This window comes from Nicotiana tabacum, chromosome 2, assembly GCF_000715075.1.
Source record: "Nicotiana tabacum cultivar K326 chromosome 2, ASM71507v2, whole genome shotgun sequence".
NCBI lineage: Eukaryota > Viridiplantae > Streptophyta > Magnoliopsida > Solanales > Solanaceae > Nicotiana > Nicotiana tabacum.
Window position 1 is genome coordinate 81280358 of NC_134081.1, and position 72089 is coordinate 81352446.

At 38.5% G+C, this 72089-nt stretch overlaps 2 protein-coding genes and 1 long non-coding RNA gene across 8 annotated transcripts; 2 read left to right on the forward strand and 1 right to left on the reverse strand.

Moving 5' to 3' along the window:
* Positions 1–6925: 6925 nt before the first annotated feature.
* On the forward strand, positions 6926–13113 carry LOC107804519 (F-box/LRR-repeat protein At3g03360). Of its 5 annotated transcripts, XM_016628429.2 has the most exons (7): positions 6926–7052; positions 7543–7696; positions 7796–8851; positions 12241–12270; positions 12447–12587; positions 12688–12768; positions 12872–13113. In XM_016628429.2, exons 2-7 carry the CDS (start codon positions 7583–7585, stop codon positions 12896–12898), a joined length of 1449 nt encoding a protein of 482 aa, XP_016483915.2. In that variant the 5' UTR covers positions 6926–7052; positions 7543–7582; the 3' UTR covers positions 12899–13113. The 5 variants fall into 5 exon arrangements, with proteins under 5 accessions (XP_016483915.2, XP_016483911.2, XP_016483914.2 ...); XM_016628425.2 differs by having other exon boundaries at positions 12688–13113; XM_016628428.2 differs by having other exon boundaries at positions 7874–8851; positions 12688–13113.
* Positions 13114–20090: 6977 nt separating this feature from the next.
* On the reverse strand, positions 20091–21128 carry LOC107777820 (2S sulfur-rich seed storage protein 2-like). The gene is made up of 2 exons (XM_016597967.2): positions 20786–21128; positions 20091–20464 (listed from the first exon to the last, which is right to left on the reverse strand). The coding sequence occupies exons 1-2, from the start codon at positions 20947–20949 to the stop codon at positions 20200–20202; spliced, it is 429 nt and encodes a 142-aa protein (XP_016453453.1). The 5' UTR covers positions 20950–21128; the 3' UTR covers positions 20091–20199.
* A 13714-nt stretch (positions 21129–34842) lies between these two features.
* On the forward strand, positions 34843–36924 carry LOC107777815 (uncharacterized). 2 transcript variants are annotated; one of them, XR_001646269.2, is made up of 4 exons: positions 34843–35157; positions 36334–36453; positions 36568–36615; positions 36697–36924. It is a non-coding gene; the product is annotated as an uncharacterized LOC107777815 (long non-coding RNA). The 2 variants fall into 2 exon arrangements; XR_001646268.2 differs by lacking the exon at positions 36568–36615 and having other exon boundaries at positions 34844–35157.
* Positions 36925–72089: the final 35165 nt, after the last annotated feature.

A 72089-nucleotide genomic window follows, 5' to 3' on the forward strand; every position in this document is an offset into this window, starting at 1 on the left:
CATTTCCAAACAAATCGGTATTTCCATTTCAAAGATAATTTCAATACTATTTAACATAAAACCTTCATTTAAGGAGTTCAAATCAAAGAAAACAGAAGTGCAGAAAAGAAAAGCCCGACATCGGGGTGTCACTAGTCATGAGCATCTACTACAATCTGTCTAACAATATCAAGGATAACTCAGCCTGGAAAATAGCTAAATACAACTAGAGGAAGATAAGAGGGAGAAGAGCAGGGGCTGCGATCGCCAAACAGCTACCTTGCTATCTCCAAGAAAAATCTGCAACCAGAACACTCAATAACCGCTACCGTGTCCAGCTACACCTGAATCTGCACATAAGGTGCAGGGAGTAATGTAAGTACGCCAACTAAGTAAGTAATAACAATAAATTAAGACTGAGCTGTAGTGACGAGCAATAAAGCATATAACGTTCATATCATGAAATCTCAGTAAAGTACAACATGCTTTAAAATTCAGTGTTTGAATCAAATCATCTCGTTTAAATCCGGTTCCAGTAAAAATCATTTAAAGATATTTTTCCAACAGTTTTTCAAACAAAGGCTCAATGCAAAGGTGAGCAAAAATGATGAAATCATAAACAGCCCCTCGGGCAAAACATCACTCATATAAGGCCCATCGGGCAAACCTCACAGTCACTCGTGCCACTCGGGCATACCTCACAATCACTCTTGCCACTCGGGCATACCTCACAATCACTCATGCCTTCCAGTCACTCGGCACTTGCACTCAGTAGGTACCTGCGCTCACTGGGGGTGTGTACAGGCTCCGGAGGGGCTCCTTCAGCCCAAGCGCTATAATCTGCACAGACAACTCACGTGCTGTACAAACAACTCACGTGCTATAATAATAAAGTATGTTGCAGGCGGGCAGCCCCAATCCACACTCATCCTCACAAATCAGGCCCTCGACCTCACTCAGTCATAAACCTCTCAAGCCACTCGGGCATTTCAGTTTAATAGGGCATTCGACCCAAAACATTTATATGCATCAAAATAGAGTCATAATACTGAGTTATGCGGTAAACAAGTATAAACATGACTGAGTATAGATTTTCAATCGAAAACAATGAGGATGGTAAGAAACAGCCCCTAAGGGTCCAAACAACATTGGCGCAAGGCCCAAACATGGCATTCAGCCCAATTTATAGAAATTCTTTCTAAAACATATAAGTATTATATGGTTTCAATAAGGTATGCAACTTTACAGTTGCTACGGGGTGGACCAAGTCACAAATCCCCAATAGTGCACGCCCACACGCCCGTCACCTAGCATGTGCGTCACTAAAAATAGTAGAATGATACAAAAATTCGGGATTTCATACCCTCAGGACTAGATTTACAATCGTTACTTACCTCAAACCGGTCAAATCTCTAACCCGCAGCCTCTGGACTCGGCCTCCAAATGCTCTGAATCTATTCACAATTAGTACAATACCATCAATACGCGCTAATGGAATGAATTCCACAAGAAAAACTACAAAATTAAACCAAAACCCGAAATTGGCTCAAACCCGGCCCTCGGGCCCACGTCTCGAAATCCAACAAAATTCACAAAACTAGAAAGCTCATTCACCCACAAGTCTAACCATACCAAATTCATCAAAATCCGACATCGTTTGGCCCTTCAAATCCTTAAATTACTCTCCAACAATTCCAAGCCCTAACCCCTCATTTTCACTAATTACATGATTAAACAACGGGAAAATCACCATATATACAAGTATTAGGATCAATCAACTTACCTCACTGATAGCCCTTGAATCACCCTTCAAAAATCACTCTAAAAGCTCCAAATATCGGATAGAAATGGTGAAGAATGCACCAAAATTGCGAAGGGTTCTATTTATGGTTTCTGCCCAGGTTTTTCGCACATGCGGCCATTTTCTCGCACCCGCGCAACCGCACATGCGGTCCAAGGAGACATACCTACGCAACTCACTTAATCACCCAGATTCCGCACCTGCGGACACCTTCCTCGCACCTGCGGACTCGCATCTGCGGTCCCAAGTGCGCATCTGTGAAACCAGCCCAAACTCCTCATCTCCGCATCTGCGCTCAAGGCCTCGCACCTGCGGGCTCGCAGATACGGCCAATTCTTCGCACCTGCATTCCCAACCTTGGCCCAACATCGCCCACACCTGCTCTCTCCCCACGCGCACCAGCGGCCTCACACCTGCAACCCTTTCTTCCGCAGATGCGAAAATAGCAGAAGCAACAGCTCCAGCTGCAAAGTCCAACTTCGACAAATTCGTTAACCACCTGGAATCACCCCGAGGCCCTCGGGACCTCAACCAAAAATACCAATACAACATATATCAACAGACAAACTTAGTCAAACCTTCGAATCACTCAAAACAATATCCAAACACCAAATTACCCTCGGATTCAAGCCTAAGAACTTCTAAATTTCTAAATTTGGCAACCGATGCCGAAATCAATCAAACCACGTCCGAATAACCTCAAATTTTGCACACACGTCACAAATGACACTACGAACCTACTCCAACTTCCGAAATTCCATTCTGACCCCGATATCAAATTTTTCACTGCCGACCGAAATCGCCAAATTTCCAATTTCGCCAATTCAAGCCTAATTCTACCACGGACCTCCAAATCACATTCCGGACGCACTCCTAAGTCCAAAATCGCCTAACGGAGCTAACGGAATCATCAGAATTCAAATCTGAGATCCTTTAAACATAGGTCAACATCCGATTGACTTTTCCAACTTAAGTTTCTATTTAAGAGACTAGGTGTCTCAATTCACTCTGAAACCACTCCGGTCCCGAACCAACTAATCCGATATAATATAATATAGCTGAATAACATAAAAAGAAGTAGAAATAGGGGAAAACGGATTTATAACTCTCAAAACGACCGACCGGGTCGTTACAAACACACCCCAATCTCTTCATACACAAAACGACCACCGTAGTAGTGTCAACAACCCGAAAATGTTACGACGAACAACCAACCCAACATCCTGCATTTATGTGGTGTTTCTCCACACCCTTAATCCTCCAAAACTCCATAAAACAATAGTAAATCACGCAGCCCAACAATAATACCAAACAGTCCATAAAACAATCCACAAAACAGTCCGTTACAAGTGAATAACTCGAACTCACGGCTTCCGGTCACCGTCATGTGAGTTCTTACAAATATAGAACAACTTACCATGCATGTAAAACTGTAAAGAATGGATGAAAGAGAGCAGTAAACTTATCTTATTTGTGGGATAACTCAGCTCCTATCTTGGTTCTTCAAACTCTAGGCTTTACCTTCAATTAGAACTTGAAAGGAAGAGAAAATCAATTGGGGTTTGTGAGAAATGTTTTGGGAGGATTTTTGCAGAGATTAAGTATGGTTATTTTGACCTATTATAATCCTAATATATGAAGGGTATAGGCCTTTAAAAAGGCCTCTTTGAACGACCCAAACTGGCCTAGTTTTGGATTCTCGTTTAAGCAAGTAGGGGATAGTCTGTGCAGTCTCGCAAAAATACCCATATCTCTCTACTCCGATATCGTATTGACAAGCAGTTTAATGCGTTGGAAAATAGACTCATAGATATTTAATTTTATGGGTGTAACACGTTATAACTCTATGTATATTGGGAAAAAATCGCAGTTACATTTGACCCAAAGTTTCAGTAAAACTTATGAACGTAACTTTTGATGACTTTCATCGACTTTTGTTCCACCACTCGCTTGACTTTAAAATATAACACACGACTATCATACGAATAACATAACTCATAAAATAACCTCCTTATCATGTTAAACACCCTGGTCTCACCCCAAAAGCACATGCTATAACATTCTCAACTTGTCGGCTTTCGACGAAATATTATTTTCTTCAATTCCTTTAGCTTCTGAACCTTCCAACCCTCTTTGTACTTGTTGTTCATGATCTTCAATATTTGTAACTTTCAAGGAAACATGATTAATTTGCTTTATATATTTTCAAAGATGATCTCATTTTTTGGGTCCTACATTAGTTTTGCTCATGACGCAGATTTACGTTCGAAAATATAGGGTGCAACACTAGTCTTCAATTTCGAGTTTGGGTAAAGATGGGTAATTAAGAGCATGATTCTTGGGTGTTACAGTATTATTTATACATACACATACCAATAAGGTTTATGGAAAGATTATTGAGTTCAAATGGGTAAAGATTGAGTTGAAAATGGTAGGAATCTTCAAAGACTTTAATTGAAGATTTGAGGGTCGAGTTGATGTCGGAATTTGGTAAAATTTGTATGGTTAGACTCGTGGTTGGATGGGCGTTCATATTTCATAACTTTTGTCGGGTTCCGAGACGTAGACCCCACGGGCAAATTTTGAGTGAATTTTGGATTTTTATTGGAAAATTAGTATTTCCTTGTGGAATTAATTACAATAATTGGTATTGACTGAATCGAATTAATTGTGGCTAGATACGAGGCTTTCGGTGACCAATTCTCATGGCAAGAGCATAGCGGAATAAATAATTTCATGATTTGAGATAAGTAACCATTCTAAATTTGGTCCTGAGGGTATGAAATACCGGATTATGTGTTATGTGATTGGTTTTGAGGTGACGCACATGCTAGGTGACGGGCGTGTGGGTGTGCACCGTAGGAATTGTGACTTGGTCAAATTCCATGGAACTGTGTAGTTGAATAATCTGTTAATATCAGTACATTCTCTATGTGTTAGAGAAAATTGAGCTGATACTCGTATTAAAAAGCATGCTTAGACACATGTTGTTATTATTGGTACCTACTAGGGTCATTTCTGTGGATGAATTATATGTTTAAATTATAATTTCACACTCTGTCATGTTCATTCATTTCATATCATATCTCAGTATCTGTTGCTATTTATTGATGCATCATATTATCATTTTTGGGCTGATTTTCATGACATCTTGAGCTCAAGAGACTGGAGAGGTTGATGACTGAGTGAGGCCGAGGGCCTAATTATGAGGATATTTATGGGATCGGGTTGCACGCCGCAGCATGTTTCATTGTTATATGCCATGATTGGCTTGATATAATGCTTGGGCTGAAGGAGCCCCTCCGGAGTCTGTACACACCCCCAGTGAGCGCAAGTACCTATTGAGTGCGGAGTGCGAGTGCCGAGTGCTGAGTGATTGTGAGGAATGAGTGACTGTGAGGATTGAGTGACTGTGAGGAAAGAGTGATTGTGAGGTTGGAGTGAATGGGAGGACTGAGTGATTGTTACTCTGAGAGGATGCATTGATTGCATTATTTGCTGCATTTCAGCTGTCACATATCATTATTTTGGAAATTTTGAAAAAATATTATTTTATGTTTCAGTCAAATTTGATATGAAATTTGTGTGAAATTTTAAATGTTGAACTTGCAAGCATACCTACACTTTTGTGTTGGAAAGTACAGTATTTGGACTTAGCTGAGAAGCTCGTCACTACTTTCAGTTCTTTATTTATTATTGTTACTTACTGGGTTGGTTGTACTCATACTACACCCTGCACTTCGTGTGCAGATCCAGGTGATCCCGGACACAGTGGGTGTTGATTCTTTCACACAGTTGATTTTTTTGGAGTTTCAGATGTAGCTGCTATGTTTTGCACACCTTGTCTCTCCTTCCATATCCTTTTGTTTATTGTATTTGGTCTCGGATTATTATAGACCGAGTTTCCCTGACTTGTAATGTATATATGCTCATGTACTCATTGACACCAGGTTTTGCGAATGGTTGTAACGGAATTTGCTAGATTTTTGATATTGTATTAAACATTATATTTTCAAACTTAAAGGAAATCGTGGGTTATTGATGTTGACGGCTTGCCTAGTACTGAGATATGCGCCATCACGACAGGTTAGGATTTTGGGTCGTGACTGTTGGACAACACATTCATGGTCAGGTAGTGGTCTGTAAATAATTGTTGATCATCAATCAGGGGCGGCTCAATCAAACTGGTGGCCTAAAATCAAAATATATTAAAAAAACCTGAGACTTCTTTCATAAAATCCATTTAATATTGAGAAAAAAAATTCTACATGGCTTTGACATAGTAGTGAGAGCAAAACATGATGTGTGGGTTAGGTGCACGTCATAGGGTTTGAACTCTCCCCTTAAGTGAAAATGGTAAATGGGTGAGCCAATTATCCATCGTATTCTGAACCTTACGACACTTGTGTGAGGGATTTCTTAGTTAAAAAAGATAAGACACAGATGAACTTGCTTTCTGACGTGTGGATCAATCAAATGTGACAAAAAAGAAAAGTTAATTTAGAGAATTTGAGTTAAAATTAGAAAATAAAATCACGAAAAATATGAAAAAAGACTATACATAAAGGAAGAAAAATAGAATTGAGAAAAGGTAAATATACCATTTAATTTAGAGTGAGAAAAGTTTTATTCTATTAATTCACTCAATCTTACTTTTACCATTATGAAAAAATATTAAAATTTAAAATCTTTTATTAATAATTATATAAATACAAATTATATAAAATTACATAATAATATAATATTGACTCTCCCCTTAAGTGAAAATGGTAAATGGGTGAGCCCATTATACATCCTATTCTGAACCTTACGACACTTGTCTCAGGGATTTCTTAGTTAAAAAAGATGAGACACAGAAGAACTTACTTTCTCACGTGTGAATCAACCAAATGTGACAAAAAGAATAGTTAATTTAGAGAATTTGAGTTAAAATTAGAAAATAAATCGTGAAAAATATGAAAAAAGACTATAAGAAAAATAAAATTGAGAAAAGATAAATATATTATTTAATTTAGAGTGAGAAAAAATTTATCCTATTAATTCACTCAATCTTACTTTTACCGTTATGAAAAAATATTAAAATTTGAAATCTTTTATTAATAATTATATAAATTACATAATAATATAATATTGCTTTATATTTTTTGGAACCTTAAATGTTTGGGGGCAAGGGCTTCACTTGCTTTACCCTGCAGCCGCCCTTGCCAGATTGGTTTTGGTATTGCTGCGTCTCTTTCTTCCCCTACTATTATTGGAACCACACATCTTCAAGGTATGTTGTTGCTTATTTTGACTTAATTGGGAAAGAGTGTTTCTGGAAATTGACCAATCATTGATAGAAAGTTCTGATCTTTGCTTAGCTGAATATGTTTCTCGATCTCGAACAGCTAGCTCTTTAATTATGAAACAAAACGATTACTCCTTTGATTAGTACGCAATCTATCTGATATATAAATCACAGAAAGTTCAAATATTTGAATTTTCAGCTTTATTTCCCTATCATTCGTTAAAAAGTTCTGATTTTTGCATCATATTTACTGATTTTTTATATTATAAATTGCATTCTATGCACTGATTTGGGGTTCTTATCTTCTGTCAGTTGCACAGTTGCAATAATTCCACAGAAAATTCAAGTCTCTATTATGGATTACTTATATATTATTTCTATTGTGAATTCGGATTGAGGCATGTTTTTTGTGCGTAATTTATGGTAGCTTAGTGATAGTTCTGCTGAAACTGTCTTTGTTATCATTTGGATGTAGGATGATTCTGATGCCCTTATAAAATAATAAAAAATAAAATATGGACGACGTGATGCCCTTTTCAATAAAAAGAAAGAGGGATTTACTTATCAAAAAGAAAAAAAGAAAGACGGATGATGTGATGCCTCTTAATCGCTGTAGTAAGCGTCAGAAGGTAATATGCTTTTAAACCCCCGGTTCTACCTTTAGTATTCTTTTATTCCAGTCCTAGGCTAATGAATATATAAGGAGTTATCTTTTTTCTTTTATTCAGAATCTTTTCAAGTGTGGGATTGACAACTTGCCTGATGAGTTGCTTATTGCCATTCTTTCCTGTCTTACCTTCCAAGAGGCAGCAAGGACCTGTATCCTCTCGCAGCGATGGAGATACTTATGGAAGTATACAACTTGCAGTATTCAATTTTATAATGAAGGCACATTGGAGTTTGAGGCAGCAGAAAAGTTTATAAATTCGGTGAATGAAGGCTTAAAATTGCATCAGGGTGAATCTATTGAGCAGTTCAAAGTTGGTTTTGTCTATCCAAGTATTAGTTATCGCCCCAACAAGGATACTGAATTTGCAATTGAAAGGCAAAGCAAAGTCAACCATGATATTGATGGCTGGATTAATTTTGCAATGGAAAAGCAGGTCAAAGTATTTGAACTAAACATGGCGGCGGGTCCTCTTGACAGCACTGGACTCTGGAGGAATTATAGCATTCCTCATGTGCAAAAGCTGTTGTCCATTTCTGGCGAGGTTAAGTTGCTGAAAACATTGACTACTCTCAAATCTTTCCGATTTGTTAACATCCGAATAACACAGGAAGTTGTTGAATTTCTTTTGTCACACTGCCCTCTGTTGGAGCAAGTGTATATTTCAGCCTCAAAGTCTCTGAAGCGTTTGAAAGTTGCTGGTTCGTTAACTAAGTTAAGGTCCATGGAAATATCAAATTGTGATTCTTTGAAGACTATGAAGGTTCATGCTCCAGGTCTTGTGTCTTTTACATACATTGGACGTGATATCAAAGTGCCTTTCAAGAAAGTTCCCCTCTTATCTGAGCTAACTATCGGAGGTGATTATGCTGGCTCTTTTATTTTTGATGCTCACAAGCACTCAAGCTATTGTCGAAATCTGAAGAAGCTTAAACTGAAAGTGTCACGTAAGGTTGTAGCAGACATCTCCCCTATCGGGGAGCTTCCCAGTGAACATCCTCAACTCTACAATCTGAAAGAGTTGGAATTGGACATCACCATAGAAGAGGATGATGGCCTTTGCTTCTTCACATTCTTGACTAAGTGTTCTCCTCAGTTGTCAAGGTTAACCATCAAGGTAAAAGTTCTTGTCTCATATTCTTCTCCTTTATGCCATGCCATGCTCTTGGCTCTTGCCCTCTATGAGCTATATGACGAAAAGTCTTAAAGATGGTTAAGCTTAGGAGTTCTTTGAAATGATCTGCTGATTGTATAAACATTTTAAAACTCATCTAAAAGCTTAGTATATTAGAGAATGCCTGCTAAATTGAAAAAAAGTATTCTTTTAAAAAAGAAGAAGATTAGATCTACTTAATTATTTAACCTGCGTAATAAGTAAGCAATGAGATAGGTACATAATTAATTGCTTTGGGATTGTGTTGTTCTACGAACCGTTACTATCAGAACACTAGTTGCATGCCAGATATCAACGAATACAAATTTTTATTACTCCCAGTTATATATCAGTGATTAAAAGAATGAACGTAATCTTTGTGTAATCTTGTTCACTTAAGAAGTAATCAAAGAAATTATACCATGGCTGACTCTAAAATGTGGCCTTTATGATATTGCTTTACAAGAAAAAGAAAGATCATATATGTCCACGCACCATCATCACTGTTATGGTATGATGAGCAAGTCTAACCATACATTATTTACATAAAATGTTCGTGGAATAGTAAATAGTACTTAGTAAATTGAATGATAACAGAATCTGTTTTATTCGTGCATTATAGTCCTATATATGATATATTTGGGAGCTACCAAGAACACCATTTGAAGAGGGTTCAGAGAATGAATGACTATCTTGGTATGTACTGTATGCAGTGCCACTGAGAAAGAGGATCCAATTCCAGTGCAGCTGAACTAATTGCATTCTTGATTGGCAGGGTTTTACAATATGGAAGAGGAAAAATGCTTTTTATAGTTCACTCAGTGTTTTGGAAAGCGAGAAGTGGAAAAAGGCGCCGAGGCTTTGCTTCACTGAAGCAAGAAGCGTGAAGCGAAGCGCGCATTTTTTTCATGTGAATCGCAATTTAATACATAAATAAAAAATATTAAATAGGCATAGATAAATGACCAAAAAGACATTGAAATATTTAATACCTAGTCTTTTGGCTTGATGCCATTGAATAAAAAGACAGAATTTACTACAACCACCAAAAAACAAAAAAGATAGAATAGTGAAAACAGCGAAAAAATTGCAGAACAGTCAACAGAGATTTTGAAAAAACAGAGCAGAACAAAGAAAAAAGAAGAGCAGAACATAGAAAATAACTGTTGGAAGTCGAAGAACTGAAAAAAAAAAAGAAAAGAAGAAGAGAAAAAGAGAAAGAAGAGAAGAGAAGAGAAGAAAAGAGGAGTCGAGAGGAAGCAGGTAAAGCAGAGAAAAGAAGGAGAGGAAGAGAAGAGAAGCGAAGAAGAGAAGAGAAGAAAGAGAAGAAGAGAAGAGAAACTTACCTCGAAAGAAGTCGCAACAGTGGAAGAGCAGTCCACTCGAAGCAGATTATTGGAAGAGAAGTCGCGTACGAGTGTATTTGAAATTTTTTAAAATAAAACCCTAGGCAGCCGTCGACCTTGCTTAAGCGAGCTTTTCTCGCTGGCATCGCTTCTCGCTTCTGGGCCTGAAGCGTGTGCTTTTAATAATACTGTTTCACTTGCTGAGAGCTTGTTTGTTTCCCAATGCCGAAGTAACATGATTTTTTTTTTTGGGGGGTGGGGTGGGGGGTGATGGGGAGAGCATGCCTATTTTTTGTTGTCTCAAAATTCTAGACAGAATCCAAAATTCTTTCTGGTGAAAAATTAAGGACAACCCAAAATTTAGGAACGACTCAGTCCCACTGAATTGCATGCTCTTAAGTGCAGTTTGGAAAAACAGGATATATACATAGTTAGGGGTGGTTTGGTAGGAGGTATTAGAAAAAATAATGCAAGCATTAGCTCTATGCATTACTAATATCTTGTTTGGTACATTTTTTCAACCTGTGTATAACTAATACTACACCATACTTGGTATTATCCTATGTATAAGTAATGCATAGAAAACCATGGCATTAGTAATACCAAGGCTACTGATGCATGTATTAGGTTGGTTAAAGACAAAATTTTAAAGCTTGAGAAAATGGAGGGCATTTTTGTAAACAACTATGTTTCTTAAAAATTATGCAATGCATTATAGTTTGGTATATACACAGTTAGGGGTGGTTTGGTAGGAGGTATTAGAAAAAATAATGCAAGCATTAGCTCTATGCATTACTAATATCTTGTTTGATACATTTTTTCCCTGTGTATAACTAATTTTTGTATTAGTTATACACCATACTTGGTATTATCCTATGTATAAGTAATGCATAGAAAACCATGGCATTAGTAATACCAAGGCTACTAATGCATGCATTAGGTTGGTTAAAGACAAAATTTTAAAGCTTGAGAAAATGGAGGGCATTTTTGTAAACAACTATGTTTCTTAAAAATTACGCAATGCATTATAGTTTTAATACACCACACCAAACAGTAGATAAGAAATAATATCTGCATAATTAATGCTTGCATTACTAACCCATGCATTACTAATCAATGCATTACTAATACACCTTATTCCGCACTATTTTTATACACCCTATCAAACGACCCCTTAGGCTTAACAACTACCATTGATGAGTAGTCAGATATATGTAGAGTGAGATTGCGATGCATAGGTTAGATATTTCTCCTACCAAGTTTTCCTGAAATATTTCAGAATTTGAAATGATACTTGAGCAGAATTTAACTTAGAAGTTGCATTTGCCACATTTAACTGCCATTTTCATAATGGACTCTCATGTTGTTTAAGCCGAACTACTATTATGCTATATTGATGATTAACATTATAAGGATGCATGCACCCAATGGTGTGGCCTAGTGTACAATGAAGTGGGTTGGGAACCTGAGGTCTCAGATTCAAATTCTAGCGGTCGTGAAATTAGTCGAGGTGCGCGCAAGCTGGCTCAGATACCACGGTTATAAAAAAAAAACATTATAAGGATGCATATATTCTTTAATGGCTTTGTCTTTGATTAATGCTTTCTGATAAACTGTCTAGACCATCCAGGTAGAGTTGGTGTTAGTTTATCGTCTACTGGTGGAAAGTCGTTTTGGTGTATTTATTAAAATCAAACTTTGGTGTGTTTTGTTCCTGCCACCATTTCCTTTCCTTTTTTTGCCTCTTCTTTTTGGGCTCACTGTTGTCCGTTGCATGTTTTGTAGAGTTAGTATACAACAACAACGACCCAGTAAAATTTCACTAGTGGGGTTTGGAGAGGGTAGTGTGTACGCAGACCTTACCCCTACCCCGAGAGGGTGGAGAGGTTGTTTCTGATAGACCATCGGCTTTGTAGAGTTAGTGTATTGACTTGAAATTGATCCTCCCTTTCTTGGTTTAATGCGACTTAACGTTTTACTAATATGCTTGTTTCTTTGTTTTGACAGTTATTGTTCCTTCCAGGCCCGGAGAGATGTGTAAGCTAAATCCTATCTAGCTATTTTATAGAGCTTTTCATAGGTTTAGTTAAAAAAGTTGTTAACAGTCTTACTTTGATTCCATCTTTTTCAATTACCTCTTCAAGCCTGGTTATCTCTTTTCTTCTTCTAATTCTTCGTCCCCCCCGCCCCCAAACCCAACCACTCCCTTTTAGATTGACGAATATACAGAGTGGAATCTTCTTATCAAAGAAGTTACAAAGCAGAGACTTATGTTTTCAGAACTGAGTGGTTGTGACCGTCCTCTTGGGAGTATTAGTCCATTGAGAGAAGTTCAACCTGGCGTGATTGAGGCGGTAAGTTGAATTTTGCTTACCTCTTTTTGTAGGAACTGTTGGGTATAAAAGTGATATGACTCAGTCTCTCTCCTCCCCCCCCCCCCCCACAAAAAAAAAGTTGCGGCAGTACCTGACAGAAGCACGCGCTGCTGATCGTAATGCACAAGAAGCTACTAAGTTCTGTCACAAACGTCTAGAGGTAGTGAAGTTGGTTGGTTTTATTGGGTGTTCAAGTGATTGTAATCTTGCTTTACATTTGCTGCGAATTGCCCGATCTCTTACGAAGATGATCATTGACACAGAGGGACACCCTAAGTGTGCATCCCTAATGAACAAGAAGGCAATCAGAGTGTGTGTTGAGCAGCTTAAAGCAAATTTACCTCCCGGAGCTGAATTGTCGACACATGGTCCTGGTTTTACGTAAGGAGTAGACGTCCCCTATTGGTTTTAAATGTGCACATTTACTATGACCTCTTTATTTTGCTACTAACTTTTTCAATATTTTATAAGCAAATTTAGCGGATAGATTATTTAAGTTGATGAATCTTGTGTCTTTTTAACTTATGAAATTGTGTTGAACTTCCTGAGCTCTCAAGCTACTGCTAATTTTTATATCAAAATTGGCAGCATTTTGTAACTGGTCTTGAATCAATTAACATTTGGCAACGGGTTTTAGTTCAATCAACGAACTGTATCATATGACGAAGAGGAAATAGGATTTTACCTTGTCTTTTTCCCTTTCCAATCGTATAGCAAAATACAGACTAGATAACATGTGAAACCTTGTGCTAAAACAAAATTTTCCCATTTGCACTCCTTTGTCTTACTTCATTATTTTTGTCACTCTAATAACTTGCAAGTTCTTTTCAACCAGTTAATCCATTTATTAAAGACAAATTCATTCCGGGCATGTTTTTTGTGTGTATATACTATCTCGATGAATAATATAACTTTAAAACAATGATATTGTGATATATAGATAAACACTTAAAATATAGATACAATAATTAGATAGATATGAAATATAGGTAAAATACAAAAGTAGACACTAAAAGTTGGCACCAATTATTAAACAGATACCTTAACTATTCAGTAATCATTTATAGACATCTCGTCCGGATAAAAGTCTCTCTCTTGAACACCTCTGATTGACATGAAAAATAAGTGTGTTTCAGTTTTTCTAGGTTGCCACAAAGGTTATAAGTTGTGGTGCACATGTCAAAAGACTCCAGGGTTAATTTTCAGTAGGGATGTGACACTCAATGAATCCAAGGCAATAACAGAAGCAGATCGTGGTGTCAGTGATCGTATAGAGCTAGAAATTGAATCTCCACTAGCTCAGTCCAGTAGTTCTAAAGTAGAGGAAGTGGAGGAGGTGCAAAATATTGAATAAGATAGCATTGCAACAGGCAGAGAGAAGAGAGTGAAGTGATCAACCAACCGCAAAGGTTTGCAAACGTAGTTGATGTGAATCTTCTTGGATATACGAATCCTGTGGAATTTGCTTTGGTGGTTGCAGTGACCGTTAATGAATTTGAGTGTTATAGCTATCCAGAAGCTATTTCAAGTACAGAACCAAATCGACGAATTAGTGTTGTGGCCGAAGAGATTGAGTCTCTTAACAAGTTTAGGCGTTGCCTAGATTTGGTTGATGTGTGCGGAAATGGGTAGAGCCCTTGCCAGGGCTGAGGACAAGGTAGAGAGACGTTGTTCCTGTTGATGAGGATTTGTTATTTGTGGTTTGAATTATTTCCTTGTATTTTTAGGAAACTCATAATTCCTATAGCTTTGGAAAAACCCATTGTCCTAATAGATTTGGGAAAGGAAAACTTATTGTCCTTGTCAAATTGAGAATCTTTCTCTTATGATTTGTGACTATTTGAAATCTATATATATGGATTGTAGTCGGAATTCTATAGATTGTATTGTGCTTTTCTTCTAATTCATAGTGGATTAGGCTTAGTCGAACCTTGTTAAATTCTTGTGTTGATTTTTCTTCTCTATTTGCTTTGTGTGTGATTGTGTGCTAATTAACCCACGATCTTCCGCAACAGATACTCTTAACATGGTATGATATTGTCCGCTTTGGGACAAGCCCACATAGTTTTCCAGCTGTTGGGCTAAAATGACCCAAAAATACTCTTAATATGGTGTGATATTGTCCGCTTTGAGCCAAATTCGGACGGTATTTTTCAAAAGGTTTCACACTATTAAGAGATTCCAAAACCTTATATGTAGGTTCCTAATATTTTGAATTACCAATGTGAAATTTTGACTGCACACCCAACATGTTTCTTGATTTTAGAGACGGTCAAATCGCTTTATGTAACCCAACTTCATATATCAAATTTCAACATTGTTTGGATTTGATCAACATTGTTGAACACTAAAGATTGAAGATGAAGACACAACCAAAATTTGTTATTGAGAGAAAATTGAAGATGTGGAATTTTGCCAAGGTGGATATTTGTTAAAATTGTCAAAAGTCCCACATCGGTGGATGACACTTTTGAATGGGAATTTCACCCTATAAAAGGAGGCCTAATGTTTAGGATTTAGATACACCTCTCATTTGCCTTTTTTATCTTCTTAAGGCATTTGTATCTTCTCTCTTTAGTATTATTTCACTTGTAAGATTGGAGTGGAATAAAATATTGATTGTGTCCGAGGAAGTAGGCAAAATTGGCCGAACCTCGTAAATTCCGGTGTTCTTTTATTGTTGTCTTATTGTCTTGTTTATTATTTAGTGGTTGTCATAATTTTTGGTATAGTAGTTGTGACTCATTCACACTATATACATTAGGCTTCCGCAACAATTGGTATCAGAGCCAAGGTACTGTCTAAGTATGCTCTGTGGTTGCAGCATAGTTTGATCTTCCACATCAGAAAAGGTCTATCTTGGTAACTGAGTCAAGGTTCTGTCTGAGTATGCTCTGTGGTTGCAGCTTAGTCTGATCTTCCACACCAGAAAGGAAATAATCTTGATTTGTGTCGTCAGCTACTAAATAATATTTGTGTCAAAATGGGAGACGATAAACAAGAAAAATCTACATCAAGTGTCAATAATACGTCATCATTGGCATCTTCGCTTATGACAAGAATTGTGTCAAATGCGAAATTTGCGGTAGAAATTTTTGACGGGTCAGGACATTTTGGGATGTGGCAAGGCGAGGTTCTAGATGTTCTTTTTCAACAAGGGCTAGATCTTGCCATTGAAGAAAAGAAGCCAGATGTTATTGGAGAAGAAGATTGGAAAATTATCAATCGTGTTGCTTGCGGTACCATTCGATCCTACCTTGCTAGAGAGCAGAAATATCCATACACAAAGAAAACTTCTGCAAGTAAATTATGAAAAGCACTGGAGGATAAATTTTTGAAGAAAAACAGTCAAAATAAATTGTACATGAAGAAGAGACTGTTTCGCTTCACCTATGTTCCTGGTACCACAATGAATGAACATATCACCAGTTTCAATAAGTTGGTCACAGATTTACAAAATATGGATGCAACTTTTGATGATGGTGACTTGGCCTTGATGTTGTTGGGGTCACTTCCTAATGAGTACGAGCACCTTGAAACTACTCTACTCCATGGAAATGAAAAAATTTCTCTCAGAGAAGTTTGTTCGGCTTTGTACAGCTATGAACAAAGAAAGGGAGAAAAACAGAAGGGCAGAGAAGGAGAAGCACTAATTGTGAGGGGTCGTCTTCAAAATCAAACGAGGACTAAGAAGGGAAGATCCAAGTCGAGATCTAGACCCAGCAAAGATGAATGTGCCTTTTGTCGAGAAAAAGGGGCACTGGAAGAAAGACTGTCCGAAGTTGAAAAATAAGGCCAGACATAACAATGGAAAGGCCATTATGGATTCAAATATAGCTGATTGTGATGATTCAGACTTCTCATTAGTTACAACAGAGTTATCAACATTATCAGACATATGGTTGATAAACTCGGCTTGTAGCTATCATATGTGTCCCAACAAGGACTGGTTCGTGAATTTTCAAGAAGGAGAATATGGAGTCATCCACACAGCGGATAACAACCCTCTTACCTCATATGGCATTGGTTCAATAAGATTAAGGAGCCATGATGGAATGATCAGAACATTAACAGATGTTCGATATGTACCGGGTTTGAAGAAGAATCTCATCTCTGTGGGAGCCCTAGAATCAAAAGGGTTCAAAATCATTACAGAAAATGGAGTGATGAGAATATGCTCCGGTGCACTAGTGGTAATGAAGGCCAATCGGAAGAACAATAACATGTACCGCTATCGTGGTAGTACAGTTATTGGGACAGCGACAGTGACATCCAGTGATGACAAAGAGGCAGAAGCAACCAGGCTATGGCACATGCGCTTGGGACATGCTGGAGGAAAATCCTTGAAAGCTCTATCTAATCAAGGATTGTTAAAAGGCGTAAAGACTTGCAACTTGGAATTTTGCAAGCATTGTGTCAAAGGGAAACAGACAAGGGTTAAATTTGGTACAGCGATCCATAATACTAAAGGCATTTTGGATTATGTACACTCTGATGTTTGGGGTTCTTCCAAAACACCTTCATTGGGTGGGAAACACTATTTTGTAACCTTTGTTGATGATTTTTTCCGAAGAGTGTGGGTGTATACAATAAAGAGGAAAGATGAAGTGTTGGGAATTTTTCTCAAATGGAAGACGATGGTGGAGAATCAAATAGGCAGGAGGATCAAGTGTATTTGCACAGATAATGGAGGTGAATACAAAAATGATCATTTCAATAAGGTCTGTGAAAATGATGGCATCGTCCGACACTTCACTGTCAGACATACACCACAACAGAATGGAGTGGCAGAACGTATGAACCGGACTTTACTGGAGAAGGTACGGTGTATGTTGTCCAATGCTGGCTTGGGCAAAGAATTTTGGGTTGAGGCAATTACATATGCATGCCACCTCATAATCGTCTACCATCTGCTGCCATTGATGGCAAGACACCATTTGAAAAATGGTATGGAAAACCTGCTGTAGATTATGACTCTTTACACGTGTTTGGCTCAATTGCATACTATCATGTGAAAGAGTCAAAATTGGATCCGAGAGCAAAGAAGGCTATATTTATGGGGATTACTTTTGGAGTCAAAGGATACCGCTTATGGCATCCAGAGACAAGGAATATTATATTCAGCAGAGATGTTACCTTTGATGAATCTGCCATAACAGATAAGATGACAGTTGAAGATGTCAAACAAACTGGTGGTGCATCAAAGCAGGTGGAGTTTGAGGGAAAGTTTATTTTTCCTACGCAAGAAGCAGAGGAGGAAACAAATGAATATTACCCTCTGGAAGAAGAGCCAGTAGAGAGGGAGATTCCAACTCAGGAACCTCGACAACAACTTGAATCAATAACAACCAACAGGCCAAAAAGGACAATAACGAAACCTGTTTGTCTCATAAAGACGGTTGCTTGTGCAACCTCAATTGTAGCTGATGGTATTCCTACCACTTATAAAGATGCAATCCAAAGTTCAGAAGAAGATAAGTGGAGGATTGCCATGAATGAAGAAATGCAGTCCCTTCATCAGAATCATACATGGAAATTGGCCAATCTCCTGAAGGGAAAGAAAGCAATTGGGTACAAATGGGTATTTGTAAAGAAAGAAGAATTTCCTAACCAAGAAGATGTTCGCTACAAAGCAAGATTGGTGGCCAAAGGATATGCTCAAAAGGAGGGAATTGATTACAATGAAGTATTTTCTCCAGTTGTAAAACATTCCTCCATTAGAATTATGTTGGCTTTGGTAGCACAGTTGGATTTGGAACTAGTTCAGATGGATGTAAAAACTGTATTTTTACATGAAAACTTGGAGGAGAAAATCTACATGACTCAGCCAGAAGGATTCAAAGTTGCTGGAAAAGAAAATATGGTATGCAAACTTGAAAAATCGTTGTACGGATTGAAACAATCTTCTAGACAATGGTACAAGCGATTTGACAAGTTTATGTTGCGGTAAGGGTACAAGAGAAGCAAATACGATCATTGTGTGTATTTGCGCAAACTTAGTGATGGTTCCTTTGTATATCTTCTCCTATATGTTGATGATATGTTGATAACTTCCAAGAATTCGGAAGAAATTGATAAGTTGAAGATTCAACTGAAGGAGGAGTTCGAGATGAAGGATCTGGGCGAGGCAAAGAAAATTCTTGGCATGGAGATAATAAGAGATAGACGTTCAAAGAAACTCTGTTTATCTCAGAAAGAATATTTGAAGAGAGTACTACAGCGTTTTGGTATAGATAAGAAGACTAAGCCAATTAGTACGCCACTTGCTCCCCATTTTAAGCTAAGTACTACTATGTCGCCAAAGGATGAAACTGAACAGGAGTATATGTCAAGGGTACCATACGCAAATGTTGTTGGTAGCTTGATGTATGCAATGGTTTGTACGAGACCTGACATTTCACAAGCCGTTGGAGTTATTAGCAGATATATGCATAATCCAGGAAAGGAGCATTGGCAAGCTGTGAAATGGATTCTACGGTATATTCATAGTACTGTAGATGTTGGGTTAGTTTTTGAGCAGGAAGGCAATCGGTCTGTAGTTGGATATTGTGACTCAGATTTTGCGGGTGATCTGGACAAACGAAGGTCAACTACTGGTTATGTGTTTACTTTTGCAAAGGCACTAGTTAGTTGAAAGTCTACTTTGCAGTCAACAGTTGCTTTGTCTATAACAGAGGCAGAGTACATGGCTATTACAGAGGCTGTGAATGAGGTAATTTGGCTTCAGGGGTTGCTAAAGGAGCTTGGTATTGAACAAAAAAATATTATAATTTTTTGTGATAGTCAAAGTGCTATTCAATTAGCGAAGAACCAAGTTTATCATGCAAGGACGAAACACATTGATGTTCGGTATCATTTCGTACGAGAAATCATAGAAGAAGGTGGAGTCACGGTGAAGAAAATTCATACTACGGAGAACCCTGCTGATATGCTGACAAAAGTGGTGACTGCGGTCAAGTTTCAACATTGTTTGGATTTGATCAACATTGTTGAACACTAAAGATTGAAGATGAAGACACAACCAAAATTTGTTATTGAGATAAAATTGAAGATGTGGAATTTTGCCAAGGTGAAAATTTGTTAAAATTGTCAAAAGTCCCACATCGGTGGATGACAATTTTGAATGGGAATTTCACCCTATAAAAGGAGGCCTAATGTTTAGGATTTAGATACACCTCTCATTTTTTTTTATTTTCTTAAGGCATTTGTATCTTCTCTCTTTAGTACTATTTCACTTGTAAGATTGGAGTGGAATAAAATATTGATTGTGTCCGAAGAAGTAAGCAAAATTGGCCGAATCTCGTAAATTCTGGTGTTCTTTTATTGTTGTCTTATTATCTTGTTTATTATTTAGTGGTTGTCATAATTTTTGGTATAGTAGTTGTGACTCATTCACACTATATACATTAGGCTTCCGCAACACTATTTATATTAAACGAGTCTCCCACATTCATGGCCGCCTTTATATATGTGGACCCTCTATAACATGCACCCAAAACATAAAATACTAATTAGACAAAGCAGATCTCTAAGATAGCTCACACACGATGGTGTGTTTTATTATACTAAACGCTATGTTGGTTCAGCTTAATTAGAAGCGGCACTGAGTAGGCTGGATGTTGCACATGCGGGGGAGGTAACGAGCTCTCTCTGACATGCGCTCAGCGTCTTGGCCGCGGCCACCACGCTGTTGTGTCACCATTCTCCTAAGTGCCTCGCAGCGGCATTGAGTGTCCATGTTCCTCAATTCCTGGCAGCACTGCTGGAGATGCTCCTGTCCTTGGTTGCTCTCTTTGTCGTCTGTCATCATGCTCAGCTCGTCGCCATAATATTGACGGCTTCTTGAAAGGTACATCCTACATCAGAGCCCGTGGAATTAAAATTTATAGATTTGAAATTCTACCACAATCCATTTGATTTACCCATGAGTTTGAAATTTATTATGTATACTTAATTATTACTTATATAGTGAGTTTTTAGCATATAAGATCTTGTACGCTATATCTGTCCCTGCCCGCAATTAATGATTTAAGGTTACGGAAAATGTACACTGTTTTAATTCGATTAGCAAATGAATTTGAGTGTAGAACTATGTTGCTTTTAAGGCTCTACTTTCTGTCACAAATTTTTATTTACCTGTCTAAATTGATCTGTTGTACGTATAAAATATGTTTTACCTGCAGTAGTTCAGCCTCTGCCTCTGGATCTGCTCTTGGCACCTTTGCGACCCCTGATTTTCGATATCGTCCTCCGTCACAGTGGTGGTGACGGTGAAGGTGTTGGCACTTGCAACAGCTAACAAGCACAAGAGAAGAGCAGCAACAACTGAAAGCTTTGCCATGGCAGCGGGATAATTTATTTACTTTTTTTGTGATAGAAGATGTGAATTGCTAGTGCTTGTGATGGGTACTCGATTTTAAGCGTATTTATAGCAGAGCAGATGGTTTGCATGGCAAGTACGTGTTGATATAAAGCTAAATTTCCTTATCAAAACATTTTGCATGAGAGTAAGACGTGGGCATCATCAAAGAAACGCTTTGCCACGTTTGTAAATACATGCAAATGCTGCTTGAAAGAGCACTTTGTTTGGACGCAGGCTGCAAGTATATGCTCATTTTGAATCTTTTGCAGAAGCATATATCTCTGCGGCGAGTAGTGGAAGTATAATTCCTGGCTTCTTCCGCGAGGACAGTGGCTGAATGACTGGTTTATTTATTTAGTTATTTATTTTGGTGATTGATAATTGCATGTTGAGCAATCCACATTTACTCTCGTTGTTCCTAAAATCATTATTACATCTCATTTTCCTTAAGCCTAACGAAGTACTTCTTTGTCATTTAGATACAGAGAAGAATTTCAAGTTGCTATTATTTTGGGTGAATTTAATAGAGTATCTAATATTTCAACTTTTATAAAAGTGTTTATTCGTAAAACGGTACAGTTAAATTTATAGTGTGGTTTATAGACAAACAAATCGATTTGATCCAAAAACGATAAATAAATAGGAACAGAAATAAGATTAACGACTGAAATTAAAGGAGATGACAAGCTTGACTTAGCATTTCGCCTTTCCGATGACAAAAGTAAAAGCATTTGTTAAACCGTTCAAATCGAGCGTAACAAGATAGTAGATTATGGCTTTTATGTGCAGAATATTTTATGTGCCTACAATGACTGTTAACCTTGCTATTTATAGCCCTATTTAGGGAGACAAGGTCCTAAAATCAAGCTACTCTTGAATGAGAATAAGATCGTCATTGATGGGTGCATAACGACTGGCTTTAAATGCAAATATTCTTTATAACAGTTGTCCAATGAATGTTACCCGATGATAATGCTGCAAATCTTTGCTCACATCCCCACCTGTCATCAATTCCGCATGTCACACCGTCATTCGCCCAGTTGTCATCAACCAGTTACCCCATACAGATAGTCCCTCTAATTTTCGGTGACGCAACTTAGTGTTACTGGGAAGTAGGTAAGAATTCCTTTTATTGGTGGGAAATTTCTTGAATGGTCTCTGACATTCGAAAGGACACACATCTTCTCGCATTTAATAACCCGAACACGTGTTGGTCCGTGATTCATCAAGTATTTTTGTCGGTTTTTGAGGTAATCATGGCCACAATTTTTGCCGTCTATAACTTGTCCACTACTCAATATTTTTACTCTTTACTTTTACTATTTTCACAACTCTTTCTCCTTCTCTAAATTTCCTTAGAACTTCTCTACAACACTCAACTTTCTCGGTAAGAAATTCTTCACTGATCTTTTACCACCATATCTTCTTACACTGCTATCTCTGAATACACTAGTCTTCCCTTCGGTGGAGGCCAAAAAAAAAACCAAAGAGGTGACGTTGAGTCTGAACCTCCAACCGTGAACACCATCATTCCACTTTACCTTAGCACCTCGTCTGATCTCCAGGAGCAAAAAGCACCTACAGATCTCACAAGTGGGAGGTTTTGGCATGTTCGTAGGTACCCTTCCTCCATCCGTCCTTCAAGCATCCTTATTGTGAAGGAGGACTGTAACTGCAATAATATTGAAATCTTCGCCCCAAATGGGGTATAACGAGTTACCTACTCCAGAGCGGGGTTCATGTATGTTTATACATACCCCTTCACTTTGAGTCCCTTTACCTTGGGGTCAGGTGAAGGACTTGACCCAATAATTTTGAAATTTTGCCATCGTTACCAGATTTGCTTAGCACAAATAGGCCCATCTATATGTCGTACGTTGGCTTGCCTCCACCAGTTGTGCTCTGAGACCGAAAAAATCCTAACTCTTGCGCAAATGATGAACCCTTATTCCCTCAAATTCTTTTGCGGGGATGTGCTAAAACTCAACAAACATGGTCACCACACCTTTCACACCAATGTTGATGATGACAACGACCGTGGGTGGATAGAATAGTTCATCGTCATTGCTACTAGGAACATCATCCCTGCCACAATGCCAGTTGTTCCCGAATCATAGAACCTTTTTCCGTAAGTCTTCATATATTTGTTTTTTTTTCTTCATGCAAAAACTTTCTCCTTAACTGACATTTTATTTTCTTCGTTCCAACTATCGTGAGTTTAAGGAATGGCCCAATGGGTCTAAAAAATATTGGATATCACTACTCCGTAAACCCGACGATGGAAAGAAAATGGCTCCCAAATACAGGTGGAGAGCCAAGAACAACGGTAAGAAAAATTCTTCTTTCTTTCAATCTTATATGTGTAAACTTCTCAAGAACAATTTAATAACTTTATTTTTGCATGCATAGGGTTTCCGAGGGGTTCTGTTGTATGCCCCGACGTTGATGATCTCGATGATCCCGAGGAAGCCAAGCGGGTATTGTAAAATGCCCTTTACCGGAGCAGGGATCATGGATCTGCTTGAGCCTCCAGTGAGGATGCATCCTCTCGGAGTCCCCAGTCTAAAATCAAAAAAACAAAGAGGAAGCAAACCTCCTCGACTGGGGCTCAGGAGAAGAGAGTGAGAAGATCATCAATTGAACCGGTTACAGTGGATATTGATGATGAGGAAGAGGCTAATGATGAAGGAGCTCCTCTTCAAAGAACAAAAAGGTCTTCATCAGCTCAACCAGGTGCTTAGCCGGTAGAGCTTCAAAATCTATCGTCATAGGAAGTTCAGGCACTCTGGGGCGAAATGAGTTTGGTTGAGAATGCTGACTCCCGCTTCCCGATCTCTACCGATGGCCGGTATGAGGATTTCGGCCCCTGAACTTCCTCTGTCACTGATTGCTGAACCAGTCACAACTATCGTCCTCTCTGTACCAGCTGCTTCTTTGCTATCTACACCAACAGCTCCTTATCCATGAACACCAGCTGCCCCTTATCCACTAGCACCAAATACTTCTCCTTCACTGGAATTAGCCAAACAAGTAGAGAATACTACTCCTCCGTAATCTCCCAACTATGGGAACTTGGGAAAACATTACTCGACACCTTCCCAAGATCCTCGTGGAAGGCGAATTGCCAATCTTTCAATTTCGAAAGAGTGTCATATTCTCTCCAAGCCGGTGCCAATTACTTGAAGCCGCTGGCTTCAGTGAAAGACGGGAAGAAGACATAATCCCTTTCGGGGGAGTGCCTAAAAAATTACAACATGCATTGCTCGGCACAGGTAACAATCTCACTTTTTCCACCTTCTTTCAATTTTTGTTTCGAAGTAATAGTCTTGGTTTTTTCCCTTCTTCAAGCCAACATTCTTTCCTCTGAGGGCCTGTAAAGGTTGATTCTGGACAAACAAGAGCTTGCTTTAGAACAAGATCAACTTTTGACTGAGAGGAATCAACTCACTGAGCACCTCCCGGTGTTGGAGGCCAAAGTCGCTCAAATGGATAAGCTCGAGGCCCGACTACAGCAGTCCGAGCAAGACAGGATGACTCATAGTCAAGAAGCTGCCTAACTACATGAGAACCTCAAGGAAGCAAAGGCAGGGTTAAGCTTCATGATGTTATGACTGCTGCTGCCGAGCGTGAGTCTGCTTGCATGGAACAAGTTAACAACTTGGAGGCTGGCTTACGTGCCAAAATCAAGGAGGTTGAAATATTGAAAGATTGAAAACTCTGTAATGAAGTTGCGTACTCTTCTTCGTCAATTGTATCTCTTTAAGTAGGCATTGGCATTTGACCATTGCTCAAAATCCAAACTTCTTGGCTTGAAACTCGATTCACTTTATAAAGTTTTTTAGGCAAATTTTAATTCAAGAGCGTGAACCAAGGGTTACCTCTGAATCCAAATCTTAAAGTGTGACTGGATTCATAAATGCTTTCTTCTTCTTCTTCTTCAGTATATTCCTTTTTAGTAACATTGTATTCTGATTCTGATTTGTGCTGAACTTTGTCCTTTTGCTTCCTTGCGTTTGTAATCCTCTTTGTTGGGCTTGATTCTCTCGAATCTTGAATGATGCTAATTTTTATCCTTTTTGTTTCTTGAATATCCTTGAGGCCTCTTACTTTAAGGTTGACTGATCTTCTTCTTTTTATTGCTCGTTGATTGATATCTTGATTTCTTTTTTTGCTTGTTGATTGATCTTCTTTGATGTTTTACTTCAATTCCACATGGGGGGGGGGAGAGAATTTGTGTAGTGTCCAATTTTTTGCGTGCACAGATTATAGAGGGATCTGGTTCTTCTATGTATTTCTTATACTACTATTGCGGAATAATAAATGCGGAAAGTAAAGAACACAAGTATTTTTACGTGGAAAACACCTGGCTCAAAAGGTGAAAAAACTACGACTAAATCACTAAGCGAAAAACAACATTTACAAAACTCTTTGTAAACCTAAGGATTACCTCTAATCCTTTGTGGAAACCAACCTCTAGCTGTTGCGATAACTTCAAGTTAACTCTAACTTGAATACAACACTCAGAGTTCCTAGTACAATTACTTCTAGATAAAGCTGAAAGGTATAACTCAAAAGCCCTACTACAATGAAACTAGAATAAAAGACAGACATTTGGAACTGGTTCTTCTATCTGGTTCATGTAGTTTCAGGTTCGCACATTTGAATCACACAAGAATTGCTTACAAAATACCTAGCTATTTTGCTCTCAACTCACGTTTAACATCAGCATTTGTGCGTACCTGTAAAATAAGAACATCCTGCAATATATAGATTTAGTAGAATAGGAAATAACTAGAGTTCTAATGCTATACTCTTTCATGGTGGAAGAGTTCTAGTTATCTTCAACTTCTAACTCCTCTCTTATCTAGGATAGAGTTTTCTTCGAGTAAGGAGTCCTTCTCCTTATCATTTATGCAACCTTTTCGTTCAGGAGATATCAGATATAACCACTTAAGTTTATCTCTTTTACGTGCATGCCTTGTGCTCGAATCTACCCGTGTTTGTATACACTATGTATGGACCTAGTTCATGCTTGAGTTCCTTTGTCAATCATCAAAACAAACTTCAATTAGGCCAACACATTCCTCCTTTTTGATGATGACAAACGTTGTGCTTTTCATAAGCATAAGCCCTATTTTAACTTAGCTCAATATCAACACAATGTTAGAACACTTTCCTTTTTAAAGTCACAAATCATCAAGGACCAGGTTCATTATGTTATAAACATCAAGGTCCAAAGTAAAAAGTACAACCTATTTTTCCCCTTTTGTCATCATCGAAAAGTTGCATAATTATATTAGATAACCAGATTTTAATAGATATTACTCATGACCACTGTGGCTACTTCAAAGGCAATCATGGAGTCAAGCATCATATATCAATCTAATGATATTAGCTATCTAAGAAGCATCATCAAACAGTTAGAGCACAAAAATAGTTGATTAACATTGATACTAGTCATCCACAAAGCATAAAGAAAAATAAAGATATTGGATCATGAGCAACATGAACAAAAAAAGAAATCCCATCCGGGTCACTGGTTTGTCTAACTAGGCTAGAAAGATTTCAAGGCTGGGAAGGACCATGTTCTTAGTTTCTGGCTTGAAGTAGCCTTAACATATCATGAATAATGCCTTCATTCTTCTCCTTCTCCTTTGCAAGATCATCCCTGAGAGCATCCCTCTCAGTTTCTACTTCAGCCAGCCTCTTCTTCAGCCTCTTATCTCAGCACCCTTAGCCCCACTCTCTTGCACCAAGGCTCTTACTTTGCTGTTTACATGCACCTTCTTGGATGAACTAGGTTCTTTAGCAACAACATAGACTTCATAGTCACAAGCAGTCAAGGTGTTTGCTCCAAAATGATCCTTGCTTGTACTAACATCTCATTTCTTGAAAGGAACCTTGAAGTGATCCAGTACAGTGGTGAGAATAAAACCATAGGGTATGTCATGAGTTTTGGTGTAATTTAGAACCCTATCAAGGAACCTAAATGATAAACCCAGTCCAATTGATCTGCCTCCCACTATTCAGGCATTCCATAAGGACCAGGTCCATGAATGTGACAATGTGCCTTCTTTCCTGCCTGGCCAACACAACCTTGTTAACAAATTCAAACAACAATTTGTGGGGTGACTTCATCTCAAATTTGTATACAACCTTGGACTGAAGCTCTTCTTCATTGTCACCAAACTTCCTTGTAATGACAAGTGAGGTGGGGAGGTTTTCTAGGCTTGGCCATTTTAACTTTTTGTAGTCATTGTACCCTTCAGCAGGTACTCCTATAATTTCTCTCAATTCCTTGTCATCAAATCTCACAGTCACCCCCTGTACCACACTGGTGATTCTTCCATATTTTATCTCACAATTTGCCATGAACTCTACAATCTCAGTTCTGGCAAGCTTTCCATCCATCTGAAGAACCATGGCCTTCCAACCCTACAGTTGTAGTTTTTCTAGTAGTATCATCATGCCTTCTTCCTCAAAGTCCCTAAGGAGTCTACCTTTTAAGATGGTTCTATTCCCAAACTTAACCATCTTGTCCCACTCTTCATCAAATTCATCTTCTTCTTCTTCACTCTCTTCTTCCTCCACTACTTTCACTTTTCTATACTTCATGGCAGACCTGATTCTTTTTGTCAAGGTAGAAGGTTTTGCAAACTTTGTCTTCGAAGTAGACTTCTTTTTGGAAGTCTTTATTTTCTTTACCTTTAGAGTCACAACCTCCACCTTTTCTGCCTCTTCTTCATCATGAAGGACCAAGTCCATCTCCTCAATTTTAATTGCCTCAACAGGATCACTCACTTTCTTCTTTCCCTTTGCAGCAACTTTTCTTTTACTTTCTTTTAAGGCCTTCTCAAGTTCAGCCTCACTCTGCTTTTTCTGATTCCTTGTAGCTCTTCCTCTTGTGGGAGAAGTCTCTACAGGGATAGATGAGGCATCCTTTCTCTTTTTGTTTGCCCTAGCAGTTTTAGGGATTTTAACTCCTGAACTCTTCTTCCTTTTTGGATTATAGCTGTCAGACACGCGCTTCAGTAGGTCTTTGATGGGTTCCTGTACTGATGGAATAAGTTCTTGAACATTCTTCCCCAACCTAACCAACCCTTCAGCAACTTCTCCAGACCCACTACCCCCTTTTCCTCTCAAACTTTCTTCCTCTCCAGTAGATTCCTCACTCCACACTACCATAATTCCTGTTTCTTCAATCAAACCAACATGAGTGGGTAAAGATTCAGCCATTCCTTTTCCCATTCCCCTAACATCACCTTGAGCACCCTCACTCTCGTTTTATTTTTTCTTTTTATTTTAACACCCCATTTTTCAGATTCAGTTGTTTCAACCCCACTCATAGTTCTTACCAAAACAAACCTATTTTCTAGATTTTCATCAACCTCAGAGATTGTCTCAAATGTAATTTTTGGACCAGATGTTACCTGCTCTATTTCAAATAAAATAATTTCTTCCCCTTCACTTGCAGACATGAAGGAATCTTCAAATTTTTGGGGTTTATCTTCCTGACTTACCCTCAATTGCTCATTAATTTTCTTGATTTGTTCTCCTCCAGCGACTACTTTGCCAGCAAGCATCTTGAATATTCCTTTCTTAGATATAGGTATGGTTGAAGGTGTGGGTGTGGATTCTTTGGGTGGTGATGAGGGATTTTCAGAGATGTTAGCCATTGATGGTTAGAGGATGAGAGAAGATGAGTATGTGTGTGTTTAGAAGGTGAGAGAAGATAGAGAGAAATATTTGGCGACTGAAAATTTAGAGGTGAAGAAACAGCTAAGGCCAAATCAATATGAAGAGGGAGAATTTAATTGGGTAACGAAAACTTTTTCAGAAGCTCAGAAGTCTAATCAAATTGGGAGTCAGTTTGAAAATATGTTGAGGACTCTCCTTAGAATCTAGGCACTTATTGCATTTTGGGACTCTCTTTGGGTGAAACTGGTTCATTTTGTAACGGATAAGCTCAAGGAAGGTTAGGATTAAATGAGATGCTACTTTTGATCATAACCCAAATATAATTATTTCAAAATATACAGAGTGGAGAGTACGTACCATATAATCTTGATGAACCAGGTTCTTCACTGAGAAATCTCTTGTGTAAATCTAAATTTTCCAAGAAAATAAAGATAATATCATTAGAGATTAATGAGATATTTTAGCACATGGCACAAGAGTATACTAGTGAAAGTATGAGACTGAGTAAAATCTAATCTAATTATGTACAAAATTCACAAATTTTCTAATATTTTTGAGTTAGAATTGGTTCCTTTTAGGTGATCTTAATCATCCCTAATTCTAACCTGTTCCTTTCAAAGTGATCTCTACTTAGAGCTTTTGTGAGGATGTCAGCTATTTGCTTGTCAGTAGAACAAAATTTCATAGTGATCAAACCCTTTTCATAGTTGTCCCTCAAAAAGTGGTGCCTAACATCTATGTGCTTATTTCTTTTGTGATGAACCGAGTTCTTGGTCATACTAATTGCACTAGTGTTATCACAAAAGATGGAGATACAACCTACATCAATTCCAAAGTCTATTAATTGCTGTTTGATCTACAACAATTGAGCACAATATGAGGCAGCAATAACATACTCAGCTTCAACAGTAGATAAGGACACATGATTTTGCTTTTTGGTAGCCCAAGACACAAGACATGAGCCAAGAAAATGTGCCATACCTGAGGTACTTTTTCTATCCACAAGAAAACCTGCATAATCAATATTAACATATCCCACTAAGTTAAAATTACTACCTTTTGGATACCATAGACAAAGTTCAGTGGTGCCTTTTAGGTATCTCAAGATCCTCTTGACAACAGTCAGGTGAGACTCCTTTAGATTTGCCTCAAATCTAGCACATCGGCCTACAGTGAAAACAATGTCAAGTCTGCTAGCAGTGAGATATAACAAAGATCCAATCATTCCCCTATACAACTTCTAATTAACATATGAACCAGGTTCATCTACATCCAATTTTGTAGTTGTTGCTATAAGAGTGTCAATTTTTTTGGAATCCCATTTAAAACCTTTTATGCAACTCTTTTACATACTTCTGCTGATGGATCATAGTTTTATTTGAATTTTATTTAATTTGTAAGCCTAAGAAGAAATTAAGCTCACCCATTATACTTATTTCAAATTCACTCCCTATTAGCTTAGCAAATTCTTTACTTAACTTATCAGTAGTTGCTCCAAAGATTATATCAACAACATATATCTGAACTACCAAGATATCTTTAACTTTTTCTTTCAAGAATAAAGTATTATCAATTTTACCTCTCTTGTAGCCATGCTCAACCAGGAATTTTGATAGTCTTTCATACCATGCTCTTGGAGCCTGCTTGAGCCCATAGAGTGCCTCAACCAGGAATTTTACCTCTCTTGTAGCCATGCTCAACTTTTTCGTTGCTTTCAAAGACTAAAGGTTGCTTGACAAACACTTCTTCCTTTAGATAGCCATTGAGGAAGACACTCTTAACATTTATCTGATGGAGAGTGAATTCCATGTAGGCAACAAAGGCTTTAAGGAGTCTAATTGCTTCCAATCTAGCAACTAGAGCAAAAGTTTCATCATAGTCTATGCCCTCCTCTTGAATATATCTTTGAACCATCACTCTTGCCTTTTTCCTTGTAATTGTTCTATCTTCGTAAGTTTGTTTTGAAGGCCCATTTTGTGTCAATTACTGATCTGTCCTTAGGTCTTGGTACCAGATGCCAAACTTGACTTCTTTCAAATTAGTTGAGTACATCTTGCATTGCATTCACCCAGTCTGCATCCTGCAAAGCCTCAGTAATATTTTTAGGTTCAATAAGAGATAAAAAAGTATCAAAAGCATAAAGATTCTTTAAAGAAGATCTGGTTTTGATTCCAGAGGTTGGATCGGTAATTATATTCTCAATGGGATGAGAACTTTGATACTTGTAAGGTTTCACAACTAGTTGGTTTCCCCTATATGTTCCTTCAATGTTTTGTTGCTGAGGAACAAGTTCAAGGACAGGTTCCCTCGAGGTTTGAGGATCAGTTTCTCTTTGTTCAGTTCCCCCTGTCAGGTTGCCCTGGGTGGAAGGACCTGTTCTATCACTTGTTCCTTCCTCTGGTGCAACTTCAGTCTGGGCTGTAGTTTCATTTGAGTTTCTTACCAGCCCAATTGCTCCATCATCATGTTCCTGTCTCTCAGAAAGAATGTTAGTTTTGTCAAAAACCACATGTACAGTTTCTTCTACACAAATAGTTCTTTTGTTATAAATTTTATAAGCTTTACTATGTGAAGAATATCCTAAGAATACCCCCTCATCACTTATGGGATCAAACTTACCTAGAGAGTCTTTACCATTATTGTGCACAAAGAACTTTCATCCAAATACCCTAAGATGGGATATATTTGGCTTTCTACCTTTAAGTAACTCATAGGGAGTCTGCTCAATAAGAGGTCTAGTCATGCACCTATTTATAATGTAGCATGCGGTGTTCACAGCTTTTGTCCAGAAACTATGGGGCAGTTTACTAGATAGAAGCATAGTCCTAGCCATTTCTTCCAATGTCCTATTCTTTCTTTCAACTACTCCATTTTGTTGTGGAGTCATAGGAGCAGAAAAATTATGATTTATTCCATGCTCATCACAAAATTCAGCAAATTTAGCATTCTCAAATTCAGTACTATGATCAGACCTAATTGATGCAAGTTGATTACCTAGTTATTTATGAGTTTTTCTAACAAAAGAAGTGAACATGTCAAATGCTTCATCTTTAAATGTTAAAAATAATGTCCAAGAGAACCTAGAGTAATAATCAACAAGCACCATAACATATCTCTTACCATCTCTGCTCTTGTTCTCATAGGTCCACAAAAATCCATATGGACCAGTTCCATCGTCCTGGTGGTGCTTACCATTTTCTTACTTTTGAAAGAGGATCTTACCTGCTTCCCCCTTGCACAAGCTTCACAAACTTTATCTTCCTTAAACTTAATGTTAGGAAGCCCTATCACCAAGTCCTTAGAGACTAGTTTATTGAGTTGACTTAGACTGGTATGTCCAAGTCTCTTGTGCCAAAGGAGGGGATCATTATCCAACACACTTAAGCAAGTGAGTTAATTATCTGAAAGTGTGGACAGATCCACAACATATATATTGTTCACTCTTTTTCCATGCAAAACTATCTTGTCAGTGGTAAGATTTATTACAAAGCATTTTGTAGAGGTGAATGCTACCATGTTACCTCTATCACACAATTGTGATACACTTATTAGAATGCACTTCAGTCTATCTATCAAGTAGACACATTCTCAATAGAGTGAGAATCAGTCTTACCTACCTTTCTAACCCCAATGATCTCACCTTTCTTCCTATTTTCAAAGGAGATATTACCTTCTTTAAGGTCCTCAAGTGAAAGAAACTCGTTCTTGCTTCCTGTCTTATGCTTTGAGCAACCGCTATCCATATACCATATTTGGCTGCTCCCCTTCACTTGGACATGCAACAGAAAATCAGGGGTTAGTCTTAGGGTGGGTCCCTTTCTATAGGCAAAAGGATGAATCAAATTCTTTTTAGCCTAATTTGGCAGCCTATTTTTCCCTTAAACAAAATCTTTGTTCTTTTGACTTGCTATTATTTTGCAGTACATTCACTTTTATAGTGACCAATGTTACACAATGTGTGCAAATCTTGTTCACAAGAAGTGTAAGATACTTGCTTTTGGGATCACACTTAGGTGTAGGGTTCCCAAAGCCAAGTCTACTTCTGTTGCTGCTATGGTGTTCTTATAGCCATGAAAGTATATCAGAGGACCTATTCCATTTATAAGTTCTGTCTATCTTATGCTTGACCTAGCTCAGATACTCCTTTAGGATTCTTACCTGTTCATCTCTCTTGTACAACTCATCTGTTATTTTTTCTATATTTTCTTCTAAAGTGAGTTGTGTGTGATCAACTGTCTTTTTGCCTATTCCTAGTTTCAATTTTAGATTTTCAGATCTAAGCTCTAGGAAAGTCGAGTCAAGTGCATGAACCTGGTTCTTCAATACAGTATTTTCACTTACAGTTTCACTAACTCTAAGTTTCAGGTTTTTGCACTTAGCCTTTAAAATTACACATTCTTTAGACAGATGTTCCTTTTCGTTATTTATATCCTCAGATTCATCAATTATATCTAGTAGTAACCTTGATAACCTTTATTTAGAAAAAAATTAATCTTGTCTTTGAGATGAAGGACACTTACCTCAGTTTTTTTATCAAATTCTCCAATGGCCATAAGTGCTCATTCATCCTCATCATCATCATCTGAGATTTCATCTGAGCTTTCTCCCCAAGAAGCGATTCTTTGTTGTTGCTTTTCTTGGGTTGAACATGTTCCTTTGTTCAGCTCTTTCCTTATTCCATTCAATTTCCCACAAAGGAGAGTTTTTGATGTGATGATCATGCTTTTCACACTTGTAGCAGCCATCATTGGTTTGCTTCTCCGGTGCTTTTGCCTTGCTGTAGCTTCCACTTCTTGATGAACCATTTCTTCTCCTCAGGTACTTCTTAAAGTCTTTGGTGATCATAGCCATTTCATCATCTTCCAGATCAGAACCTTCAGTGTTTCTGAGTATCAAGCTTCTTTCCTTCTTAGGTACATCCATCTTTATGGTTTGTCTCCTAAGTTCATAGGCAGTGAGATTTCCAATAAATTCATCTAGTGGGAGAGTAGCAATGTTCTTTGACTCTTGGATGACAGTGATCTTTCTTTCCCAAGTGATTGGCAAGATCCTAGTAAGTATCTTCTCAACCCTCTCTTCTTCAGGAATAATCCTTCCAAGAGATTTTAGTTCATTTGTTAGTGTAGTAAATCTTGTGTACATCTCTTGAATGGTTTCTCCATCCTTCATAGCAAAGTTCTCATACTGAGAGTACAGTAGAGTTCCTCTAGATCTCTTCACCTGAGTTGTTCTTTCGTGAGCCACCTGCAATGTGTCTCAAATTTGCTTAGTAGTGGCACAACCTTGGATTCCGCTTTACTCATCTGGACCAAGTCCACACACAAGCCATTTCTTGGCTTTAGCATCCTTCTTCCACTTCTTCAAGTTCTCAGCAATGCAATCTACTCTTGTCTTTGGCACATTTACTCCTTCAGTATTTTTCTTCAATGTAGCCAGTGGACCATCAGTGACAATGTTTCATATCTCATATTCCTCTCCTTGAATGTGATCTCTCATTCTGTTCTTCTACCAAGAGTTGTACTGGCCATTAAAGAGTGGTGGCCTAGCTGTGGATTGTCCTTCCTAATTTTCAGGTGGTGCACTCATCTTGATCTTCACCTAAGGTATTAGCATCTTCAAGGATAACCCGCTATAATACCAATTGATATTTTATACTTCAATACCACACAAGATGGGGGTGATTTGTGTGGTGTCTAATTTTTCGCGTGCACAGATTATAGAAGGACTTGATTCTTCTATGTGTTCCTTATACTACTATTGCGGAATAATAAATGCGGAAAGCAAAGAACACCAGTATTTTTACGTGAAAAGCACCTGGCTCAAAAGGTGAAAAAACTACGACCTACTACCAGTAGGATTTTTCCCAACACTTCACTAAATCACTGAACCAAAAATAACATTTACAAAACTCTTTGTAAACCTAAGGATTACCTCCAACCCTTTGTGGTAACCAGCCTCTAACTGGTGTGACCACTACAAGAAATTATAGCTACGACGATATTTATTTAGCGACATATATAATAAATATCGCAAAAAAACTAATTCTTTGATATTTTTTAAGAAACGACATAAATAAGTGACATTTAATAATAAATGACAAAACTATTGAGACTTTTGTAGTGAAGCGTCACAATATTAGTCGAAATTTACTGACATTTACTGTTAATGAAGGAAATTTTCTAACTTTATAATGTTTAATCCAGAACTAAACACTATTACGAAGACTGTCTTCTCTAAGAACCCTACCAATCTCTCCCCTTTCCTCAACCCCAATTAGGCGTCCCCCATTTTATGTTCACTAAACCGTCGAGGTCGCCATGTGGTGTGGAGAATTGAAAGGGGAAACTACATGGGTGTTAGATTGTCTTAGAAAGATAAACATGATAGAAGGTCACCAAAATTTAGGCCTCCTTTTACACACAATCGACTGCCATATTTAATCTATTCTCTGTAATTCTCAAACATCTGGTTGAAGATATTAAGATTTTGGTAAGTATTTTTCTGTTCTAATCTGTTGTTCACTGGATTGAATTTCTGGTTAACTGCCTTTAAAATTTTTGCTACCTTTTCTTTTATTTCCGTCGTATTCTGTTCATATCAGCTGTTTGAGCAAATGCCTTAGAGGATTAAATAAAATTTAATGGGCTGGCTTTGTTTTATTAACATGAGATTAAAGTTTGCACTTCCTTTGATTCATCTTTTCATGTTGAACTGATTTTGTAATGGTAGTGATGAGATTATTAACATTATTTGGTTGTTCATCGTTCTTACTGCTATAAAACCTTGAATCCATTTACTAGTACATACGACATTTATCAAACGACGTAAAAGGTAATGAATTAAATTATAGGACTGTTTTTGCTTCAACTAGATAGTTTGTTTGATTAGTATTTGTTACTGACAAACTATTCTATATTGAGCCAATGAAATGGCACTCTGTATTGTTTTCCTATAAAAGAGAAAACAACTGAATATTAAATTGATATGAAATGTCTGATAAGATATAGATTACTAGTTTAATCTTGATCTTGGTATTTTTGACATGTTAAGACTTTTTTAATGTGTTGAACCTTATTCGCTGCTGAATCATGTGATGTTGGTTCCAACAGAAGGATATTATATAGTAACTTGTCTTGTGTTAGAATTATTGTGGTTGTGCTTGATGGCGACTCTAATCCAAACAGCACGGTAAATTAGATTGGAAAAGAATCTTGTTTGTGATGGTTGAATGGAAAAGAAGCTTGTAGATACTTGTTTATGAAGGGAAGGTAAATGACCATTACGATTATGTGTTTGATGATTTAGATTGTGGATGGTGTAGGGTATCTTGTGAATATCAGCTTTATTAACAATTTATGTTGGATAAGGAACATTGGCATTGATGTTAGGACTGAAATTGATCAATCATTCTGTTGAATTCAGGAGTAGAGAAGGAATTAGTAAGCCTGTACAATGATACTAGTGATTGCTAGTTCCTTTTCTGCACTGTTAGGAGTTTCGGGTTCAAATATCTTGAGCTTTCTGCAAAATTATTATTATTTGCCTCAAGTTGATTAAAAATTCTATTTTGTCAAGGTGATCTTGATATCGTTTCTTTCTACATATGATACCTTAAGACTGGAGAATAATATTTTTTATGTTATTTCTCTTTGATTTTGCTTATAGAAAGTATTATCCACCATTCTCGGGACAATGAAATATGGCATTTAGGAAAAGATTACAAAAGATGTTCACCTAACGGCTGGATGAGAACGGTACATCATTTGTGAAATACTTCCTACAGTTGTATGTAACTCCATCTCTATTAGTGGAATGATCTTTTCCATAAGCTAATGATGCCAAATTGATTTAGTTCTCTTAAGCTTCTACTATTGAATATGGCTTTATGTTTTCTTGCAGATAGTAGTAGTCGCATGACTCCTGTATTTCTTCAAGAAATTATATGATGTACAATCGCATTGTTCTTTTTGCTACTTAATAGTTTTCGTAAATCAGTTTAGTAATGGTTCTTTTCTTTTTCAATTTTAGTTCTTGGAAGAAGAGTTTAGAGGAATGTGAGGGCAAATAATTCAGAGGAATCCTGGACTTGAGGAAAACATGAACACTAAAGCTAAAACTATGACCGACGATGATTGTTTTGGGAACTTTCAAGGGAAAATTTATGTGATTGAATGTTGAAGTAACTATGTGTTTGATTCAAATTGTTTGTACTGTACTGGGAATTAAAGTATTGGAATGAGCGTCGATGTTACTTTGAATACATTATTGTTAATTAATTATTTTCTTTTAATATTTAGCCATGACTAATAATTATTTTCACATTCATATTAAAAGTCAAAAACTATAAAAATAATTAACGACATTTATATATATGTCGCAAACATGATAGGTTAAGAAAATTCCGACATTTATATATATGTCGCAAACAAGATAGGTTAAGAACTCAAATTATTGACATTTGATAATATCATAACTAAATGTCACAAATTATTTGATGACATTAATTTAAATGTCGGGAATAAAAACAACATTGAAATTTCCGACATTTCATTTAAATGTAAAATAAATGTCGGTAAGTGATTTTGTGACACTTATGTGACTTACGCCGACAGTTATAAAATATCGTCATATGTCGTATTTCTTGTAGTGGACAACTTCAAGTTAACTCTAACTTGAATACAACACTCAGAGTACCTAGTACAATTACTTCTAGATAAAGCTGAAAGGTACAATTCAAAAGCCCTACTACAATGAAACTAGAATAAAAGACAGATACTTGAAACTGGTTTTTCTATCTGGTTCATGTAACTTCAGGTTCACACACTTGAATCACATAAGAATTGCTTGCAAAATGCCTTGCTATTTTGCTCACAACTCACGTTTAACGTGAACGTTTGTGCGTACCTGTAAAATGAGAATATCCTGCAATATATAGAGTTAGTAGAATAGAAAATAACTAGAGTTCTAATGCTATACTCTTCCATGGTGGAAGAGTTCTAGTTATCTTCAACTTCTAACTCTTCCCTTATCTAGGATAGAGTTCTCTTCGAGTAAGGAGTCCTTCTCCTTATCATTTATGTAACGTTTTCGTTCAAGAGATATCAGATATAACCACTTAAACTTATCTTCTTCACGTGTATGCCTTGTGCTCAAATCTGCCCGTGTCTGTCTACACTGTGTATGGACCTGGTTCATGCTTGAGTTCCTTTGTCAATCATCAAAATAAGTTTCACTTAGGCCAATATTCTTTCCTTTCTTGTCTTGTGTTGAATTGGCTCTAGACTATCCATTTTATTAATTTTAAACTTATGTTCCCGCCTTGTGATTCTTCCTTTTTGCTTGACAGTTTTACCTGCACAATGCATGAATCATTTAGAGGTGTTCTTAATTTTCATCATTAAAACATAACCTAATACATTTTTCATTCACACCTCAATTAAAAAAGCCAACACTAGCTACGACTGCCACACTGCTGCCTCACCATTCTCCTAAGTGCCTCGCAGGGGCATTGACTGTCCATGTTCCTCAATTCCTCGGAGCATTGTTGGAGATGCTCTTGTCCTTGGTTCCTCTCATCGTCTGTCACCATGCTCAGCACGTCGCAATAATATTGGGGGCTTCCTGAAAGGTACATCCTGCAACCAGTGACATAAAGTGCAAGTGGTATATCCTATATAGTCTGACGTACGACAAAATTTTATGCAAATGTTTGTAAGTAACGGTGTCAAACTTGGGAGGTAAATTCGAGTCTTTGTTGATTTTAAATGTAAAATATTTGTAAGTAAACGGTGTTAAACTTGAAAGTAAATTCGAGTCTTTTTTTTTTTAATTTTAGATGTACATCCTGCAATTAGTGATTTGCAGAGGCAGAGCTAGCTAGATCACTAGCTACGAGTCGGACAAACCAGTCCTTTTTTTTTTCTTCAAACTCCGCATCTGGTGATGTATGCAACATTTTAACCTACACGATAATTTTCTATCGATTTTTAGGCTCTCCTTTTATGCCTCAAATTTATACTTACATTATGTTCAAAAGTTTCGGATTTGAGAGTAAAAAAGTATCAGTCGGATCAATGTTTAATGAGCTTGGTTTACTAGATGATTATACAAAAAATATAGTATACGTCAAGGGCCGGTAAGTACACCAAAATGGTCTAACATTTCATTAAATCTTTCACTGAGTACTATGGTTCTCCGTCTTAAAATTTGATCTCTTTTGTACTCAAAAATAAATTAATCATAACTAATTTTTATTAGTCTCGACGTCCCAGTGAATTAAAATGTACGCTGCCGTCAGATTGACTGAAACCTCTGCTAAGACTATAATTATTTTGTTTGGCTAATCTCGTTATAATATTCTAAAAGATCAAGGTGGATCAAGAAATTTATTCAAATAAAACGAGTCTCCTTCAATTCATAACCGCCTTTACATATACTTAACTTTCCATAAGATAAAACGACAAACAAAGCAAATATTCTCCGGCTTACACACGATGGTGTGTTTATTATAGTAAATTAAGTACGTCATTTTCATTCAGGGCTTAGAAACGGCACTGAGTAGGCTGGATGTTGCACATGCAGGGGAGGTAACGAGCTCTCTCTGACGTGCGCTCTGCTTCTTGGCCGCGGCCGCCGCGCTGCTGCTTCACCATTCTCTTGAGGGCCTGCAGCGGCATTCGTGGCAACATTTCTATAGATGCTCCTGTCCTTGGTTGCTCTCTTCATCTGTCACCTTGCTCAGCTCGTCGCCGTAGTATTGACGATTTCCTGAGAGGTACATCCTGCTTTCAGTGACATAAAATTTTACGGTAAAATTTTAAGCAAGTGATACATCATGTAAACTCAGTGATATAGGCAAACTTTTACGCAAAGGTTTGTAAGTAAACGATGTTAAAATTGTAAGCAAATTTGAGTATATATTGATCTTAAATGTAGACCCTGCAATTAGTGATGTACAAGGGCTACAGCTAGATCACTAGCTATCGGTCGGACGAACTCAGAAACTTTTTTCCAAATTCTAGCTCCTGGTGATGTATGCAATATATTTAACCTATACGATAATTTTCTTCCGGTTTAAGGCTCTCCTTTTGTCTCAAATTTATATTTACTTAATAATATTATGTTCAAACAATATTAGTCCATTTTGAGTAGTCCAAAAAAATTACTGAAATATTCTCAAACTATTTTTGAACTTCTGAACCACTATTAATTAATTAATTAATTATGGTGAAGGTATTAGTACTTTTTATCGTAATTTTCTAATATGAAAATTTTTCTTCAAAATTGTAAAGAATTTATGCGAAATTCACAACCGGACATTACGGCAAACCCCATCATGTAAAATGGTACAAAACTGAATAATTTTTTAAAAAACATTTACATATAAAAAGTTTGTGAAGCTGTATTGAATGACATCTCTTAATTAATCCAAAAGGTCTCTCTCATTACCTGCAGTGGTTCAGCCTCTGCCTCTGAATCTGGTCATGGCACCTTTGTGAGCCTTGATTGTCGATGTCGTCCTCCGTCACAGTGGCGGTGACTGTGAAAATGTTGGCACTTAAAACGGCTAACAAGCATAAGAGAAGAGCTGCAGCAAGTGAAAGCTTTGACATAGTGATCAAGTGTGTTTATTTTGAATAATAGGGAGAGGTGAATTGTTGTGATTGTGATTGTGAACTCGATTTTAAGGGTAAATTTACAGCAGATTCGACGCTTTGTATGGAAAGTACGTGTTGTATCACTGCTACGGTAGATGAAGAAAGTTAACAGAGGGGCAAACGTGGCTGACTTTAACCTCCCACGTCAATTTACATGCAAATAGTGCTGGAAAACTCTATGTTCTGCTTCAGAATGCAGTTATCTTTTGATTATTTTTATGACGTCCCGTCCATATATGATCATATCTAGTAGTGCTTTTGCAGATTTGTCCATCTCATAAAGCTTTCCTTTATATGAAAATTTTAATTTTCTTATGAATATTATTCAATGTTTACCAAAACAAAAATAAGCCTATTATTTCTAAGAAACGGGGCCCCAAATTTGGGGGCCTAAAGCAACAACTTTAGTTGCTTCACGGTTAAGCTGGTTTTACCCGATTTATAATTGAAGAATTAACCCAAATAGTCGCTCACACTAACACTTAAACTAAAAATAGCCGGTGAATGTATAATATATGCATAATTTATGTATTGCATATGTATAATTGTGTATAATTAATGTATAATTTATGTATATGGCTAATAAAAGTAAACAATTAATATGACCGCCTATATGTGTAAAAATCCCTATAAATGAGGTTAGCATTCTGCTTAATAGGTCTAGAAGGAGTCCATTTGTCCCACCAGAAAAGGTAATTTCCTGAATTGATATTCCAATGGATGTTGGATTCCACTTTATCCCTTGTTTCTAGCATGTTTCTCCAACGATTGGAATCCTTAGAGTTGATAACTTTGGATAGCGGGTTGGACCTAGAGCAATATTTTGCATCTAAGAACTTGTTTCAAAGAGTATCCTCAGTTCTAAACCTCCAGCATTTTTGGTTGTAAAAGTGTTGCAGATGTCCTGTAGCTTCTTGAAGCCAATATCTTCTTCCTCCTGGGGATAACTCATGTTGCTCGAGGAGCACCGGTGGTAACTTTTCTTTCCTTCTTTTTCACCCTAAAAATAATTATATAGATACATTTCTATCTGCTTAATGATAGTCTTTGGAGGTACCATAGCAGCAAGGAGATAGAGGATTTAGGATTGAAGAACATGCTTTATAATGATAGCTCTTCCTCCCAGGAAAGAAGTTTTCCATGCCAAGCACCAATTTTATTTAGAAATTTGGTTGCAAAGTCAAAGAAATGGAACATTCTTTTTCTTCCAGTGTATATAAGGCATCCTAAGTAGGTAAAACGGAACTTAGGTTGCTTAAATCCAATCAATGTTCTGATCTTCTTGTTGGTCGTAGTCATATGTGGGAAGAAGCAGTTTTCTTTATTGACCTCTTGGCCTGAACCAACTTTATAGTCAGCCAAGACATTAATTAAGAGATTTATAGATTTTCTGTCACCAGAAGAAAAAAGGATTAGATTGTAGCATAGATTAGGTGATTTATTCTAGGTCCTTTATGACTCATGGAGAAACCAATAAACTAGTTGTTTTCATTAAGTCTATTAAGGAATCTAGATAGAGCTTCAACAACTAATATAAAAAGAGAGGGGGATAAAGGGTGACATTGGAGGGCCCAAGGAGAGTTAGAGGTAGGCCGAAGAAGAATTTGGGAGAGGTGATAAGGCAAAACATAGCAGCTACAGCTAACCGAGTACATATCCCTTGATAGGAAGGTGTGGAGGTCGAGGATTATGGTAGTAGGTTAGCTATGATAAATTGTTAATATCGGTAGTATTAGTACATACTCTCTCTTTATGTTGGTAGTAGATTTCTATGATTACCTATCATTTCGTGTATTTCGGTCATCTTACTATCTTATTGTTATTTATGCTACTTTTACATGGCTAATCGGTGTTGTTCCTTCATATTTTTCTTTCCATTAATTTGGTATTTATGCTTTCCTGAGCCGATGGTCTATTGGAAATAACCTCTCTATCTCCACAAGGTAGGGGTAAGGCCTGCGTACACACTACCCTCTCCAGACCTCACATAGCGGGATTATATTAGGTATGTTGTTGTTGTTGTTGCTGTTGTTGTTGTTGTTGTTAGGGGATAGAGGGTCTCCTTGTTTTAGGCCTCGAGTGGATTTGAAGAATCCATATTTGGTGCCTTTAATAAGAATTGAATACTAGTTGTCAGCAATGAGTTTGTATATTAATTCAATGACAGGTTCTGAGAAGTTCATTTTCCTAAGAACGCTAGTGAGGAATTCCTAATATAATTTGTCGTAAGCTTTGACATGTCAGCTTCATGACTATATATCCTCCTTGATTCACTTTCCTGATCCCATGTACAATCTCCTGTGAAAGGAGAATATTTTCTATGATGAGCCTACCTTTCACGAAACTTAACTGATTGTCTAAAACCAACTTAGGAAGCAGATTAGCAATTCTCCCTATAATGATATTGGAGATAATTTTATTTGATATATTGGACAAGCTAATAGGTCGTAACCGAGACAAATTTGTGGGGAAGTGATCTTTGGGATAAGAACAAGGTTAGTATGCATGAAGAATCTTGACAAGTTGGATCCTCTAAAAAACCTTATACAAAATTAAAGGCATCCATGTTGATGATATCCCAAGTAGCTTGGTATAAGTGGCCGTCAAATCATCTAGCCCTGTTGAATTGTTAAGGTCGATAGAAAAAATAGAATTTTTAATTTCTTTATCCTCTTGGATAATATGCATCATCAGATTGTCCTCCTCTGTGATCAAGGGGCAATGGACTCAAGTGTCACGACCTAAAACCTATTATAGGCCGTGATGGCGCCCAACGTCACTGTTAGACAAGCCAACAGTGATGTATTTAAATAATTATTCATTTTACTTCTTTTAAAATCATAACTTTTATTAAATAAGGACTTTAATGAATTTAAAATTATGAATACATATAAGATTAGTAAGATATAAAATAAAAGATGACAATATTAATCCAAACCATAAACACCTACTGGAGTATCCTAAAATTCAATATTACAAGTGCATGAGCAACTTCTAAGAAATACAATATCATCACGACATCTATCTGGAATGTAAAATAGACAAGATAACATAAATGACTATGAAGGAGACTCCATGTGCTGCAGATCATAATATAGGGTGCAACTCACCGTAAAGTTCCGCATTAGTCGCGCCTTTGCGCCCAATGCACAATAAGTGCAGAAGTGTCGCATGAGAATATAAATCAACGCATAACCAATAAGTATTTAGCCTAACCCCGAAGAAGTAGTAACGAGGGATCGACATTGACACTTACTAGTAGTCCAATAAATCAAATATAACAAAATAGACAAGTATGAAACATAGTAAGTAAACAGTGAGAATAGATATATGCAAATAATACGGTCTACGGCTGAACAATGAACATAACTCAAGTCAGGTAAAATACCAGATATCTCTTCAAATGGAACATGTAATGGTCAATACCAAATCAACCGTCACACCTCAAGTCAGGAAAACCCATTAATACGCGAACTCCTTATCCAATATTTGCATGATTCTGCCGAGGCGAGTGGCCCGATCCCATAAGAGTAAAAGCACGAATTCTTGTCGTGGCGTACGACCCGATCACATAATAGTATCGCCGAGGCATTCAGCCCGATCCCATAATCATGTACACTACCGAGGGTTGACCGGCATGAACCATAGATGCATCTCATAATACTGCCGAGGTGAACTTTCCGATCCCATAATGATACTGTTGAGACGATTAACCCGATCCCATATGAATAGTGAAGACTTGACGAGTCACTAGCCCCACTCATGAATATATGTGTGAGTCATGAAATTCAAGAAAACCTTCGAATGAATACATAGAACATGGGAGAAATCTATAATAGGAAGTGAAATCTCTACCATTAATCAGTTAGCTCTCCATACATCACCAATCGTGAGTCCGATACTTTACGCAAGTCTAGTCTCAGGCAAAATGTATATTAAGGCAATTAAACAGGCAAGAATAACTCAAATATTATAATTAAAGCATGGCGTGAGTCTAAGTCTAACCGAACCTAATCATGAATTCTAACATACGCACGCACACTCGTCACCTCATACGTGTGTAGCCCCCACAACATGTAGCACATAATCCCTCTATTTCAAATTAAATGACACGCTTTCCTTATTAGTCAGTTCCAAAAAGAATGACACGTTTCTATGTTTGGAAACAACTTAACTTTAAACTTCTCATTTTACCAACTTTAATCTTAATGAGAAGCTTTTATAGCCACACAAATGTCATGGCCCCACAAAACTTTTGCCCCTTTAGCTTTTAAGACCACATGTTTCAAAAGTCTTCTTTTTTTCTTAAACTTTGTGTCAAGTCAAACTACCTCATCTTAATTAAAAAAGAGGGAGTACTAAATATAACACCTATAGGGTAATTTCCCCCTCACAAGGTTAGACAGGAGACTTACCTCGCTCCAAAGTTCCATAACCGGCTCTAATGCTTCTCTAACACCTAAAAACGTTGTCGAACGATCCAAAATTAGCCAAACAATGTGCAAACCAATCAAAATATACTCCAATACTCATTATTTAATAATTTATAATAATTCCTAACTCCGCTCGAAAAGTCAACAAAGTAACCCTTGGGGCCACGTGCCTGGATTCCAAAACTTTTTGAAAATAAACATTATCCATAGCACTACAAACTCAAATATATAAATTATTCCTAATTTCATGTCCAATTTCGTGGTCAAAATCTAAAAATACAAATTCTAGATTTTTTCCAAAATTCCACAATTTGTACAAATTTTCATGTTTAAATCCATATATAAACCATGTATTTAATTTACAACAAGTGGGAATCATTTACCTCATGTTCGATAATGAAAATGGCATTCCAAAATCGCCCCAAAGTCGGCTCCCATTGAAGAAATGAGATGAAATGAGCAACATCCCGATTTAAAACAAGTCTGCCCAGCAATTCCCTTCTCCGCAATCGCGGAGGCCAACCAACCTCGCCCAGGGAATTGCTCTACGTGAACGCGAGGTCCTTCTTGCGATCGCGAAGCATAGCCTACCCAAACCTCCGTGAACGCGGGCCAAACAACGCGAATGCGAAGGCCAAACATGAAGAACCACCTGCTCGGCGAATTTCCTCTTACGCGATTCCGTGATCCCTTCCGCGATCGCATAGTACAACTCTCCCAAACAGGCCTGCATCCACAACCCACCGCGTTCGCGACTCTGCCCACGCAAACGCGAAGAACCACCTGCTCCAGCTCCGCAATCGCGACCCCTTCTTCGCGTTCACGATGAACAAAATCTCCACTAGCCCAGTTAGCCCTTTGCAATCGTAACCTTGCTTCCGTGATCGCGATGCACACAAAACACACCAGAAACCAACAGCTACAAAAGATAGAGAAAGGATCTGAAACCATCCCAAAATATACCCGAGACCCCGTCTAATCATACCAACAATCCCAATACCTTATCCAAACTTATCCAAAGGCTCAAAACGCCACGAATAACATCAAAACCACGAATCGACAATCAAAATCCTTCTTTTAAATTTCAAACATTCAAACTTTGCCGAACGCTTTCGAATCACACATAAACATTCCGGAGTGACGCCAAATTTTACGTACAAGTCATAAATCACAATACGAACCCATTTCAAGGCTCGGAATCCCAAGCGGACATCGATAACACCAAATTCCACTTCAACTCAAACTTAACAAATCCTAAAACCTTCAAAATGCCAACTTTCCACAATAAGCGCTGAATTGCTCCCAGACCATCCGATACTCAATCTGAACATACGTCCACGTCCAAAATTATTATACGAACCTATTGGAACCGTAAAATCCCGATTCTGAGGCCGTTTACTCGAAAGTCAAATCTTGGTTATCTCTTCCAACTTAAAGCTTCCAAATTGAGAATTATCCTTCCAAATCCACTTCGAACTTCCCAAAAGCCGTAACCAACCACACGTGCAGGTCATAATACATAAAGTGAAGCTACTCAAGGCCTCAAACCGCCGAACGACGCGCTAAAACTCAATACGAGCATACTAGCTCAGCCAGAGTGAAGATCCTTCCTGCTACCTTAGCCCACGACCTTAGAACCAAATTCCAACATCCAAAATTCTCTACAAGGTCTGATTCTAACATACGAACACCGTAACAATCTCAACACGCTGAACCAAAACATGACCGTGCATTCATGCTGTAATCACATAACGCACTACATAATTCGTATGCCCGCAATAACATCCTCCAACAACAATGCTGCAACGATGAAAGGGATGTCTAAAAATTTATAACCACCGACCAAATCAATAATGCATGGAGTCTCTTTGCTTGACAAGAACCATTGCCTCATTTTGAATTGATCAGTGACATTTCTCTTCTAATATACATCATATAAATTTGATTACTTTGATTCTAGGTCCAACAACCTCGTCTCACCCAGTACAAGCTTCTCAGCCAATAGACATGCCAAAACCATCTAAAATCTCATATGACGCCATCAATGCGCCAATATGTCACAACTCAAATATGATCAGTAAGGAAAACGATCCCGAGTACAGAACTATCCGGCCAGCGTAACGAATAAAGAGACCAAACAAATGCTATGAACCTAAATAAGACATAAGCAACAAAACACACAAAATAATTATATAGATCCATACTCAACACCTCACTGTTTCGGCATGCAACCCGATCAAAACATCATACCCGTGGCGGCGTGCCACCCGATCCACACATACAATCAATAAGGAAGTACATACCGATCCAATATCCTCGTACCCACGAAATGCTCGAATATTAACCTCCAACATGTGAAGTGCATAATTAAAACCTCGGGGAGAAAGATAGCGCCATGCGCTATAAATTCCAAGTACGACTAAGGTGCAATAAACGACATGCATCTCGAGAGCCATCTCGCTCATATAACACCACAAGCTACACATGATCACAACACATGTGCGAATAACCAAGCCATCTCACAACCCACATGGCATAATAGAGTATTACATAGAGTAGATGACGATATAAATAACATCCAATGCCCGAAGACTCCTCCATAAGCAATGCTATGCTGAATGAACACATCCGACCTGATGTAGAGTACACATTCACATTAGATCTACCAATGGACCTCAAGCTGATTCCGATCACCCCCAAATAGGTCTATTACATCCCAAGGACCCACAATGACCCTATCTATGAAACATACGATCTACAGTTAAATCCGTAACAACTTTCACAGTCCACAACCAAAGGAATGGAACGTCTATCAGACATAAACACTCCAATTAACGACAGTACCAGAATCTTCATACCTGATTTCAATCGATAATACTTAAATGACTAATATGTCACACTTATGCGATTATCCCATAGGATATACTCCCACAACCTTCCACACCAGGTAGTAAAATTTGCACATCCGTGGCTATCAATAATACTATTTTTGTAATGCAAATCATGAATCTGCAATTCAATACACAATGCCTCTTCTATAGAACTGTTACATCCCATGTTTTCGTACATAGAATTACGCCATGGGTAAATTGATATAAGTTCGGAAATAAGATTTTACATTCCGTATTTTCATATGTTAAAGTTAAGGTAATCGATGTAAGTTCGGGAATGAGATTATTGTGAGATTATAAGTATTATGCTATTTCAAACAAGTGATGAGTAAATTTGTGAAGCTGAGAGGGTAAGCAAATCAAAGAAAATGAATTTCGTCGAAATTTGACATTTTGTGATAAAATACGTTTTGGGCTATAATACTCGATATTTATGGACTAGTACCATACAAGGTACCACATGACCGTGATAGTAGGATGTATAAGGTATGTGAGAAGTGAGTAGTATTTTAAGTAAGTGGAAATAATTCTTAATTATATGGGTAATTAATTAATTATTGGACTAGTGGGGAATTACCAAGTTAATTAAGGGAGTGGTAATTAATTAAAATATTTTGGATAAGTTTACCCCCCAAACGTGGCAGCCCTATATGATTTTAATGATGAGTCTTAAATTACAAGACTAGGTGGCATGTGTTAGGGGAGTTTGTTGGCTAGTCATCACAAGTGGATCCCACTTTCTTTGATAAGAAAGCATCTTCCTACATCATTGAAGAAAAATGTCACTGCCAACGTGAAAAACAGAATGGTGTTAATAAAAGGTTTAAGACTTTGCCACCAGCTGAATCTTTGCCAAGAAATGAAACTGTTGGTGAATATATTTTTGTTTGCAACAATGATACTATGGCTGAAAATCTCAAAAGGGAGCTCTTTGCAAGTACAAGTCCAACGTGAAAATTCTTTGAAGAGATGATGCTACAAGGTCCAACGTGAAATTCTTTGAAATGCTATAATATCTAATGTGAAATGCGAATTCAAAGAAAGCCGGTACAATCTTTCTCAAGAATATCATACGAATTTTTTCCTACTTCGATCTGCCGTTACGCAAAAGAGAACCTGTTCAGGTATGTTAAGGCTATCCCTTCTTTCTTTTGGCATGATCAGTACGATACAAATGAAACGAGCAAATGCACAATTTTCATAAATGACTCTATTCATAGAAGTATTAGGGGTGTCTATATTATTGACTCCCCATGTGAATTATTATTATATCTTTTGTTCATGGGTCTCATAAAAATACGTATTTGATAAAGTTTATGCGACAGGCATATTATTTTCATGATATTCTGGGAAATACGTATTTTCATTATTATTTTCAGAAAAATATGTATTTTCATTATTTTCATGGTATTTCTTATGCATTTCATGCATTTATATATGTACATTGACCCATGACCAGATGACGTTATATACGCATATATATGTATATTATATGTATATGGGATATGGAAAAAAGTTACGGCGTTATATACGTACCACCACCTGATCAACTGGTATGCGTTGATTTTTTCACAGTGGCCGAAATGATATGATGGGATGCCCTCAGAGGCTTGATGATGTTATGAACACATATACCTATGCATGGTATGACATTTATACGCATATGCATGATGTTATAAAAATGAAATAATTCACAGAGCTATGCAAACATACATGTCGAGTCTTTTACTCTATGTTTCTCTCATGTCTATTAATTACTGATTTGTATTCCTTACATACTTGGTACATTATTTGTACTGACATCCCTTTTGCCTGGGGATGCTGCGTTTCATGCCCGCAGGTCTCGATAGATAGGTCGAGAGTCCTCCAAGTAGGTGATCAGCTCAGCAGAAGATATTGGTGTATTTTATTTGCTCCGAAGTTGCTTGTTTGGTCAGTATAATCTAGATGTGTATGGTTTGGTATGGCGGGGCTCTGCCCCAACCTTTATGACAGTTACATATTCTTAGAGGCTTGTAGACAGATGTCATGTATATGAAAGACTGTACGGCCTTGTCGGCCTATGTTTTGAGTTTATTAATGATCATGTTGGCCTATTAGACCCTTATGTCACGTGTATATGATGATGTAATAAGAAAGATACGTTACGTTGGTACTCAGTTGAGTAAAGTACCGGGTGCCCGTCACGGCCCATCGGTTTGGGTCGTGACAAAAGTGGTATCAGAGCAGTTTTGTCCTAGGGAGTCTACAAGCCGTGTCTAGTAGAGTCTTGTTTATGGGTGTGTTGTGCACCATACTTATAAGTAGGAGGCTTTAGGGCATTTAGGACTGTCACTCTTTCTTCTTACTCTAGATCGTGTGGTAGAGCTCAGTTGTAGGAACTCAATTTCCTAAACTCTAACTTATTCATAATATGACAATGCCTATATCTAGAAAGACGATTGGTAAGAGATTGCATGTGGATGTGAAAGAGTTAAGTCAGAGGAACTCGATTTTGCATGATGCTTTTGATGGATAAATGTAAGGTCTTCAACAGATCATGTGTGTACTAAGATGTGTAAGCCTTTTGATAAGGAGCCTTAAGGCAGGAATATCTATCCACCCCTATGGTGAAAGGCAATGAGAGATTCAGAATATAGATACAAGTTTCAACAAGTAAAAGAAGCAAGATGAAGAAGGATACGAGGCTCCCAGTTAATGAAGATTATTAGTATTTACAATTCAGGCAGAGGAATATAAGCCTTTTGAGTTACCTTCAACAATAACAGAGGTATGTATAATTGGTCACACTCATCTCAGTTATACCCTATTGGGGGCTAACAGGTGTAGTTTAAGAAAAGGACGGGATATCAGGATCAAGCTCGGGTTAGAGTAACCCAAAATGTTGAATGGATTGTTTGTGTTAGTTGGCATTTCTGAAGGATATTACAAAGGTGCTAATAAGATCTCCTTGTGAGACACTCAGATGGTGCATTCTAGAATATTACAATTAGATGTGAATACTAGCGTGATACAAAATTCAGAAGATAGGCGCTAAAAGCCTGGAAGGGATAAATATTATCTTAGTGTAGCTCGCGTCCCTAGTAGAGCAAGAACGTTAAGCAATTCGAAGAGCCACTGGATGGAGCAAAGGGGAGCTAAGAGCAAAAGAATGTCTTGTTCGAGTTTTCAGAATAAAGTGGTAGACATAAATATTAGCGGGAAATAAGAAAAGAGTTAATGAAGCATTATGAGTAAGAAATGATACATGGATGACAACGGTAGATCAAAAGATGACAGTATAGAGTCTATAGTCAAGTGAAGGAAAAGACGAGAGATGACAGGCCTTGAGACAACAAAAGAGTATAGGCAATAAAGTCATATCCTCATTTCGAGAAATAAGTTCGTGACTCCAACGCGACTACCAAAAGAAAAATTTGGACCCCAGAGTAATAAGACATCAGCATGGACTGATGAACAAGATAAACTAAGCATGAACTAAGGACTGAGTAGTAGTCGACATCATGAGAATTTCAGAGATTGCGTCGCGGCAATAATAGAATGGAGGACAAAATAATACCCTTTAAAGGTCATTCAGGAAGACGCTTCCCCAAAGTAAGCAAGGTGAGTAAAGTTACGCTTAAGGGACTGTATGTGCCAGTTACACTAAGTGTCACCCTCGCGAGTAAGGAATTTCGCTATCCTTGGTATAGAAGGATTACCGCGAGGCGAGTAAGGATCATCGATGATGTGAAAAGATGCCAAAGATGAGAGGGTAAAATATCTATACGTAGATCATCATAGCACTAAATCTTAGTACTCCCCTAAAGGAGGGGATATGGAGTGATGTGGTATTAAGTCAGAATTAAGTGGTTCTAGTAATTATGGTATGGTTAAGGAAAAATATGACAAAATGAAAAAGGGATGAGATTGTACTTATTCAAAGCCTACAGATAGGCTACGATTCCAGAACATTATGCAAACACGACGTCAAGGAGAGGAAGTGAGGGTTCCTGCTCGAGATGTTATTGATAAATAAGGAGCCAGTACGAGACGTAAGTTAAGACAAAGGAAATAACCCAAGAAAGATTATGCGGAATATTGATATGAGAGTTGGCCAACGATTAGTTAGTAGTTGATTCAGGAAGAGCCTAGTTATGGCTAGACAAGAGGTACAGACAAATCAATAGATCGTGCAAGATACATAAAGTGAACCCCAACATGGGGAATTCAGTCTTGCAGATATGACATTGCGACCTTGAGAAATATTCAGATAAGAGTTGGGGTAGTTAAACATACCGTATGAGTGTTATGGAAATAAAAGAGAGTCCTACTGGGAAAACAATCAAAACTTCAGTTCAGAAGATACCGTACGAGCACATGAGCGTGGAGGAAAGTAACTAAGGATAATTATATGTGAGTACGAACATCAAATATTCTATCGGGTATACAATGTAATAAACTCGCAGCTTTACAAGAGTCAGAGGGTCTTCTCTAAGTACTACAATGAAAGACTAGTTGAGGAAATAAGAAATAAGGCTTCAACCTAAGCACAAGTGACCTAAAAAGAAAATGGTCTTGTAACAACAGTCTCACTACAAAATTGTATGCACTCTAAAAGAAAGTGGCACCTACCATGGCTAATAAGCGGGGAGTAAAACCAAAAGTAATATTCGAGACCATATGAGTTGCACAAAAATTTTGGCATGCGTGAGAACTCAGATAAGCTAAGTATGCACGCAACAAGGGGGCAAAAGACCAGGAAAAGAAATTGCTTACGTTTGAAGAAAGCTGAAATGGAACGAAATGAATTATTCGATTAATGATCAGTCGTAGAAGACTCAGGTACAAGTTAAAAGAAGGAATTGGGTCCAGGTCATAGACAAAGGATTTAATTATTAGAAGATTCTATCATGGTTTTCCATAGCGTCCATAAAAGTCTAAAGTAATAACTAAATGCCATGAGCCGCAGATCGAAAGATAGCTTAAGCCTACATAAAGGATGATCAGAAGGAAGAGGAAACTAAAGAGTTACAGCAACTAAGTAAATCAGGAATCTGATTATTGGACCCATAAAATTTTAGAAATCATGATTGAGAACATTACAGGATCACTCTTAATATCAGAGGTACCAACGGGATAGTACAACAACCATATTCTATAACGGCTCTACGATAAAGCTAGTTAGAAAAATACCAGCCTCATAAGAATTCAGTATGGAGCTCCCACCGAATTGTATAGGCACTAGAGGTGCAAGTATTATAATAGAGCTTCAAGCTATGGACGTGAATTATACCTATGTGGAAGGGAGGTCATGAAAGAGATAAAAGATACGATGCGAGATTTTAAGGTAAGTAAGGTAAAGGTGAACAACGTACAATATACTCAAAGGCAGAAGATCGTGAATAGTCTATGCTTCGGATAAAAGGCTAGAAGCACTAGGATTCAATACAGGAATGATAGTAGCGTTGTCAATGGCGTACCTTCCAGCCTATGGTTTCTAAGTAACGAGAGATCTAGTCAAGAGAGTAAAGAAGAGTTAGAAACGATGTGATGTCTCACTTGTTGTTCCAGAATAACATAAGGAAATCTATGGTGCAAGCAAGTTGAAGGAAGGCCGCGAATAATGTATAGGTCCCAAGCTAAAGTATAGTAAAGCGACAAAGTTTTATGACAAGATTAAGAACGAGAAAGGGCGAGTGAGAAGGTGACGAGAATGGATAAGTCCTCGGGATTAAGCCCATGAAAACAAGAAAGCTAATGGTTTCTCTAGATTATATGAAGTTCAGTATAGCCTGAATGAACTCGAAGGAGTCTAAGACTAATAATATCTAGAAAAAAATGGAATGCTGCCCTAGTAGTGGAATAAGGGTGTGATTGTGATAGATAAAGGATGGCGTTTGGGCCTTCAACTGAGTAATGATTTGAAGAGGATTTCATGGATTGTATGGAATTAAAAATGTAAGGTGAATCACATTGGGACGCTATAAAATACGATTATTGAAGTACAGTATCGCCCCTAAGTGGATTAGAAAAATCACTTTAAATATTCCTCGATACAGCATAAGCCCTAATGGCAATGTATTACGAAAGAAGTTTCAAGTTATCAATAGAAGATTGTAGATCAACATTGAGGTGAATCGACAATGGATGGATAAAAGATACAAAGTACGAGATGAGATTAGACCATCATTATTAAGACGAACAGTAATGAAGAAGCGTTAAAAGACTTGGCTTTATGCATATGAGATAAGTAACGAAAGTAACGTGGAGTTCTGTAACAGACCTCAGTAACGATAAAGCGAAGTAAGAATTATAGTATAGTATGGCCTAATTAGATGTAGTAAAGCTAATGACGCCCAGAGGGACAGCTTAACATAATTTTGTATATGTTCACTAAGTGAGGCCTAGAGATTGGCTAAGAGCTGGAGGAAAGGGGAGAGAAGCGTCGCGTAGGCGCACATACGAAGTTAGAGTCGTACATGCTGCATGATAGAAGGTAGCAACAATTACGATATTAGAAGGATTCTGACTACAAGTCGTGGTGTGAGAAAGAGGCTTAAAAGGGGGAATGCCTTGGCCTTTGGATTTATTCAAAGAACAGTCGCCTAAATGGCAAGAAGAGTATTAAAGTATTCAGAAGAGCTATGGGTTATGAGAATGATAAGTGCATCAGTCAATATTCGAGGACGAGTGTTCCAAAGGGGGGAATGATGTTACACCCCATGTTTTCGTACATGGAAGTATGCCATGGGTAAATTGATATAAGTTTGGAAATAATATGTTACATTTCGTATTTTCGTATGTTAAAGTTTTGTCGTAAGGTAATCGACGTAAGTTCGGGAATGAGATTATTGTGAGATTATAAGTATTATGCTATTTCAAACAAGTGATGAGTAAATTTGTGAAGGTGAGAGGGTAAGCAAATCAAAGAAAATGAATTTCATCAAAATTTGACATTTTTGGGATAAAATACGGTTCGCGCTATAATACCCGATATTTATGGATTAGTACCATACAAGGTACCACATGACCGTGATAATAGGATGTATAAGGTATGTGAGAAGTGAGTAGTATTTTAAATAAGTGGAAATAATTCTTAATTATATGGGTAATTGGTTAATTATTGGACTAGTGGGGAATTACCAAGTTAATTAAGGGAATGGCAATTAATTAAAATGTTTTGGAAAAGTTTACCCCCCAAACGTGGCAGCCCTATATGACTTTGATGATGAGTCTTAAATTACAAGACTAGGTGGCATGTGTTAGGGGAGTTTGGTGGCTAGTCATCACAAGTGGAGCCCACTCTCTTTGATAAGAAAGCATCTTCCTACATCATTGAAGAAAAATGTCACTGCCAACATGAAAAACAGAATGGTGTTAATAAAAGGTTTAAGACTTTGCCACCAGCTGAATCTTTGCCAAGAAATGAAACTGTTGGTGAATATATTTTTGTTTGCAACAATGATACTATGGCTGAAAATCTCAAAAGGGAGCTCTTTGCAAGTACAAGTCCAACGTGAAAATTCTTTGAAGAGATGATGCTACAAGGTCCAACGTGAAATTCTTTGAAATGCTACAAGATCTAATGTGAAATGCGAATTCAAAGAAAGCCCGGTGTAATCTTTCTCAAGAATATCATACTAATTTTTTCCTACTTCGATCCACCGTTACGCAAAACAAAATCGGTTCAGGTATGTTAAGGCTATCCATTCTTTCTTTTGGCATGATCTATACGATACAAATGAAACGAGTAAACGCACAATTTTTATAAATGACTCTATTCATAGAAGTATTAGGGGTGTCTATATTATTGACTCCCCATGTGAATTATTATTATATCTTCTGTTCATGGGTCTCAGAAAAATACGTATTTGATAAAGTTTATCCGACAGACATATTATTTTTATGATATTCTGGGAAATCTTGTAACGTATTTCATATGCATTTCATGTATTTATACATGTATATTGACCCATGACCAGATGGCGTTATATACGCATATATATGTATATTATATGTATATGGGTTATGGAAAAAGGTTACGGCGTTATATACGTACCACCACCTAATTAGCTGGTATACGTTGATGATTTTTCCACAGTGGCCGAAATAATATGATGGGATGCCCTCAGAGGCTTGATGATGTTATGAACATATATACCTATGCATGATATGACATTTATACGCATATGCATGACGTTATAAAAATTAAATGATTCACAGAGCTATGCAAACGTACATGTCGAGTCTTTTACTCTATGTTTCTCTCATGTCTATTAATTATTGATTTTCATACCTTACATACTCGGTACATTATTTGTACTGACGTTCCTTTTGCTTGGGGACGCTACGTTTCATGCCCGCAGGTCTCGATAGACAGGTCGAGAGTCCTCCAAGTAGGCGATCAGCTCAATAGAAGATATTGGTGCACTCCATTTGCTCCGGAGTTGTTTGTTTGGTCAGTATAATTTAGATGTGTATGTTTTGGTATGGCGGGGCTCTGCGCCGACCTTTATGACAATTACATATTCTTAGAGGCTTGTAGACAGATGTTATGTATATGAAAGATTGTACGGCCTTGTCGGCCTATGTTTTGAGTTTATTAATGATCATGTTGGCCTATTAGGCCCGTATGTCACGTTTATATGATGATATAATAAGACAGATACGTTACGTGTACTCGGTTGTGTAAAGTACTGGGTGCCCGTCGCGGCCCATCGGTTTGGGTCATGATAAGAACACCATTCTCAGGAGACACTAAAATAGGTTCGGCATACTCTAAAAGTCTGAAATCTCTGCCGCTTCCTTGAACTCGTTACATCCTCGACAAAGCTAACCGCAACCTTGACCTTTCTATCCCAATTCCATACCGCTCACTGTACCTATCATGATATTATACGAGAGTACAAAAAATTTATCATAACTCCTAAATCACTAGTAGAATAAATACTTCATCCGCTAGAAACCTTTTACTTAACTCGTTTCAGAAGAACAATTATATCACACAACCGAACTCCTATAACCGTAGAAAATGCAAACCTCACATTGTGGTCTAAACTGCCATAACTCTACTGGGATCCTTTTACACATAACAAAGCCACCAGAATCCAATACCTCCAAATCAATCAAATTAAGGTGGCTGTCAAGCCCGCACGTACAACCACGAATCACCTATATAGCCTTACCACACTGAAGGAACTGATCATTTCACAACCACGCTGATTCAGACCACTACTAACTGACTCCACTTCTTCCGATTTACTTTTAACTTGCCCTCAAAATAATAACTCTATGCAATATATAACAGACCTCAAATAGCACTCATCCCGAATGACCTAAATCACGAGACCACGTTGTCTCAATGCCCATAAGATATTTTATACCCTTCTCATGCACTCAAAAGAATCTGCAGCTGATACACCCATTCTAAACGATCTTCTGCGAATCTGAAGTTGTTTCCTCCATCTCTCTAACAACGCACGGAAAATCCAGTGACATTCTTAGAAATACTCCAAGTCTCTTTTACACTTTGCTGCAAAACTAACCGCATAGCCGCACGACAAACTCCAAAATCCTTAGGCACCACACTTTAATTCTTGAATCCACTGGAACAATTGTTGAGAGTCATCCCCTCTGACATAGTACCACGTATACAACCAAACACTAGTGCTCTGTTAGCGCATGAACCCTTCCAAAGAAGCAACCGGATGAATTATTTTCCTTGTGCATCACATCCATAAGAGGAATAAACTCTGCGTCATCCTAAAATCTACACATGAAACGATAAAGCAAAATGTAGCACACATTCATCAAATTCCTTGCCCAAATTACCCTTGATGTTTTCTTCCCTTAGTCATAGCTAATCTACCAATGTAGTTATAACCCGATGTTGCCAAGACACATAACCACGTGACCCAATCATAGGCAGTAGGCTCCCCCACTTAGGTTTGATCCATAATCACATAAATCCAGGACCCAAAATGACTCTTTCTTCTTTACTACCATGATCTCACACTGTTATTCAGCCAAATTTCTCACAAACTCTTGTTGCGCTAGTCGTAACACATCCCAAATTATCAGCCCTTAACACACACTCCTCCACCGGCCGCAAGTGCTAGTTTATTTTCATTAACATCAACTGAAGATCCAACAATACGTTTGAAACTCGAAGTCATATCACATCCTGAAACGAAAATCAAGTTCTCACGTTCTTCTACATTCCAAGCAAACTCTTTTGTTACATTCAAACTTCCTGAGTACATAAGCCACCACTTCAGACGAAACACTGGACTTGGCTATTTGTACACCATGACCCCAATTGCTCTAAACTTTCTCAAATCATGTGGCTATCCTACCACGGATTCTATATGATACGCTACCACTCCCACTCCAGTTAGACCATCTTTCTAAGCAAACTACGCGGCCTCTGTTGTTCATACTAGACCTGCTAGCAATTCAACCACCGCGAGACACCTCCTACCATGTCCTTTCTCATCCTTCGCAGCCTAAATACTGCCTCGAATCATAATCCATCTCTGTAGCATCAAAAATGATAAATTGGCAACAACTCTAAGCCTCCAAAAAGATATCTCTCTCAAGCTATCAACACTATAAACACCGATCTGACCCCGAAACCACCCCACATCACCATTTTTAATAATCGCCTCTTAGGTACCATTTCACAACACCCTACCCCGAAGGCAAACCAAAGAAGACCATCACACCGACGAGCCTTAATGCATTCATACAAGGATGTCGACACCACATCACAACCGAGGATTCCACAAAATTCGAATCTACATCTTCTAAATCCTTCATGCAATGCCTGAACATCCATAGTCCAATTACCTCTTCCCCGCTAGAGTTGAAAATCGAACCTCTGAACCATGAACTGAATAGTCCTTCTCTCGAGTCATTCACTCCTGTAACACATATTTATGCATCCTACTATTTACACCACCATTGTGCGACAACAATATATAAACATCACAATACACTATGCATAGCCTCGAACCGTAGACAACACTACCACTAAGCTGAGACAACGGAACACCCTACCATAAGGCAATGATAATAGCCCGCCCTAATATGCAGGGAAAATCATCCTGCACCATATCTGCAGCATCTCAATAACTCCTCGATGCTCAATTGATGATAAGTGCTCAACATCGTATAAGAATGGGTAGGAAGAAAATAAAGACATAAGCTTCAATGGAATCAATCCGCACAAGGAGGAATCAAGAAGGGATGTTCTCCTAACAGCTGTATAGCCTCTCGAACCTAGAGCTCTGATACCAAACTGTCACGACCCAAAACCCACTATAGGCCATGATGGTGCCCAACATCGCTGTTAGGCAAGCCAACGGTGATGTTTAAATAATTATTCATTTTACTTCTTTTGAAATCATAAGTTTTATTAAATAAGGACTTTAACGAATTTAAAATCATGAATACATACAAGATTAGTAAGATATAAAATAAAAGATGATAATATTAAGACAAACAATAAACACCTACTAGAGTATCCCAAAACCCGGTGTCAGAAGTGCATCAGCAACTACTAAGAGATACAATACCATCACAACATATGTCTCGAATGTAAATAGACAAGATAATATAAGCGAATATGAAGGAGACTCCGTGTGTAGTAGATCGTAACATGGGGTGCAGCTCACCGTAAAGTCCTCGCAATAGTTGTGCCTTTGCGCCCAAATGACCACTAAAATATATACATACACAATAAGTGCAGAAGTGTAGCATGAGTACGTAAATCAACGCGTACCCAGTAAGTATCTAGCCTAATCCCAAAGAAGTAGTGACGAGGGGTCGACATTGACACTTACTAGTGATCCAATAAATCAAATATAATAAAATAGACAAGTATGAAACATGGTAGGTAAACAATGAGAACATGTATAGGCAAATAATATGGTCTACGACTGAACAATGAACACAACGACCTCAAATACCGGATACCTCTTGATCTCGTCCAATTTCACTCCTCTATTTGAATATATAAAAACGGTCGATGCAATAATAATACCTAACAAAGTCGGGGTCGAATTCCACTAGTAGCTATGCGAATGGGTGCTAGTAGTATATATCTTAGTGCGTAAAATTGTATATCTTGATTTGCACTTCCAGAATATTGGGTTTTGTTTGCAAATCTAACTTAAACTACTATTGCAATTTTAAGAACGAAACTAGGAAATTGTTTCTGGTTTTTTTTCAAAAGATAAAAAGGCATAGGGCTATGACCTTTACCTAGGTGTTCGCTTAATGGGCTGTAAACCTTAAAGCTTGTTTTATTGGTCGGGATGTATTATAGCTATCAACACTCAAGTACCCACTCAGTACCTTTCGGTCAGAGAGTGATTTTGTCCAATTTGTTTTTCTCAAGTCCAAACGGGTATTGAACAAAGCCGTTGGTAATAAGCTCAAGTCGGGTTTTACTAGCTCTAGGTTCAACCCTTTAATCGGGCTTATCAATCTCTCGATTGACCCAATTTCTTGCTAGCCAAGTTTTCCTAGAAAAGGTCTCTCTTTCTCAAGTAGAGACCAAGTCAAATAGGCATGAAATAATGTTTGCGACCATTAATTCTTCAAATAAAAGCAAGAACAAGGCTAGATAATCAACACCCAACCATAAACAAGCAATAAATCAAACACCCATTAAGTTTATACACTAGGGTTGGGTCACAACCCTAGTAAAAATCTAGCTACTCATGCTTAAATTAGAAGAAAAAGAATAAGAAGTGATAATTAAACCCATAATACTAAATAAGATGATAAAAGTAATATTCAAAAAGCTCAAAAATAGCAAAAACTACTAAAAGGAGCAAAGTAAAACGTCTATAGTGCCTGCTGATGTCAAAAGTTGACCTAAAAACTGAATCTCTTCTATTTATACAGTGCTAGAATTTTCGGACAAAAATACCCTTTTGGAGGTTCTGTGGCTGCACAATTCCATGTACGGTCCGCACTTCTCTTCAGCCTGGCAGGAATGTAAACCTGTGGCCACACTTCACTCTTTCTACGGTCCGCACATTTCATAGTGCGGCCACACATTGCTCTTCTGCGGACCGAACAAATATGACTGCTGCCGCGTAGCTGATCTTCTACGGCCGCACAATAATTGTACGGTCCACACTTCTGTTGAACTTGAATGCAGGTTCTTTGAACTTTTTCTCTTGCCCAAGTTCTGCGGCCGCACATTTCATGTGCGGACCGCACTTTGCACTTGTCTCTGATGGGATTTGCTTCACAATCTGCGGTCCGCACTTTTGAGCTTCTGTGCCTGTTTTCTTCCTTGAGTTCAGATCATTCCTTCTTGAGTTGGATTTCATCTTTGGGGCTCATTTTCTATTATTCCTGAAATTAAGCATATTTCATCAGTTTTTGGGGACACAATTAGACATTTTTGGACTAAAACGAAAGCAAAAAGGTGATAATAAGTAGTCAAAATCCCCACTTATCAAGTCCCCCAAACTTAAGCTTTTGCTTGTCCTCAAACAAATAAGGTAATTCCTACCTCCACAAGTTGAGATCTATTCCAGCTAATCAACAATGCATAAATCACATCAATTGCGACCAACAATTACCCACAATACTTATGAATTATTAACAAGGCAATGGGTTGAACTTTTAAGCATAAATAGTTCTAATGTGACATTTGAGCCTCAAGAGTTGGCTTAATTCATCAAGGAAGCTCGCTATTTTATGTAGGTCATTGTGGAATCCAAACTCCCCCTACTCTCTGTTTGCATACCTCACTTACGAATGTAGCACTTAATACAAAGATTTGTGAAAGGTTCGCTCATGTCTCTCAAAAGAATGTCACAAGTACGACTTTAAGTACCATAGGCTTGCCCATCATATAAATCACCACTAATATAAGCTCACTCGGCTTGAAATCACGTAAGGCTTTTTCGTAATGCAATGAAGGCTTTTATACTAAGGTTGGATATACTATGATAGAACGAGTTCATCTTTACTTAAGCACTGCATACTTTTCTTATCGGCTCATGCATTGCCAACTTTTTGAGGCATTTTCTTAGGGGGATTAGAGAGACTTAGCATCACTATTTCTTGGTCATGATATTTATTTTCTACTTCTTTGTTTTCTCCATGATTTGCATCATTACTATTCTTTGAAATCCCTTCAACTCTTCAAAATAAGAATAAAGAAGGGTAAGAGTGTAAAAAGACTCCTTATGTGGCCTTGGACATCTCTGTGTCCATAGCAGCATCACCGCCATCAGTCTTCTCTAACTTAATCTCATCATCATCGTCTTTGGGAGTAATTGGGTTGGTGAATATCTGGCACACTACCTCAACAGTGTCGGCAGCCAAGTCTGGCTCCTCAGACTGGCCAGCTGGTGCCACTGGAACAGATGGTGCTGGTGGAGCTGCGGGTGCTGGTGGGTCAGACCCTATGAGCAAATTGAATGGAATATCACCAGCTCCTGCTATCTTGGTCACCTCTCCCCTCAACTTGTCAACGGATTTCTTGGACGCCTGGTATTTACTCATTTTCTTTACCTGCTTCCCCAGCTCCTCAATCACTGCTCCATGTGCTACTAAGGTGTTCATGATGGCGGTTTGGTTTTCCAAGATCTTCAATATGTCCTCGACTATCAGAGGAATCTGGGGTGCCGGGGTGGATGACTGTGCTACAATAGCATTGGATATGTTAGTCAGCATTCTTGTGGTTGTCTGCATCTAGTTGTTGAGGCTCGCCAGTGTCTGGGAGACTCGTAGTGCAGATAGTGGAAGAGTAGGCATGGGCACCGGCTTTAAAACAGATGTGGATGGCACTGATGCTGAAGGGCCTGAAGAAGGAGGAGGAGGCATAGCTGCTGCACTATCAGAAGGATCTGCTGAAGTAGATGGCATGTCAACTGTATCAACAGCTACCCCGGCTGGCTCATCAAACTGGCCTGCAGTAGTAGAGGGCTGACCCTTTTTCTTTGAGTTTCTACCATCCATCAAAGAATACCATGAGAAAGGCTTCTTTGCCAGCACCTTAGTGTCAAAATACCTTGGTTCCACCCCCGCATCTATAAGGTACTCAGTGATGGTGTTGTGATACGAGTATGAGGTGTCACGTTGCCTAGCGACCACAAATATGTTTGCCGACATCACGGAACCCACATTTATTGGATACCCGGCCATGATAGAAGCGACTAGCACTACCCTCGGAATCAGAAGATTTGTTTCATTTTGGAATGGATCTAGTCTGCTACATACAAATGTCTTCCATCCCTTTGCCTCAAACTTTAGGGTGTTCCACTGAATAGGAACCCCTGATGTAATCCAAACTGGAGGCGGCCCCAGAGGTGCAAGAATCTCAGCTAGCCACGGGCGAGCTACATCTCCCATTGCAAACGTTTCCAGGTAATGCACAGGCTCCACATCGTCAAACCCCAAGTAAGAATTCAGGGCTCTTTGGTCAAATCTCACCTTCAAGTTTCTCACTTTTGTTACCTTGGTCCCTTTTTTTATATATGCCACATTGGCGTAAAATTCCCGGACCAGGTATTCCTTGGCATCTGTCACACTCTGGGTGAACCAAATCCACCCCTTTCTCTATCTGAACCGTCTCAGCACTGCTGGGTTGTACTTCTCCAAGTCTTTCAAATAGCAGTAGGAGTCAGCTCTAATTCAAGGGCAGATAATCATAAGTTCACAGAACAAAACAGGTTGCATGGTATGGAAGTGCGGCTGCAGGTCTGGTTGTGCGGACCGCACAATTTTAAAGTGCGGCCGCAGCAAAGAAACAAAATGGCAACTCTCTGAAGACAGAGAATGCCCTGATATGCGGCCACACACACTTTTCTGTGGCCGCAATTGAATTTCTGTGGACCGCTCAATTTCGCGTGCGGTCCGCACAATCTTGCCTAACCAAATGCCCTATGCTACACTTTTACGGACCGCATATTTCAAAATTCAATCGGGCAGAGTCCTATAGATTTTCGATTTTATGCACAAATTGGACATGGTAGTAGTAATTAAACATGATAAACAAGATACCCATTCCCCAAATAATAAGTATGAGTTTACCCAACACAAATTACACCCCACATGGATATGAAACTGACAATTGGTCTAAAATAACTAACAAATTCTAAACTAGCTTAGAAAATTGAAAAATCCTAAAAATGATTTGCACATACCAGTGATGAAGTGATGCTAAGGAATGATCACATATGCTTAATTAGATGGTAGATGATTGAATCAGTTGTGTGCAATCATTTAGCCCTTTGTTTTGATTGCTCAGAGATTGGAAAATTTCAATAGTAGCATTAGGGCTACTATTTATACTATGCGGGTTTTGCTACGGGTTCAAGAGACAAGTGCGGTCGCAGAATTCCTTCTGCGGTCCGCACTCTATTACCTGATGTTCCATTGCTTCATGATGATTTGCAGTCCGCATATTTAGGTGTGCGGCTGTAGATTTTGGTGCGGACCATAAAATTCACGGTGTGGCTGCACTTTGGCCGTTTCTCTAACAAACAAACTTCAGAGAGTTTGCAATTTTTCATATCAAGTTGTGCGACTGGATTTTCCTTCTGCCGCAGCATCAAGAATTGTGCGGTCCGTATTGTTTTTCATACTTAGCCAATTTTTATGAACTCGGTTCCTGTAAAACATACACATTATTGCAACACACTTCAAATCCAGTTAGCACAAAATAAAACCTATCTTAAAAAACAAGAAAAAATGAAAAAGAAACATGGGTTGTCTCCCAAGAAGCGCCTGATTTAACGTTACAGACACAAACTACCATCACTTCAAATGAATCACTGCCACCACATGGCCATCATCAGCTTGTCCCAAATAATGCTTCACCCGGTGACCATTGACTCAGAATACCTCATTATTTTTGTTCTTCAAGTCCAATGCACCATAAGGTGTCACACCCACAATTTCAAAGGACCACTCTATTTGGATTTAAGCTTTTCAAGAAATATCTTCAATCCTGAGTTGAACAATAAAACAAGATCGCCCACCTTGAATTCCCTATTTCGGATGTATTTTTCATGAAGGTACTTCATTCTTTCTTAGTGTAACGACCCCACCGGTCGTTTTGAGAATTAGAGTCCCGATCCCCTAAAATCTGCTTTCCCCATATTTGTTTCTGCTTTTGGGATTTTCTAGAGTGATTGGTTATGGAATTCAGGGAGTTTTGGGACACTTAGTCCCTAGTTGTGAGTTTAAACCTTAGAAATTGGACCGTAGTCAGAACTGTGTGAAGACGGATCCGGAATGGAATTTTGTTGACTCCGTTAGCTTCATTGAGTGATTTTGAGCTTAGGAGCGCGTCCGGAATATGTTTTGGAGGTCTGTAGTAGGTTAAGGCTTGAATTGGCGAAAGTTAGATTTTTGGCGATTTCGGCTGATAGCGGAATTTTTTATATCAAGCTCGGAATGGATTTCCAAATGTGGTTGTAGGTTCGTAGTGTTATTTGTCAACTGTGTGTAAAATATGAGGTCATTCGGACTAGATTTGACGTGGTTCGACGTCATTTGTAGAATTTGGAAAATTCTAAGTTATTAGGCTTGAATCCATGCTTAATTCATGTATTTGGTGTTGTACGATTTGGTTTGAAGGCTCGACTAAGTTCGTATGGTGTTTTAGGATTGGTTGGTATGTTTGGTAGAGGTCCCGGGGGCCTCGGGTAAGTTTCGAGTGCTTAACGGATCAAAAGCACGATTTGAGTTGCTGCTGAAGTCTTCAGGCATCTATCATTTTCGCACCTGCGGTGGAGAGACCGCAGGTGCGTGATCGCACGTGCGGAGAGGCAAGCACAGAAGCGGAAAAAATGGACGAGCGCTAGGGGTCGCAAGTGCGAGGTGAATTCTGCATCTGCGATGCCCGCAGATACGTTAGGGTCACCGCAGGTGCGCAAGGTCCGCAAAAGCGGAAGGGATTTTCGCAGACACGCAAGCGCAGGTGCGGCCTTTTCATCGCAGGTGCGAAGGCAGAGGGGGTAATTGATTTTCATAGATGCACACATTTTTCCGCACAAGCGCACCCGCAGGTGCGAGCCTAGGATCTGCAGGTGCGGAAATACCTGGGCAGTAGTTAAAACCGAAGGGCTTCGCGATGTTTTGTCATTTTTGGACTTTGCAACTCGGTTTAGGGCAAATTTTGAGAGCATCTTCGACAGATTTCTTGAGGTAAGTCCCTTGTGCTTATTTTTGATCAATAATCTTGCTTCTCCATGTATTTTCACACCTAGTTAGTGTGTATTTAAGGTGGAAATTGAAAGTAGGAGACTAGGGATTTGGGAGTTTGAATTGTGGATTTGGAGGACCATTTGGTGTCGGATTTTAGTAAATTTGATAAGGTTAGACTCGTGAGTGAATAGGCTTTTGGATTTTGTGACTTTTACCCTATTCCGAGACGTGGGCCCATGTCGACTTTTTAGGACGAATTTCGGAAATTTTGCTAGAGTATTGATTTAATTAATTAGATGAGTCTATTATGATTGTAATCATGATATGTAATTGCTTTTGGCTAGATTTGGTCCATTGAGAGCCGGATATTTGTGGTAAAGGCATTCTTACCGATTGATTTAGCTTGGTTCGAGGTAAGTGGATTGTCTAACCTTGTGTTGGGGACTTTCCCCCTTAGGATATTTGATATTATTTGATGTGTGGGCGCCGTGTACGTGAGGTGACGAGTACGTACACGAGCTATTATTGCAAAAATCCCGTTTATCCTTTTTAAATCATAAATTATTTCTCTTATTAAATTGCACTAATATGTTTAATTGTTTACCTTAGACTAGAAAAGCATGCTTACGTGTTTTAACTGCCTATTTGACATTCTGTGCGCCATGCTTAGTTAAATCGCTATTTTCCTTATCTGTGATTAGTATAAACTGTATAATTCGATGCCATACCTGTCATTTTATCTTGCATTGCATATTTAAATTGGGACTACGGACGTATTCTGGGAGATCCCCCTGTCTTGCATATTAAAATTGGGACTACAGACGTATTCTGGGAGATCCCCCATGTCTTGCATATTTATTTTGGGACTACGGGCGTATTCCGAGAGATCCCCCAGCACTGCATATTTACTTTGGGACTACGGACGTATTCCGAAAGATTCCCTGTACTGCATAATCATTTGGAACTATGGGACGGTATCCCGGGAGATTTCACATTGTGTTTACCTTGTTCTGAGCCGAGGGTTCCCTTGACTGTTAAATTTTCAAGAATTTTCTTTAACTGTTTATAGTAAAACTTACTTATATCTTTTACTGTTTAATTTATTATATTTACTCCGGCAGGGCCTTGACCTGACCTCGTCACTACTCGACCAAGGTTAGGCTTGGCACTTACTGGGTACCATTGTGGTGTACTCATGCCCTTTCCTGCACATGTTTTCGTGTGCAGATCCAGGTGCGAGCTATCAGCCTCGGGGTTAGTGCGTGCTGCTGATTCTAGGAGACTTCAAGGTACTTCTGCTTGGGTCCACAGATCCTCGGAGTCCCCTTCTACTCCCTCGCCTAGAGACTTTCTTTATTATCTTCAGATTTTTGTATAAAGCTACATAGATTATAGAAGCTTATGACTTAGTGATATTCCGGGTCTTGGAAAAGTATTTTGTATATGCCGAGTGGTACTACTTTTGGTTATTCACAATATGTCGTTTATCTTTAAAATATTGTGTTTTCTTTACATTTTTCGTAATATTAGGCTTACCTAGTCGTAAAGACTAAGTGCCGTCACGACACCTTACAGAGGGTTAATTTGGGTCGTTACTAGTTGGTATCAGAGCACTAGGTTCATAGGAGTCGCGAGTCACAAGCCTGTTTATTAGAGTCTCGTGGATCGGTGCGGAGACGTACGTACTTATCTCCGAGAGGCTATGTAACTGTTAAGTACAATCATATTTCTTTGATTTCCTTATCGTGCGAGTTATTGATATCAAAATAAAAATTCTAAAATTCTATTCTATTCTTTCTAACAGATGGTGAGGACCCGTACTGGGAGGACCGACGATCAGGCACCCGATCCCCCTGCCAGAGCCTCCAGAGGCTAGGGTCGGGGTAGAGGATGACCACGCGGTGCAGACCGAGCACCTGGGAGAGCTGCGTCAGAGGAGCCCCCAGCAGCTCCAGTTGGAGGACCGGCACTGGAGATCCTTTATGGTACTCCAGCCCTCTAGGAGACTTTAGCTCAGTTCATGAGCATGTTCAGCACTCGGACTCAGGCTGGACTATTTCCGATTGCTCCCGCTACATCTCAGGCCAGGGGAGGGGCACAGACTCCTGCAACCCGCACTCCTGAGCAGAGGGTCCAGGTTGATCAGGACCCAGAGTATATTCCTATGCCCCCAGTGGCTCTGATTCAGCATGAGACCAGGGTAGCTGCTTCTGAGGCAGAGCAACTCAGACTTGAGAGGTACAAGAAGTACCACCCACCTACTTTCAGTGGACTAGCTTCAGATGATGCTCTGGTTTTTCTTGAGGAGTGTCATCGTATTCTACGCACCATGGGCATTATGGAGAAGAGTGGGGTTTCTTTCACCACTTTCCAGCTGAGGGGAGCGACATATCAGTAGTGGCATGCTTATGAGCTGAGTAGTCCGGACAATGCAGCCTCATTCATTTGGACTCAGTTTTCAGATATGTTCTTGCGTGAGTATGTTCCTCAGAGCCTCAGGGATACTTGGCGCGCAGAGTTTGAGCAGTTGCGTCAGGGGTTAGTACATGCTGCTGATTCTAGGAGACTTCAAGGTACTTCTGCTTGTGTCTGCATATCCTCGGAGTCCCCTTCTACTCCCTCGCGTAGAGACTTTCTTTATTATCTTCAGATTTTTATATAGAGCTACACAGATTATAGCAGCTTATGACTTTAGTGATATTCCGGGTCTTGGGAAATTATTTTGTATATGCCGAGTGGTATTACTTTTGGTTATTCACAATATGGCATTTATCTTTAAAATGTTGTGCTTTCTTTACATTTTTCGTAACATTAGGCTTACCTAGTCGTAAAGACTAGGTGCCGTCATGACACCTTATGGAGGATTAATTTGGGTCGTGACACTTAGTACAAGGATGAACTTTTGCATGCATGGTATCGGAATTCATCTAATTCTTTTAAATGTGCAACGCGAGGTAGCAGCTGCAAACCAATCTAGATTTAACTTCTTCAAAGACCACATGTCCTTGTGCTCAAGTTCCACCAGAAGATGACAGGCTTTGCCAAACACAAACCGGTATGGAGACATCCTGATGGGAGTTTTGAAAGCAGTTCGATAAGCCCATAGAGCATCATCAAGCTTATTTGACCAATCCGTCCGGTTAGCATTCACTGTTTTGGACAAAATACTCTTTATCTCCCGGTTGGAGACTTACACTTGACCGCTTGCTTGAGGGTGATAGGGAGTTGTAACTTTATGAGTAACACCATACTTGCTAAGCAAGGTGTCAAAAGCTTTGTTGAAAAAATGCGACCCCCTATCGCTTATGATAGCCTGCGGAGTACCAAACCTTGTGAAGATATTCTTCTTCAAAAATGCCACCGCACTTCTTGCTTCAGTGTTGGGTAGAGCCACGGCCTCAACCCATTTTGACGCATAATCAACCACGACCAAGATGTAGGTATTTCCACAAGAACTCACAAAAGGTCCCATGAAGTCAATACCCCACACATCAAAAATATCAATCTCCAAAATGGTGGTGAGGGGCATTTCATTTTTCTTTGAGATTCCACCGTCCCTTTGACATTCATCACAACGCTTGACTGGATCACTTGCATCCTTGTAGAGAGTGGGCCAATAGAAACCGGAACTTAGCACTTTGGCTGCCGTTCTTGCTCCACCATGGTGACCACCATACGGTGCAGAATAACAAGCCCCAAGAATTTCAACTTGTTCCTCCTCCGGTACACATCTTCTAATCACTCCATTTGTACAAATTCGGAAAAGATACGGTTCGCCCCAATAATAGTCTTGACAATCTCATTAGAGTTTCTTTCTTTCGTTTGAAGAGAACTCATCCGGGATAATACCACTCATAAGAAAATTTGCTAGATCCGCAAACTATGGCACCTCTTTTATTAAAATGGCTAAGAATTGCTCATCGGGGAAGGAGTCATTGATTTTAAGGCCATCATGCGGCTTCTCCTCCTCCTCCAAACGAGACAAGTTATCCGCCACTTGGTTTTCACTTCATTTTCGGTCTTGGATGTCTATATCGAACTCTTGCAACAAAAGCACCCATCTCGTCAACCGAGCTTTGGAATCTTTCTTGCTCATAAGGTAACGAAGTGTCGCATGATCCGTATGGACAATCACTTTTGTACCCATCAAGTACGGGCGAAACTTCTCAATAGCAAACATAATGGCAAGGAGCTCTTTTTCGGTTACAGTGTAATTGACTTGGGCATCATTCATGGTCTTACTAGCATAGTAGACCAGATGAAAGATCTTGTTGATATGTTGCCCCAAAATTGCTCCAATCGCCACATCATTAGCATCACACATGAGCTCAAAAGGAATGCTCCAATTTGGGATTGTGATAATGAGAGTAGCTATCAAATTGAACTTCAGCAATTCAAATGCTCTTATGCAATCATCATTGAAGTGAAATTTAGCAGCTTTCTCCAAAAGCTTGCACAAGGGGTTCACCACTTTAGAAAAATCTTTTATGAAACACCGGTTGAACCCCGCATGACCCAAGAAACTTCTCACGCCCTTCACGAATGTTGGAGGTGGAAGTTTAGAAATCACTTCTATTTTCACCTTGTCGACCTCTATCCCCTTCTTTGAAATCTTGTGGCCAAGGACAATACCCTCCTCGACCATGAAATGGCATTTCTCCCAATTCAACACCAAGTTCGTTTCTTCACACCTTGCCAATACCTTATCCAAATTTTTCAAGCAATCATCAAAGAAATCCCCGACTACCGAAAAGTCATCCATGAAGACTTCAAGGTAGTCCTCTACCATATCCGTAAAGATCACCATCATACACCGTTGAAAAGTTGTCGGTGCATTGCATAAGCCAAATGACATCCCCTTGAAAGCGAAAGTGCCATAGGGACAAGTGAAAGTTGTTTTCTCTTGATCTTCCTGGGCAATAAGGATTTGATTGTAGCCCGAATATCCATCCATAAAGCAATAGAATGCCCGGCCGGCCAACCAATCAAGCATTTGGTCAAGAAAGGGTAGTGGAAAATGGTCTTTCCTTGTGACTTTGTTTAGCTTCCGATAGTCCATGCACACTCTCCATCCGGTCACTGTTCTTGTTGGAATCAACTTCTTCTTATCATTGGTGACCACAATTATGCCCCCTTCTTCGGAACACATTGCACCGGAGAAGTCCACGAACTGTCTGAAATGGGGTAGACAACCACGACATCCAACCACTTTATGATCTCTTTTTTTGACCACCTCTTGCATTGCCTCATTGAATCTCCTTTGATGTTAAATGGAGGGTTTGGAATCTTCCTCGAAATTAATCTTATGCATGCAAAATACGGGCCTTATTCCCCAAATATCCGCCAAAGTCCACCCAATAGCTTTCTTCCTCTTGTGGAGCACCACCAATGTAGAGTCAACCTACATGTTAATCAAACAAGAGGAAAGAATAACCGGTAAAGTAGAGCAAGGGCCAAGGAATTCATACCTGAGATGTGGAGGCAATGGATTCAACTCCAAGATAGGAGGCTCTTCAATTGAAGTCTTTGTAGGAGGAGTTTTCCCCGACGTGCATAATTGTATGACCCTATCCTTTGCAAAGAATTGATACATTCCATGAAGCCATCCATTTCATCATCATCAAAATTGAGCAAAGCGGCTTCCAACATGCCACCCACATTAATCATGGCACTAATATCGTCAATAATCACATCGGTCACCAAGTCCACGAACGAATACCCTTCATTGCTATTCGGTTGCCTCATAGATTTTCACACATGGAACACAACCTTTTCATCACCCACACCGGCTTCCACATCAACAAGAGCCTTCCTCGTAGCAAGAAAAGGTCTACCCAGAATAATCAGCACTTCATAGTCCACTTCACAATAAAGAATCACAAAATTCGCCGGGAGAATGAACTTGTCAACTCGAACTAATACATCCTCAATCACCCCCAATGGTCTCTTCATTATATGATCGACCATTTATAATCTCATAGATGTGGGTCTTGGTTGCCCAATTCCCAATGTTTTGAAAACCTAATAGGGCATCAAGTTGATACTCGCCCCAAGGTCACATAGAGCTTTTGTAAATTCGGCACTTCCAATGGTACAAGGAATTGTAAAATAATCGGGATCTTCCAACTTTGGAGCCATCGAATGCACAATTGCACTCACTTGGTGAGTGACTTTGATAGTTTCAAAATTCATCAATCTCTTATTTGTCACCAAGTCCTTCATAAACTTAGCATATCCAGGCATTTGCTCCAAAGCTTCAACTAATGGCACATTTA

What these genes read in the sequence shown, in the direction of transcription:
- LOC107804519 (XM_016628425.2), top strand. Translation starts at nt 7,583, where the DNA reads ATGGACGACGTGATGCCCTTTTCAATAAAAAGAAAGAGGGATTTACTT. An exon ending in GCTGTAGTAAGCGTCAGAAG is followed by an intron (nt 7,697 to 7,795) that starts GTAATATGCTTT and finishes TCTTTTATTCAG; the next exon opens with AATCTTTTCAAGTGTGGGAT. An exon ending in TGTCAAGGTTAACCATCAAG is followed by an intron (nt 8,852 to 12,240) that starts GTAAAAGTTCTT and finishes TTGTTTTGACAG; the next exon opens with TTATTGTTCCTTCCAGGCCC.
- LOC107777820 (XM_016597967.2), bottom strand. Translation starts at nt 20,949, where the DNA reads ATGGCAAAGCTTTCAGTTGTTGCTGCTCTTCTCTTGTGCTTGTTAGCT. An exon ending in CAGAGGCTGAACTACTGCAG is followed by an intron (nt 20,465 to 20,785) that starts GTAAAACATATT and finishes GCTCTGATGTAG; the next exon opens with GATGTACCTTTCAAGAAGCC.